The sequence below is a fragment of the Podarcis vaucheri genome (assembly GCF_965113315.1).
Source record: "Podarcis vaucheri genome assembly, chromosome: 15".
Lineage (NCBI taxonomy): Eukaryota > Metazoa > Chordata > Lepidosauria > Squamata > Lacertidae > Podarcis > Podarcis vaucheri.
This window is the reverse complement of record NC_138753.1, coordinates 39168547-39239322: the sequence shown is the minus strand read 5'-3', so window position 1 is coordinate 39239322 and position 70776 is coordinate 39168547. Positions and strand designations below refer to the sequence as shown.

General features: G+C 45.8%; 1 protein-coding gene and 2 pseudogenes across 4 annotated transcripts in view; all 3 read left to right on the top strand.

The window, feature by feature from the left end:
• Positions 1-3191, top strand: part of LOC309519595 (transcription factor IIIB 50 kDa subunit-like) — a 10954-nt pseudogene extending 7763 nt beyond the window's left edge. The window contains exons 6-8 of the transcript XR_014224628.1: positions 263-708; positions 1038-1215; positions 2986-3191. The product of XR_014224628.1 is annotated as a transcription factor IIIB 50 kDa subunit-like (transcript). The remainder of the gene's footprint in view (positions 1-262; positions 709-1037; positions 1216-2985) is intronic.
• A 14843-nt stretch (positions 3192-18034) lies between these two features.
• On the top strand, positions 18035-39418 carry LOC309519503 (transcription factor IIIB 50 kDa subunit-like). Of its 2 annotated transcripts, XM_082200575.1 has the most exons (9): positions 18038-18078; positions 19823-19985; positions 20172-20231; positions 20882-21203; positions 28560-29347; positions 35717-35805; positions 36489-36934; positions 37264-37441; positions 39213-39418. In XM_082200575.1, exons 2-5 carry the CDS (start codon positions 19832-19834, stop codon positions 29266-29268), a joined length of 1245 nt encoding a protein of 414 aa, XP_082056701.1. In that variant the 5' UTR covers positions 18038-18078; positions 19823-19831; the 3' UTR covers positions 29269-29347; positions 35717-35805; positions 36489-36934; positions 37264-37441; positions 39213-39418. The 2 variants fall into 2 exon arrangements, with proteins under 2 accessions (XP_082056700.1, XP_082056701.1); XM_082200574.1 differs by lacking the exons at positions 35717-35805; positions 36489-36934; positions 37264-37441; positions 39213-39418 and having other exon boundaries at positions 18035-18078; positions 28560-29416.
• Positions 39419-48336: 8918 nt separating this feature from the next.
• On the top strand, positions 48337-64317 carry LOC309519489 (transcription factor IIIB 50 kDa subunit-like; annotated as a pseudogene). Its single transcript has 9 exons — positions 48337-48564; positions 52931-53093; positions 53280-53339; positions 54020-54340; positions 55058-55845; positions 60162-60250; positions 60934-61379; positions 61709-61886; positions 64112-64317. The product of its transcript is annotated as a transcription factor IIIB 50 kDa subunit-like (transcript).
• Positions 64318-70776: the final 6459 nt, after the last annotated feature.

Here is a 70776-nt window from a genome sequence, read left to right as displayed (position 1 = left end):
TTCTGGAGAAACACTTGTTTTGTTTGCTTATAATTATTACATGATTATAATCCCCTTTATTGAAATTGCTGGCTAAATGCCACTAATATCAGTCTACAGACCTATCTGGCATTTTGCTTACATGGAGAACCTGACTCTGTTTAGCTTGAACTGAAAATTAACTATTTTATACGTAACAGAATCTGAGACCTTGTGGGAAAAGGGTGGGTAGGAAATATTTAAGCCCCTGATGCTGAACCTTTGCTGTTCTTTATTTGTACAGATGGTACAGGCATCACTCCAAACCAGGAAAGAAGGAAAAAGAGAGAGGTGAGATTGAGGTGGATATCCAATTCATGAGGAGCAACATGACAGCCAGCATGTTTGATCTGCCCATGAAAGATAAGTCACGGAGACCATTTGGCAAGCTGAAAGACAAGCTAAAGGGGAAACGAGGCAATGGATTGCCAGACACAGCTTCAGCTATGGTTCCTAGCATTAGTCACTCCCCGGCTGACAGTGAGGAAGAGTCAAATGAGAAAGAAAAGAAAAAATCAAAGTTCAAGACCTTATTCTCCAAACGTGGTTTACAGAAAAGCAACCTCTCTCAGTCCATGTCTGTGTTACCTTCTCTCCAACCGGTTACAGAGAGAGTTCGACTTAATCCCAGTGACTTTTCATCGCGATGGAGTGATAGTGATGATGACACTTTAACTCCTGTTTCAGAGAGTAAGTATTGTCTATTGAAAAGAGAATATATTTCTCATATGTTTTAACAGTTGTGTAGTTTACAAAGTGTGCTAAGTAGTAAAATGTGCCATTTCTTCATAATAGTTAAAGCTGGACTTCTTGTATTATTTAAAGACAGTGCTTGGAAGCTGTGAAGTGTCTTCATGATTGTGCCTAATAGTTGTAAATGAGTGGGATGCAGGTGGGTCTCAGTGTACTGCTGTTGTTAAGAGCCATCAGTTGATCTAGGGCTGGATTAGGTATTAGTATTTTCAGTAGTATTGGGACTTGTGCTTTCACTATTCTGATGCTGATTTCTTTCTTTTCAGAACCCTCCACAAATGAGGGTCACAGAAGAGGTCATAGCTCAGATAAGAGCAGCACTGCGGACCTCCGAATCACAAAGGCATCCTTGAACCCTTTTGATGAAAACATCTCAGCAGAAGAGAAGCCAGAAAAAAACTCAGCTTCTGTGAAACCATCTCAGACCAAACGCGTCAGGCCAAGGTTAGTCTTGAGAAATGAATTTTGAGAGCTTGACATGCTTTAAGGCTATTGCTACCCAGTGGTTTTCATTGTATGTCATAGAAAATATTTACTTTACAGGCTGAGTAAGAACTTTCCTCCTGATAGGGCAGGCATGCCCTGTGTAGGTTTCAGTTGATTAGTAACTCTGCAGGTACCGTATTTTTTGCACCAAAACACTCACTTTTTTCCTCCTAGAAAGTAAGGGGAAATGTCTGTGCGTGTTATGGAGCGAATGCCTGCGGGTGACGGCGGCGGGGGGGGGGGGATCTGCTGCAGTCGTGAGCAGAGGATCCATAGTTCCCCTTCCTTCCCTTCTCCGTGGTTACAAAGCATGGATCCACATGGATCCTCAGGATTTTTGCATTGGGCTACTCCAAACTCACTGTCAGATCACATGTCTGTGGCCACAGCATGAACACACAAAAATCATATATCTACTATTTCGTTTAGAATAATTTTTTTCTTGTTTTCCTCCTCTAAAAACTATGTGCGCGTTATGGTCTGGTGCGTGTTATAGTGCGAAAAATACGGTAATTTGTAGGGTTTCTGTCTCTAGCCTTCTTGAAAGGAGAGAAATGACAATGCATGCTGCCTTCAGAACAAAGATGATCCACTTTCTTGCGAGGGGAGGGCAAAGAGAGCGAGCCAGTCCCTCTTCTGCCTCCAGGATGGAATGATGTCTAGCAGAGAATGTAATCCCCTTTATTGAAGCACACTTCCAAGGACTTAACTGAGAACCATGAAGCTCTAGACAAAAGTCTGTAAATATGTGACACATGACACACTTAATCTAGCTTTGAGGTCCTGTGACAGAAAAGGTGAAATAGAAATATAGGTAACTCGCAATGCTTATTTTACCTACGTGATTGCTGATTTGGGCCGGGGGTTGGGGTGGAGCAGAACAAACAAACAAATGGAGAGTGGAGGAAACATTACAGAGCAGCATGCTAGAGCCCTCGTGCTGCCTGCTGAGAACCAGGTAAGCGAGACACCTGGTTCTGAGGGTTCCTGGCTCTACGCGATTTTGCTTTTATGTGCAATGGCCAGGAATGTAACCACTGCATAAGATGCGAGGTAGCTGTAATTATATCTTCTGTTAGTGCAGGCATAGGCAAACAGCTCTCCAGATGTTTTGGGATGACAGCTCCCATCATTCCTAGCTAACAGGACCAGTGGTGAGGGATGATGGGAGTTGTATTCCCAAAACATCTGGAGGGCTGTTTGCCTATGCCTGTGTTAGTATGTCTGTGAATATTCACTTGGATGAGAAAACAAACTTTTTCTAGACATCTTGGGAACATGCCCAACATACTGGTAGCATGCCGGCTACCAGTTTCTTATCACAGATCTGTAAAGGCCCCCTGTTCCAGGAGTGACGTCCTTAGCATTTTAGAAATCTTCCATGATGCTTCCAGAGTAACTATTTCTGAGACTCATGTGGTAATATGGATAAATTATTTCATAACAGCATGTTCTCCTTTTAAAATAGGCTATTTCTTCTCTTCTCTTCCTCTTCCCCTTTACTTTTTCTTTTCTTTTTCGAAAATGGACTTTGCTGGCTAAATGCCACTAATATCAGTCTACAGACCTATCTGGCATTTTGCTTACATGGAGAACCTGACTCTGTTTAGCTTGAACTGAAAATTAACTATTTTATACGTAACACACCCTGAGGCCTTGTGGGAAAAGGGTGGGTAGGAAATATTTAAGCCCCTGATGCTGAACCTTTGCTGTTCTTTATTTATACAGACGGTACAAGCTTCACTTCAAACCCACCACCCTTTCTGTTATTCCAGAAGTGGGTTCAGATGATGAGCAGCTAGGTGATTATTCCCAGGGTACTGAAAAGAATGCAGTTTCTGGAGATTTGTCCAGGAGTGGAGATGGTTCCACAGAGTTACGGTCCTCCATTGAGGGGGGAGAGCTGACAGCAAATAAAAAGGCGACTGGTGAAAGGCAGACTGAAACACATCCTGCTAAGCTCAGGTGAGAGGAATTGGGGGGGGGGAGCAAAGATAAAGGCTCAAGTGCTATACTGTGCATGGCTTTGATTCTTCCCTCCCCTTTTTAACGCAGTAAGGGATTTTGTGTCCTATGGACAGGTGAAAATCTTTCCCTGTTGATCTGTATCTATTTCTTGTAGCAGTGTCAATGAAGGAATAAAACTGAGCAAAGGTTTGTTTTGCTTCGGCAGTAATCAGACTCTATTTTCACATTGTTGTAACATGACAATAAAGGTATCATAAACAGGAATCAGCACTTCATATTATACCTTTAATTTTACTTTATTTTTTAAACCCACTGTCCTGTTAAAATACTAAATATAGTTTTCATGTTCTGCCAAAATAAGTGAAAGCAGCAGTTGGATAAATGCTTAACTTTTTTTAAAAGCGGTGTTAGTTGTGATCATAAGTGCAGTGCAATTTACTGCGGCACAGGTTTTGTGTTACCTAGATTTCTGAAGTGTTCCACGGGTGTAATTTAACTAAAAAAGAAATCAAGGCAAACTTTTGCAATAAACTTTGTTGAAAACTCTATTTTTCACACTTGCTAAACATCTGGTCCTTGAAGGGATATAAATAAATAAATAGGTAAGTAAAACTTTTCATTTGAGAGCTTCTTAATCAGTCTTGAAGTGTAGAGAGGAGGGCAGAATAAATCTTCTGTTTTAACAGTAAATATAAAATCTAAACTTGCACTAATAGAGGTATGTAGAAGAGGAAAATGTACTTTATTCTTTTTAGAAGCCAAAGCAGGAACATGCGTGCATGCAGTGCTTCATGCAAGACTAAAAGTAAAGGTAAAGGGACCCCTGACCATTAGGTCCAGTTGTGGCCGACTCTGGGGTTGCGGTGCTCATCTCACTTTTTTGGCCAAGGGAGCCGGCGTACAGCTTCCAGGTCATGTGGCCAGCATGACTAAGCCGCTTCTGGCGAAACCAGAGCAGCGCACGGAAATGCCATTTACCTTCCCGCCGGAAGGGTACCTATTTATCTACTTACACTGTGTGTTTTCGAACTGCTAGGTTGGCAGGAGCAGGGAGTGAGCCCCGGGAGCTCACCCTGTCGCGGGGATTCGAACCACTGACCTGATTGGCAAGTCCTAGGCTCTGTGGTTTAACCCTTCAGACCAAAAGGAGAACTGCACAAAATTGTTCAGGTACAAAGTACTATAGGATTGCCTGAACTAATTGTGTGTGCTTCTTTCAGACTTCATCCTATGAAACCAACGCATACTACAACAAGCGAATCATCTGCAAAAAACCAGAGCATAACATCAAAGATCTTGGGTAACCAAAATGAAGCCGATATAGAGGTAATTTAAGACATACTATATTTTAAAACCTAATTGGGTGGTCTGTGCCCTGAGTTAGGAAGCTTGTAAATTTATTGGCGGGATTAGACAAACTGCAAAGGGGTATAGTCGTTTGGAGACAGAAATGTGTTCAAGTTTTCTAGTTGTACGATTCCCCCTGCCCCTGCTATCCTACCCATCTGGGCAATTTTCTGAGCCTTTTACTGACACAAGTTTAGATCTGTGAGTGGCTATGAATTCCCCAGGCTCAAAACTTGCTATCTTCACCAAAGGACTTTGGCCTGAAAGGGATTTTTGTTTTCAGATAAGCAAGGTTTAGTGATTTAGTGCCTCCAACTAATATTGCAAATGATCTGTTTGGTGTTTGAGCACAGAACCTGAATTATTATCACTTAACTGAAACAACCACTACTGCTGCTGCTTTGTATTTATTTAGTACTTTTTGCATGTTATGAGGAGGGTCTTATCTTCACTTTTCCATGTTTATTACTGGGAAGAAATAGTTGAAGGCAGGTGTACAGAAACCTTGTGTGCACATTTGTCTGCATGCCATAAAAGTACCTCTGGCAAATCCTGAAATTCTAGTTTTTTGTGAATCTTCAGTAGCTTTTAAGATGCTTAGACAGATTACCGTATTTTTCGCCCCATAGGACGCACTTTCCCCCCTCTAAAAATGAAGGGGAAATCTGGGTGCGTCCTATGGGGCGAATGCAGGCTTTCGCTGAAGCCTGGAGAGCGAGAGGCATCGGTGCGCACCGACCCCTCTCGCTCTCCAGGCTTCAGGAAGCTATCCGTAAGCGTTGCAAGCCCGGTGGGAGTTCCCGTGAGCTCACAAGGCTTGTGGGCAGCAGCCTGCAGCCCCGGCGAGTGTCCGCAAGCCTTGCGCACCCGGCAGGAGGTCCCGCCGAGCGTGCGAGGCTTGGGGTGGCAGCCTGTCGCCTAAAGCACGGGAAGCCCTCCGGAGGGTGCCCCGTGCTTCGGGCAGGTGTGCGCAAGGCTTGGGGCGGCAGCCGCGGCGGGGGGCGGGGAATAATTTTTTAAAATTCATTCCCCCCCCCCAAAAAAAAACGAGGTGCGTCCTATGGGCCGGTGCGCCCTATAGGACGAAAAATATGGTACCTCTTTGCTCTGAAATCATTCCTGGGATTCCCCAGTAATCCCTGAAACCAAAGGTTTCTATAGTTTCTTTCTGATCCTTTGACGCCATCCTTGCAACAGTTCTTGATATCAAAATGACTTTAACCTGTTCATGCTTCCTTCCTAAAGAAATATGATCTTCCTTCAGATCCCGCCTATGCTTATGGCCAGCTGACACACAGCGAGCTGATCCAGCTGGTCTTGAAGCTGAAAGATGTCATTGCAAAGCGAGATCAGCAGGTGCGGGAGCTGCAAGACTACATTGAGCAGCTTTTGAATGCATTGCCTTGTAGCTGAAACCAACTAGGAGGAATAAGTAGGGCAGGCATAGGGAATCTGGCCCTCCCAATGTGCTTGGACTCGACTCCCATCCTCCTCAAGGATGGCCATTGGGAGCCCAGAGGTATCTGGATGACCACATGATTCTCAACCCCATAAGAGAGGCTTAGCACAAAGCTGTATGTGTGCAATGTCTCACTGTGCCTCTTTTGGTTCCAGTTTCTGTATCTGTATGATAGAACAGTTTCTGTAGACAGACGACACTTTCTTCAGTTACAAAAGATTCTGTTTATGCTGCTGCATAAATTGTTGGAAGATGTGAATAGTCAGAATTACTGCAATATGATTTCTGCTGCAGACTAAAAAAACTGGAGACTTTTTCTGATTTTATTTTTTATGGATCTTATTCCTGGGTTGAAGATTGAATTCTTAATTTCAGTATCTCCATCTGCCCCTTAATTTTTAAAGGGTACCTTTACATCGTGGTCCCTTACTCTGGATGGGGCACTAGCCCAGTATATGAGTTTAAAGTTTCCAAAGGATTAACTTTTGTAGGTTTCCTAATAAAACAATACATCCACCATCACTAGGCATTTGGGGTGAAATCCACATTGACCATTGTATGGGAAATTGAACTATTTGAAGATAGCAACTATAAGGTTAAGCATGGCTTTTTGCAAGCGTAAGCTTGTATATGCACTTTTGGCTTCCAGTCAGATCAACTGTGATTAAAAAAAATATTTTGTTGAAAATTTGAGCTACAAATGCAGGCAGCCAAACAGCAATCAAAGTGATGTCTGAAGACGTGGACGGATTAATTTTCATGCTTTTGACTGTAGTCATTCTTCATTTTCTGCCTATGCACTTTCAAGAGGGATGAGCTTGGCACTGAATATCTCTTCAGCCCTCCCTTTGTATTCAGTCACAACACTGGATTATAAACTTCTCAGGTAATCAAAGAGGGGTTGATTCTAAGCAAGTCATACATGGGAGTAGACCTCTTGTAATCAATGACTAAGGACTCTTGATTGTTGTGGGCCTGCTCTTAGTATGACATGATCCGATATCACCCATACATCTTGACTTTTTCTCAATGGTGCACTCTTAATTGCTCTTGATACTGTGCAATCTCATTTGCAAACACCAAAGAATAGGAACAGCTAAGTGGTTCCTCTAGTTTATTCCTCATTTGACATGGCAATATTTATGCAATGAGAGCCCTAAGTACATAGTTTGGAGGTTGGTAGAAAAATTAATACTGTAAGGTTTGAATATAAGACTTGGACTGTGAGCTTGGACTCCATGTTCCTGTTGCCCTACATGGAATGTGGTGCTTGTTGAATAGATTTGTCGATCTTCTTGCATAGTGCTAATTCTCTTGATGAAATCCTCTGGCTGATGCTGTCACCTTGCCTCAACTAGGTCAATGAATTCAGGTGATTGAAAGGGGAGGAACTGTTGTTTACCGTATCTAAAATCTCCAGGGCCTGTGGTGTTTATTTTAAGAGGCTTCATGTCTCTTTGCTCCTGCTGGAGCCATAAGCACACAGGATCATGCTTTTGGGAACAAGTATTTTATTGAAATACAGTTTTACTGTGTACTAGAAAATGTTTATTCCTGATGGTTTTATGGTCCCGAAGTACAGTGGACATTTGTGTTTAATACATATTCAGTAGGAATGGATCTAGTAACAAATAGTGTTGACCGTTTTAATAGAAATAGTACAGGACCAGCTTCCAGCAGATGGTGAAAATCTTCTAGTTTCTAACCTGTCCTAAAATCTCCAGGGACCACGGGGCTGCAGCTGGCAACACAATGTGCCACATGCAAGAGGGAGTATTCTCACTGGGCCCAAATCTGCTGACCATTCTTCATATAAAGGTCTGCTCAGTTGTATACATTATGATGAAATTTGGGCAATACACAGCAAGGATACCTTGCAATCTGTGCCTTCTAATTGATATATGTGACTTACGCAATCCTGACATCGAAATGCTGGATTTTGTGAAAAGTGTGGTACATTGTGAGGGATATTTCCCCTTGTGCAAACATTTGCTCAGTGCTTAATGTTGAAGTATTTGAATGTATATTTATATTCTGCCTTGTTACTCTTGGTACTTAATCCCATTGTGTTTTTGGTTTTTTTACGAAGACCTTCATCCTTGTGAAATGTTAAAAATAAAGTTATTTAAACTTGTGAGAACACTTGTGTTTCTTTGCCTATCTTCACAACCTTTAAGTGAAGAATGCTGTATATACAATCCACATTATTGCACGCTATATCATAATGGTTCTTTAGTCCATACTGATAGAAATGATTCTCTGCTGTACAAGGACTGGATTCCATCATGGTGATTCCAAAGTGTGAAAGAAAAAGGGCTTCATATGCAACTGAAACTTCTATTGTGAGAGCTGTTTGTACATTAAGCCTTATGGGTTTTAAGAAGCAGACATTCCTCAATGATCTTAGAATTGGTAGGCTTGAAAGAACCTGAAAAGAACCTTCAATTACTCCAACATTCTTACAGTCTCTGTATGCTATCACCTTTTCTACAAGCCCCTGAAAAAGGTAAGAAACTAAGGAAAGTGTCAGTGTTTTCTCTGTGCCCAGTTATAGGAATATAGTTGCCAGCAAGTGGAAGTGCTAGGCAAAGACAGCAGGCAAATATCAAAATATCAAAAGATTTAAAACTGGCTTGCCAGATTTAATTTAGGTTTGGGTTTAGATAGTCTAGTTTTAATTACCACTGAAGATTGTGCAAGTTGATAGAGAGAGAGGCTTGCAGCAAAGATTTTGGCTGGTAAATTCCAGTATTACTGTGTTCCTATCCTGCTTGTGGGTTTCCCATAGGCATCTGGTAGGCCGATATGAGAACAGAGCTGGATTAAATGGGCCTTTCGTCTGATCCAGGACTTCTTCTTATGTTCCTACATAGAAGCTTCCTCTCCCCTTCTGCCTCCTAGCTAACCAGTCAGTGAGCACTGGGAGAATCTTTGCAAGTGCTCCCTTAGCAAAATATAAAGGTGCCTTAAACAGATCATTGATCCATCTAGCTTAGAATTGTCTATGCCAACTGGGAGAAGCTCTCCAGGGGTTCAAGAAAGGGGCATTCACAGCCTTATTTGAACCTTCTGCAGGCAAAACGTGTTCAACCATTGAACAGTAGCTCTTTGCCTTCTCTCGTGTCTTCCACTCTGCAGTTTCTTCCTACCATCTGTCTCTCTGGCATGCCTTTCTTCTATTAAATTTCTGTACCACCTTTTTCATAACTACTGCCTTTTTCCTTCCCCTGACCCACCCCAGTGCGCCTGTTGTTTGATGACAAGGCTTCACATCCAAAGTGTACAGCGTGCAGCTGTTGTGGAAATTAAATAGGCTTAGGAGAAAATGTGAACCCCCATAAGGGTGCCCTTGTAAATGTTTTGAGTGAAGACTCAAAAGGCGGTCATTTAAATCTAGAGAGCAAATTCTAAAATCATTTTTGAAGCCCACTCCAGAATATGGAGCAGGGGCTAAGGTCAGGCTCCCTCTTCCTGCAAGAAAGTAATGGAACACAAAAATACCGGTAATAATCTAGCAAGATGTGTTTTTGTTTTGTTTTTTGCGGGGGGCGGGGCGATGGCTGTTTGCAGAAGAAATCTTTTCAACTACTCAAATTCCACAATTTGAGGCAGCTTTGGCTCCTAAATGCTTCCACGAAACCTAGAGCAGGTTGATAAACGTAGCTCATTGCAGCTTAAGAAGCACATAGCTTGTGAAGCCCTGTGACAGTTGAGCTTTGGCACCACTCACTTCCCTGTGCTGTGAAGCAGGAATGTGCCGGAACCAATTTGGATCAAGACTGTGATTCAGACTTAATAGATCAGGAAAAGATGGAATCACCTGATGCAGCAGCACTGAGGTGGAAAGGCAGGGGAAGCATGGTATGCTTCAAATGAGATCGCAGCTATGATCCGAATGCCCAAATTGCTCGTTTCCAAGGGCCAATAGAGGCATCTGTGGCTCAAACCTGTGTCTATTAGAATACTGCCAGTCTGTGACGTAGCATCCTTAATTCACAGAGTCTAGATTGGGGTGGGGGACCTTCCGAATCCGCCTCCATGGTGAATGGTCAGGGATGGTGGGAGTCCTACTCCAACACATGGAGGGCCATCTCTGGTCTAGAACCCACACTAGTTTCATATTTTGAAGGAAATACACTCATACCCTAGAATGAAGTCACGACGTCAATGATCAATGGTGGCTTCATTCCAATTATTTTCCAGCCTGTCATCTACTATACCTGTGGGAATACCAGGTTTAGGACATCTCTTTAATGATTCAGAAACCAAGTGCTTTGTGCTGACGACATAATTATATAATAACTGTCAACATGGTCTCCACCCCTGTCAAAATAGCATGCTTTGAACCAGCTCACCCTTCACTGAGCTATAACTACAAGCTATTATGTCTGAGAGTCTCATTAATATCTCTTGGGCACAGCCCTGCAACAGCAGCTATTGCTTTCTTAAGCATTCTGGAGGCTGGGCTGCTTTGCTTCGTTCTGAACTAAAATACGCACAGCCAGCAGAAGCCCGCTAGAGACTGGGTGTGGAACATAACACAAACTATTTTCATTTATTTTTTAGGGCAATTGCCCGATCGGCCCTCCACTGCCGCTGCGCCTGAGCAGCTCACACCAGAGCCAGAGCTGCCCATGCACTTCTTTTTTTAAACCCAAAATCCAGGACTTTTGATTTAAAATGTAATATCCCACCCTGTCCTGGATGGCCACGTAGGACCCCCAAAAGAGGACATATGTCAATCCTAGCATAGATCCCTTGTACCTTAGGACCTGATGTGATCGAATGTTTCGCCAATAAAGACCTAAACTTCCAATTGCTTGTCCTCATTGGGGCTAGGTGTGCGCAAGGTGCAGCATGATTCAAAAATGGTCCACTACGTTCAACATCTATCTAACAGCAGCAGAATGTTTACCTTTCCCTGAATGGCTTGGCAGATACTTCCATTGCCTGGTGAGGTGAGTAGGAATTGAACTGAAGAGACCTTTGCCCTGCTGTGGGGCATTCCATAATTGTGGCATCAAAACTAAGCAGGCTAGAGTAGCCCTGTGTGCTTCATTAGAGAGGACAAGTCTCTATTTGAAGGTTGCACGTTCTAAGCATGGATTAAAGATGATGAACCACAAGGGAGAGCAGAGGCCTTGAATTTGCCAGCACCAGTTAATACTTCGACAGCAGCTACACAACTCACCTGATCTGTCCTCCTCTCTATAGGAAGATGCAGAGGAGTTTTTTTAGCCGGAACTCACAGGAACTCAGTTCCGGCACCTCTCAGGTGAGCACCATTGCATTATAAGAGAACAAGGGAGGAGTTCATGGTGAGTTCCAGCACCTCATTTTCTAGAAAAACAGTACTGGGAATCATAGCTGTCAACCTTCCCTTATTTGGCGGGAAACTCCCTTATTCCAGCGCCGTTTCCCACTGTTGATATCCTGTAAATTTCCCAGATTTCAAAGGAAGCAGCTCCTCTCCCTCCCTGCTGACCAGGGAGGCTCCTCAACTGCTTTGCTCGGCTGTGTTGCTCACCAGTAAGGAGTCTGAGAATGACTGGCGGGTGGAGCTTGCATGCCTTGTGCCCGGCCGCGTTGCCTGGGGACTCGACTTTGCTCAGCGCTTCCCAGCGGAGAGGTGATGGTGGTTTTCCTTGCTTCATCCCCTTTGCCGGGTTGCTGCGCTGTGCGAACCACCGCTTGAGGCTTCGTTTGACTGCTGGATGGGCTTTCTGCCTTTGGGCCTTTGGCTGGGAGGGGCTCTACTCTGTGTGTGTGTGTTTGTGTGTGTGTGTGAGAGAGAGAGAGAGAGTGAGAGAGAGAGTGACTGTCACTTAAGCGGATAATAGGAATGCTGTAGCTTCACACACTTACCTTCACACAATGTGTAATTAGGGAAGTTTTTTACGCAGGATGTCAGTACTTTAGATTTACAAGGGGATCTGAGAGATGAATGGGAGATACGGGTTGTCAGTATTAATGGACAGCTAAATAGAAACTTAACCCCAAAAGCTAGGACCAAGATTCAAATCCTGACTGGGTAACTTTGCTCACTAGTAACATTGAACCATGAGGATGAGATGGTTGGACAGTGTTCTCGAAGCTACCAGCATGAGTTTGGCCAAATTGGGGGAAGCAGTGGAAGACAGGAGTGCCTGGGACAGGTGAGGCTGCTGATCCCTTATTTTCAAATCTGAAAGTTGACAGCTATGCTGGGAATATGTCATATTGATTCGTTTCAATGGGCCTACTCTCAGCAGGTCTAATGTTGGATACAACACATTGCTTTTTTGTTGTTGCTCGCATAATTGTGCTTCTGTTTATCAGAAGAGGCCAGGACTGGTGCAAAACTGCTTCTCCACCTATAACCTCAAAAAATCTTGTCCCTTGTCCCCCTGCCCTCCAAGATTTCAAGCATTGCTTAAATGAGAACGTTTTTGAAGTTGTTGTATTCTGAATGCCCATCACTGCTGCACTCTTATAGTTGCTGTGTGTAGCAGCATCTTAGAGCTTCAGCTGTATTTTGGAATTTTGGGGTCCCCTGCTACAACAAAAATCAGATTTAAGCTGGTTAACACCTTTTTCCAATGGACAAATGTATAGAAATGTGATGTAGCAACTTTTAGGGAGAGCACTGTTGAGGTTGGAACTTAACGGGTTAAGTTCTTCCCATGATGCCACACCATTCTGACGTCAATTTTGGAAGCTTGGGAGGAGCTTGGGAAGAGTATGCCAGTCCCACTCGGTATTTTGTGGGGAAAGGATGCAGTTTTGTCATGGCTGCAAATAGTCCTGGAAATTCCTGAGAAATGTTGGAATAAAAGCTGTAAATAGACAAACCTGGACTGTGTGTGTTTGTCTGGAAGCCAAGCTACATGACAGTTTTACACCGCTGTGTAATCTCTGCTACGGCGTGACTGAGAGATCGGAGCAAAGCGTGCGGCAGGAGAAGTGTGCCGGGCAGTAAAGAGCTAATTGAGGATCGTAAATCAATTAGCGGGGGTCGCGCCAGATCAAACAAATGCACAGGTTATGGGTACCCTAAATCACCTATCGTAAAACTGTCACGGAAGAGCTGCCGGGAGCTGAGAAATCTGCGGTGTCTAGCAGAGGAGCACGGAAGCAAGCAAGCAAGCAAGCTGAAAGACGCTGTTGCTGAATGCTGTGGAGCTGACCTGCTAGACCGGGAGCTGGAGAGCGGCTGTTTGTTTACGTGAGTACGCTGGGCCCCGGGGGAAGATGGCAGATGGCCAGGAGGTGATTCAAGCTCCGTTTGAACAGCTTGAGGAACTCACCGCCCAAGCGTGGAATACCTGGGCAAGATGGGTGAGAGCGTGGTTTATAGCCACGGAGGTTTGGGACATATCCCAGAGGGAACCAGTGCAACTGGTGGACAGAGATGCAGGAAGGCTGAAGTCTGTTTCTCTGGAGGAGAAGATGCAGAGGGAGAAAGCTATGAGAGCTGAGGTCTGCATGTTGAGAGCAGGTGTTCATGCAAATTTGCAACATCACCTGGATGGCGTTGAATCTGCGTGTGAGGCCTGGAGTGTGCTGAAACGTCTGTGTGAAGGCTCAGCAGGAGGCCAAGAGCAGATGGAAGCTGATAGCCTAGAGATGGCTGGAGCCCCTGTTCCTGATGATTTAGCCTCAAGGAGTGCTAGTGAGCAAGTCGGGGGGGCGGAAAGTTCCAAAGGCAAGTTGGAAAAGTTTTCCACTGAATCTGCTGGAATGGAGCGGCAGTTCAGGGGGGGCGGATCTGGCAAGGAGTGCTTTTCCGGAAGAAGGAGAAGGAGGGCCAGGCGAGCTGGGAGGAGCCCCAGGCAGTGTTTTTCCACTGAGTTTCGTCGGTGCTACGTGTGTGGATCTCACGGTCATTTCAAAAGAGACTGCCCACAGAGAGCAGCTGCACAGGAAGGCTTCAAGGACACCTTCCATGGAAATCAGTCGGGTTTCCATGGGAACCAGTCTGGAAGGGGAGGTCAGCGTGGGAACGCAAGAGAAGGACGAGGAAAACAACGTCAGGAGACTTATCAGATCACGGCTAGTCTGGCGTTGGCTGAAGACAGCCGTGGGACAAGCCAAGAGCTAAGTTTTGTTATTGACTCAGCAGCTAATCGCAATTTGATTCCAGAGACACCTGCTGTCGAGAGGTGGAACTGCACGGCAATTCCTGCCGGGAAAACTGTACTGTTTGCAAATGGACAGAAAAGAAATATGACTAATGCTGTAAATTTGCATTTTTGTATTTTACAGGAAACGTTGGAGTGTTGTACTGTTCCTGGGATGCAACACTGTCTTTTATCTGTGCCTTATTTACTGAAAAAGGGATTTACGGTTTGTTTTCAGGGTGATGTGTGCACAATCTCCAAAGGAGGGAGGATGCTTGCCAAGGTTAAAAAGGGGCAAAATGATCTCTTCATTCTTAAAACGTCTCTGGAGGGTGGTGGGAAGGTTGAGAAAGCACAAGCACTGCGTGCTACAATTCCCAATCATGATTCATGCGTACATGCTTGGCATACACGTACAGCTCATAGTTCTCTTGAAGAACTACAGGTGCTGCCAGAAGTTTCCAATGGTTGTAATATCTCAGAATGTGGACATGCTGTAAGTTGTGAAACTTGCAAACTGGCAAAGGTAAAAGGTTGCAGTTATCCAAAGGTTGAAAGGATAACAACAAGGCCTTTTGAACTGGTTCACATAGATTTGTGGGGTCCTGTGAAGGAACCAAGTCTGGGAGGGTCAAGGTTTCTGCTCTCGATGCAGGAGGATTTTACTCAGAATTCCTGGATACATGGTCTCAAATCCCAGGATGATGCAGCACAGCTGATCAAAGGGTGGATTGAGGGGGTGGAACAAAGGTTTTCCACCAAAGTGCAAGCTGTCACAAGTGACAGAGGAGCTGAGTTTACAGGTTCTGCTTTGCAGAAGTACTTTCACAAGAAAGGGATACGTCACACAGTGACTTCACCCAATGAGAGGGGAGTGTCAGAGCTAAAGTGTCAGGCTCTGGTTAAAACTGCACAGGTGTTGCTGGAAGACTCTGGGTTACCTCCAAGGTTTTGGCTGGAGGCAATCAAGTATGTAAGCTTCACCTGGAATCGCACCTACAATTCCATGGTAGGGGACACACCGTTTGGGTTGTTGCATGGCAGGAAACCCCAGATTCATTTTTTGCGTATGTTCGGGTCACGTGCGTCTGTGCCGGTACCTGCTGCTTTGCAGGGGCCAGATGGATCCAAGTTCCGAAAAATGATCTTCTGTGGGTATGAGCCAACAGCGAGTGCATGGAGGTTTGCATTTCCATCAGGTGATCAGAGTAAGTTACTGATCAGTAAACACGCTGAGTTCTATGAGCAGGATAAAAAAACACAAGCTGCTGTCAAGCGTGATGTTCTTTCAGAGTGTCTCTCAGAACAGGAAGATTCTGAGGGGGAGGAAGGAGAGGCTGAATCTGATGATGACGATCAGGTAACTGACCAAAGTCAGGAACAGGAGGAGGTATCGGTAGTTTCTCCACAAGATGTAAGGAGAACACCCAAAAGCGAGCCCAGTTCCCCTGTGAGTGTAATGGAGAGGATTCGAAAACGTTTTAAGTCAGAGGGGGAATCCCGTGATGCTGAGGACACATTTCCTGGTGGCAGTGAGTCAGAGGTAACATCTGAGTTTATGCCCAGAAGGTCTAGTCGCACAACAAAGGGCATTCCACCTGAAAGATACCAGGCAACATGTGCGTGGGCGAGATTCGCACAGTGTGATTCTGGGAGTGTTGAAAGGGTTCAACAGGTGCCTGGGAAAGATGCTGGGAAGGAGCACAAGGCAAAGGGTAAGGTGTTGAGCTCAAAAAGGTCTTGTCAGAAGGTGCAGCAAGGGGGGGTGTTGAGGTTGGAACTTAACGGGTTAAGTTCTTCCCATGATGCCACACCATTCTGACGTCAATTTTGGAAGCTTGGGAGGAGCTTGGGAAGAGTATGCCAGTCCCACTCGGTATTTTGTGGGGAAAGGATGCAGTTTTGTCATGGCTGCAAATAGTCCTGGAAATTCCTGAGAAATGTTGGAATAAAAGCTGTAAATAGACAAACCTGGACTGTGTGTGTTTGTCTGGAAGCCAAGCTACATGACAGTTTTACACCGCTGTGATATCTCTGCTACGGCGTGACTGAGAGATCGGAGCAAAGCGTGCGGCAGGAGAAGTGTGCCGGGCAGTAAAGAGCTAATTGAGGATCGTAAATCAATTAGCGGGGGTCGCGCCAGATCAAACAAATGCACAAGCACCAAGTGTAAAGTAAGGGCGCCATCTGTTGGTTTGAGTTTTGCTCATCCATAATTTGTTCATAATAACGCAGCATTAAATTCCTTTGTGTGCAGTGCATGGCTCATAACTGTATATGGTGTGTGCATATGTAAGTTTCTATAGTCCCCCATTCCTTTCTATGAGGGTTGCTGAAGGTTGAGGGCTTGTGCAAGTTAGGCTAGGAATGGAAGAGTGTCTTGTAATACTTCTCTTGGAGATGCCACAGGTCCCATAGCACAGATGTGCAATCACATCCCCACAGTAAAACTTTCAGGTTCCGCTTGCTGTTGCAAGAATTCTTGTTTACCCATGCTTTAGGTTTACCAAATGGTTTAGGTTTTAGCTGTTTGACTGTTAATAAACAACAGTTCCCCCAAAGTGGAAGCATTATGCTGCTAGGATTATTTTTATCAGGTCTGGGAAATGTGGTGCCAGTTTCACAACCACAGCATGCAGAACTGCACAGCACTGAAGCTATTATCAAAGTGCTAAATGATCGGTCTGATTGTTCTATCCAGAATATGACATTACTTTGACATAGCACTCTTGAAACACCCTAAAAGAATAGGGCAGGAACTTGCTCTCTGCTTCCCTAGAGGGCAAGACTAGATTTAAGTCACAGAAAGGTAGATTTTGGTTGAATCCAGATTAAGGCTACAACCTGAGTCAACATGGCTAGAACTGAAGAGTATGTCTCCAGTCCTAAGTGTTGATATTAATATTTCCCCCTGTTACAGAAGGAGCTGGTGTCTCCCCCACTCAAAAATCTACAAGTATTCCAAGGGGAACTTATTTTAAATGAAAGATCAGGAAAGATAGGGTGAAAATGAGACAAAGGGAGGCTGCTAATAGACGGTTTACTACAAAGATGGAAAAGGAAGTCTTCAGCTTTCCTGGTGTTGTTGGTTTTTTAAACTTTTTTATTAAATTCCAAGAATAAACTCCGAGAAAAGGAGCTTAAAAGGCTGGAACTTCAGCTCATTCCCGGAGATCTGACAACCCCTCAGTCCAGACACAAATGCTCCAGCCTTTGCGAAAAGGCTGTCTCGACGCTTCTCTAACGCCCTCGAGCTGAGCGGCTCTGGCGGAACCTTTGTCCTGCGCTCCCTTGTTTCTTTCCGGAGGCCGCTTAGCGTTGGAGCGCGTCTGGGCCCGATTGCCCCGTTGCCATGGGGATTGCCCGGAAGGAGCGTGTGCCCTCTTGAAAAAGCTCCCCTGGCTTCTTCCGGTGTTGCGAAAGCGGCGGCGAGAGGATAAGTCAGTAAAGGGGGAAAGAGGCTCCTGGGTGGCTGTCTAGGAGCCAGGCCGGGGTTTTTTTTTGGGGGGGGGATGTGGGATTTTTTTGGAGGGCATGCAAGCCGCGAGTGGCGTGGGCAGAAACCCCCTTCACCTGCCGCTGACTCTGTGAGCACCGCCAGCAATCCTCCTCCTCCTCTCCCTTGTTATAAGAATTCTAAGGCCTCAAATGTAGACTAAATATTCATGAATGCACACATATCTATATATATAAACCATGTGTCTGAAATAGTACGGGAGAGCAATCCTGAGGCCATTTTGACTCTCAATGACCTCAAATACTCACCTGCAGTGAGGGAGGCAAATAGGGAAAGCCTCCCCGTTGCCTTTGCGCTTGCAAATCCTGTCTTAAGGGTGTATTTGTGTATGAATAGGGGGAGCCTGTGACCTGGATTCAGGAGCTAAAGTATTAACCATCACGAAAGAATGGCCAGGCTGCCCAGCTAATGCAATCGGCGACCATTATCAGGTATCCTGCTAGGCAGGGTTTCTGCTGTAGACCGCCTCCAATGATAGATGTATGATGATTTTGGGGTGGTCTTTGGCTAAGGGGGTTGGGCAAGGTCAAGGTTCCTGCACACTTTTGTTGAGGGTCTCTCCCCTCCTTGGAAGCAGGGGAGGGGACTCTGTTGCAACAGAAAAATAAACATCTGCCTTGTTTTCCACTGGATTCTGCCTCCATCCATTCTTCTCTGGCCGATCATGGACTTAGGGGACTCAGATTCCCATGGGGAGTTGGGAAGCAAAAGCCAAACCCCAATTTTTACATCACCATTATCGAAATCACACAAGTCAGTTTCCCCCTCTTTTTTCTGTGTCCCCTAACCAGCCAGCAGTTCACATCTCTTCCCCTTTCCCGCACTCCAGCTTGCCCTGGCATTATTCACTTGCCTTTAGGAGCCTCTGGAAAAACAAAGGAGGAGCTTTCCACAACAACTTTGTCTCCGTGCCCTTTTTTAAAATTATGAAGCACTTGTTTAGCGAACGGCTGTGGGGCAAGTCTTGCCAGGCCACCAGGCTGGTGATGCTTCAAATGCGAGAGGAAAAACCGCTAGCCCCACATCCAGGCTCCCTCCGGTTTTGGACAAACTGTGATACCCCACCCCCACCAAGAGCCTTTAAATACAGTAGTTTCCAATGACAAGACAGGATCAGGCCCTGTGTAATTTGAGCTGAGTACTTGGAGAGCGTTTCCTTCCCCTCCTAATCAAAGCTGCATTCTGCATATCAGAACTGAAGACAGAGCCCCCACAAATCTCTGGTAGTCTTTGTAGTTCTTTTCAGAAATGTAACGCTGTACTGTAGAATTCTCAGACTGATTTTATGATGATACTTTTCAAATGTGAGAGTATGGTAGGCCTTCAAGCTAGGAGACACCTTGATTTTGAGGGAAATAAAAAGACTTTGTTTTTCTATCTTCTCCATACTTTTTGTCCTGTTATATCTTCTAACATCCCGGCAGTGACTGTGGTTTTTGAATAGAATTTGATATACTTTAATACTTAGTAAATGATAAAAAAAATCAACAATTCTGTGGGCAATTCTAACTGGTTAGGTTGATACTGTTCTTTAAACCGCCCTGAAAGCCCTGGGTATAGGATGGTATATAAACTCAATTAATAATAATAATAGTAGTAGCAGTAGTAGTAGTAGTAGTAGTAGTAGTAGTAATAAAGGTAAAGGGACCCCTGACCATTAGGTCCAGTCGTGAGCGACTCTGGGGTTGCGGTGCTCATCTTGCTTTATTGGCCAAGGGAGCCGGCGTACAGCTTCCGAGTCATGTGGCCAGCATGACCAAGCCGCCTCTGGCAAACCAGAGCAGCGCACAGAAATGCCGTTTACCTTGCCGCTGGAGTGGTACCTATTTATCTACTTGCACTTTGACGTGCTTTCGAACTGCTAGGTGGGCAGGAGCAGGGACCGAGCAACGGGAGCTCACCTCGTCACGGGGATTTGAACCGCTGACCTTCTGATCGGCAAGTCCTAGGTTATGTGGCTTAACCCACAGCGCCATCCGCGTCCCAGTAGTAGTAATACAAACAACTAATTTCACAGAGTTGTTGTGAGAATAAAAATTGGGTGGCGAGAGAACCATTATACCACCTTGAGCTCTTCAAAGGACAGGTGGGATATACGGTAAATGTAATACATGGAAGTAATTAAATAATACCAAAATATCAGTGACCAACTGTGGACCTGATTTATGCTTTCAGGCTGCTAAGATGTCGAGCCAAGAGAAGTGTCCAGACTGTGGCTCCTTGGAAATTGTAGAGGACTCTCATTATGCTCAGAACCAGCTGGTGTGCGCAGACTGTGGCTTCATTCTGACTGAAGGGCTTCTCACAACCACATATGCTGATGAAGAACATTTACAAGGTGAGGCTAAGAATAGCAAAATAGCTCAAAACTCTTTGTATCTTACAAAGACATAGGATTTGAGATACGACTTGCAAGCAGTTCTCAAATATAGACAGGCCCTACACCATTCAACAGTTTGAAAATGGGTGCATGTTTGAGAGCTTGGACCAAAGTTTGGCTGATATCTGTGTTTTTATCTCATAGAAGTCACATATTCACGGAGTACTGGTCAGAATGAGCAAACGAGCCGTTGTGTACAGCGAGGTACGTATTCTGCATTACTCTGTTGATGCTTTGTGGAAATTAATGTGCCTGTCATCCACAAGAGCTGCATTGTTTCATTTCTAAAAGCAAAGAGAAATTTGCATTTTTAAAACAGTCTTACCTATTTGCTGTGGGACCAACATCAAAACAACCTATTTTAGAATTTTGATTGCCTGATCAAATCCCACCTGAATCATTGACAGACTGGTTAACCATGGACCAGTCTGTTTCCATTACCATTAAACGGCCATTATAATTGTGTGTACAGCTGCAAAAAATAAAAATCAGTACATAACTAAAAGCCAAATCAAAATTAAATATGAAGTTGAAACAGCAATACTAACAGCCATTCTCAATTAGAGCCCCCAAAGACTTTCATTTGAAAAAGTTCTCCATAATATCCAAAAAAAGCCAAAGTAGGCTTGGTTTGGACACTCCAGTTACACTACCACAATTGAAAATATGTTATCCATGATTGCCACCCATCTATCCTCTAAAAGTGGGAGCATGTGAAACAGAGCCTCCACAGATTATCTTAGTATATGGGCAGCTTCATACAGGCAGAGACCTACCCTGCGGTTAGATTTGTCACTGATAAATGTGTATGTGGAAACATTTCTTAAGTACTGCTGTGGTATTTTCCCCCACAGGAGTCAAAGGTGTTCGGGATCTCTGCAAAGTTCTGCGGCTTCCTTCTCTGTTTGAAGATACAGCCGTGTCCTATTACCAGCAGGCAATCAAACGTCCCTGCTTCAGTTTAGTCAGATTGGAGAAGAAGGAGATGCTTGTGGGCTGTTGCGTCTTTGTGACCTGCCGCCAGCACAACTGGCCCCTGACCATGGGCACAGTCTGCCTGCTACTCTATGGAGACAAGGAGTTGTTTGCAAAGACCTATCTACGCTTCCTGAAGGAACTGGCACTGGATGTGCCTACTCTCAGCTTGATGGATATGGTGAAAACCCACCTCAACAGGTATGTTGAAGTTCTTATGCCCTTTCCTTGACAATACTTCTCAAAGTTGGTGTGCAATTTCCATATTTCAGAGACAGAATTTACAAGCATCATACGGACTGTGTGGTATATTGATTGGAAGGCTGCTGAAACAGCAAGCTTCTTAAAGTTCAGCAGGGATCGGTGTAGTCAGTGCTTCGATGTAGGAACCCTGTGTGCTGTGTGCTTCCATCATGGAAGAAATGGGTATTTTCATATGTGCATGTATACTCCAACTCCCTGATTTCTGAGATTTCATCTGAGGCACTTCAGGCAGGTCCAGGCTTTTCTCTTTAGCCACAGGGGCAGCAAACTTCCTTTTTTAAACAAATAATTCTCAGAATTGTGAATTCTGCTCCTGCTACCAATCCCGTAATTGCTTGGAAATCCTTCCTATTATTATTAAGGGCAAGAAGCCAACAAACAGAATTTTCTTGAGCACAAGTTAGGAAGAGTGTAAATTCAGCCCTGTCCATATAGTGCTGGTTAATGGAAGATGTTTGCTGTCAGAGCTGCCACCCAGTCCCAGCTCACATAGGACCAAGTCCGCCAGCGTTCACTTTATAAGAGTCTTTATTAAGTTACAGGTTTCATTTCCGAACTGCAGCGTGCAGCTCTACACCTTCTGCCCTAGGTCGGCGAAGACCCGTCTGAGTCCCCGCCTCTTGCACACCAGCTTAATACCCTAGCCTTGCTCCACCTCCTTCGCCTCTCCCTACGTCTCTGGGTCCTTCTGCCCCCCTGGGCCTCCTCCTTTCTACTCTCCTCTGACGCTGACCCCCCTGATCCTTCTGCCTCCTTGCGGCGGGCTTTGGGACCTGGCTCACTCTCCGGGCTGCTTACTGCTCCAGCTTCCGCTGCATTTGAACTTGGCGCGCGCGCCCAACTCTCTACTTTCCTCTTAACCGTTGCCTCGCTCTCTGAGGAGGGCGTGACCACCCCTGACTCGTGCCCTCCCTCCTGCTGACAGCCTCCGGAACCCGATGCCTGGCTACCTTCCTCCCTGCTGCTCTCAGTCTTGAGCGTGGGTCCCGACTTCCAGCTGCTGCCGCCCTCAGTTACGAGCGTGGGTCCCGACTTCCAGCTGCTACTCTCTGAATCTCCTCTGTTCCCTTCCTCCTGGGGTGTCCCCCCGGATCCCCCCCTTGCTCTGCTCACTGGGGCTCCCTTTTGGGAGTCCTCTGACTCACTGCTTAGGCTTGGAGATCTCGGGTCGTCATCATCACTCATTTTCCCTTCGGATTCCTCCCCCTCGCTCTCTGCTTCCTCCCTTCTCTGCGTCTCTGCTCCTGAACCCCTGACATCCATCCCCCCCTCGAAGCCCCCCCTTCCCCCCTCCCCGCTTTCAGGTGTGGGTGCTGGGTGCTCCATCATCACGGGAGGGAATGCCGGATACAGTTCGCTCCCCGTGGTTGGCCGCCAACTGAAGACCTCCGAGTCTTCCTCCTCGCGGTCGCCGACGTTGACCTGTTCCGCTTCCATCTCTGTACCGCCGTGCTCGAACCCAAGGTCCTCCCCGAACACGTCCATGTCAGTCTCTGCGTCGGTCGCTCGACCTGGCATCTCCAGCCACTTCCGGCGCCATTGCTCCTCCGGTCGATCGTCCCACCAATACGAGGTGTCTGACGCCGAACCCGCCGGCGATCCTTCTGGGGAACGGGTGCTCAGTGCGGGTTCCCCGTCCGAGTCGAATCCATGGAACGTGCTGGAAGAAAGTGTGGGCGTGAACAGCCAGTCGTCGAAGAAGCTCGCTGGCATGGGTCTGTGTGGGAAAAGGGCATGAAACTCGTCCTTGAGCAGGGGTTCCTCCAAAGCGTAGTCTGGCACCCAGCTATTGGCGCTGGCCCGGGTGCCCTCTCTGGCTAGGAGGTATTCGACTCCCTCTTCCCCCCATCTGGAGTCCAAAATCTCCGTGACCTCGTTGATGGGGTCTTGCTGCGTCACCCCTCGCGTCTCCGTCCGCTCCCGGAACGGACTCGGTGCCGTCCCTGGCTCCTGGAATCTGTGAGGTGCCTTGTAGGGAGTGAGCACCGACCTGTGGAACACCGGATGCATTCTGGAACCCTCCGGCAGCACCAGTCGGAAGGCTACCGGGTTGATCTGTGCTTCGACTTGGTACGGACCAATTTGCTTGTGCCCCAACTTCTTCTTGGCTAGTGACCTGGTCGGCACTGCGTGGGCTGCCAACCAGACCCAGTCTCCCACTTGGATCTCTTCGCCAACCCGCCTGTGCTTGTCAGCTTGCACCTTGTAGGCGTGCTTAGCTAGCTCCAGCTGCCGTCTGAGTTGATCGTGTACCGCCTGCAACTCTGACGCGAACGCGTCCGCCGTCTGTGGTTCTCCGTCCCCCACTCTCTCCCGTCCCGGGAAGGTTCTGGGATTCCTCCCATTGTTGGCGAAGAACGGCGTCACCCCTGTGGACACGTGCTTCGTGTTGTTGTAAGCGAACTCGGCGAGCGGCAGGTAATCCACCCAGGTCGCAGGTTGTTGATTGGCATAGCATCTCAGGTACTGCTGCATGATGGCATTGACCCTCTCTGCTTGCCCGTTGGTCTGCGGGTGTCTTGCTGATGCCAGATCGACCTTGACATTTAGAAAACTCATCAGCTTCTGCCAGAAATTCGAGACGAACTGGCGCCCGCGGTCGGACAGGATAGACCGCGGCAGACCATGCACTTTGAACACGTGATCTATGAACAGTTTGGCGGTTTGTTCCGCCGTGGCCACCTTCGCACACGGAATGAAATGTGCCATCTTGGTGAACAAGTCCACCACCACTAGTACAGCTGTCTTGCCTCTCGAGCTGGGTAGATCCGTAACAAAGTCCAGGGCCACCCTCTCCCACGGTTCAAACGGCGTTTGCAGCGGTTCCAGCAGTCCCGCCGGTGGTTTGTGCACCGGTTTGGCCCTCTGGCAGGTGTCGCACCTCGCAACGTAGTCCGCGACTTCCCCTCTCAGTCTGGGCCACCAAAAGTCCCTTGCGACTAATTCCACCGTTTTTTCCGTGCCAAAGTGCCCGGCCGTGGGTGCGTCGTGCAGCTGCTGCAGTACCCTGGCGCGAAGTTCGTCTCCCGGCACGTAGATGGCCCCTTTACGTAAGAGCAAGCCGTCTCGTATCTGGAACTCGTCGCCCTTCGCCGTGCCCTTGTGCACCTCTGCCATCTTCGCCTGCGCGAAGGAGTCGTCCTGCAACGCCCGCCGCACCGCATCCAGGTCTACTGTGGCTGAAGCGCACGCCCACGCTGTTGGCGCGAAGATGTGCATGGCTGCCGCTGGCGTCGCCTCTTCGAGGTATTGCGGTTTGCGGGACAGTGCATCCGCCATGACGTTGGTGTCGCCTGGGACGTACTCTATTCGGAAATTGAAGTCAGCAAAGAACTCCGCCCAACGTATCTGCCTCTGGTTCAGGAACTGAGCCGTGCGCCAGTGCTCCAGATTCTTGTGATCCGTGCAGACCTGCACCGTGTGCTTGGCGCCGATCAGGAAGTGCCTCCACGCCTTGAAAGCTGCATGAATGGCCAGCAACTCCCTGTCCCAGATGGTGTAGTTCTGCTCCGACTTGCTGAGCTTTCTGGAGTAGAACGCTCCAGGCCTCCAGACCCCCTGTGGGTCCCTTTGCAGCAGGACAGCTCCCACTGCTCTATCGGACGCGTCTGTCTCTACCCGCATCGGTCTGCTGGGGTCGATATGCAGCAGTTGCTCTTCCGACGCGAAGAGACGCTTGAGTGCTTGAAAGGACTGCTCCGCCTGCTCCGTCCAGATGAATTTCTTTTTCTTGGAGCTTAGCGTGTCCGTAATGGCCGCCGTCTGCATCGCGAACCCCTTGATAAACTTGCGATAGAAGTTGGCGAAGCCGACAAACCGCTGGACCTCCTTCCGGTTGCGCGGGCTCTTCCAATCCAACACCGCACGAACCTTGGCGCTGTCCATGGCTAGCCCCTTGTCCGACAACTTGTAACCCAAGAAATCCACCTCCGTCGTGTCGAACTGGCACTTCTCCAGTTTGGCGTACAGTCTATGCTGCTGCAGCCTCTTCAGCACCTCCCGAACATCTTGGTCATGGGCTTGCTGCGATTCGGAGAATATCAGGATGTCATCCAGAAAGCAGACGCACTTCTTGTAAAGGAGTCCCGCCAACACATGATGCATGAAAGCTTGGAAACAGTGAGAACCGTTTTGCAATCCAAACGGCATCACTCTGTATTCGTAGGTGCCCAGAGGCGTGAACATGGCTGTCTTCCACTCATCGCCCTCCCTCATGCGGATGAGATTGTACGCACCTCGCAGGTCCAACTTGGTGAACACGCGTCCCTTGCGCACCGTCGCTAGTAGGTCGTCAATCCTGGGCATGGGGAAATCAGAAGGCTTGGTCATCTTGTTTAAGAGGCGAAAATCCACCACCAGTCTTTTTTGGGGCGTGTCTTTCTTCTTCACGAAGAAAACAGGACTGCCCCCTACTGCCCTGGACTCCCGGATGAAACCGCGCTGCAAATTGTGATCTATGAACTGTTTGAGTTCCTGTAATTCGTCCTCAGACATGGAATACAGCTTCCCTTTCGGCAGCGTCGCCCCTGGTAGGAGGTCAATCTTGCAGTCATATTGCCTGTGCGGTGGTAGCTTGTCAGCCTCTTTCTCGCAGAAGACCTCCAGAAAGTCTGCGTATTTGTGGGGGACTGCTTGCAACGTTCCCAACTGCAGTTGTGATTCCTCCTCCTCTCCCTCCTGTCTGGGCAGGATGCAGTGTTCTGCGCAATAAGAGGAGCCGAAGATCAGCTGTCTCTGGTACCAAGCCAGTGTCGGACTGTGCCTGTCCAGCCAACTCATGCCCAACACAATGGGCGTGTCCGACAGTTGGGTGACATTAAAACTGATGACTTCCCTGTGGTTGCCAAGGCGCATCACCATCGGTGGCGTTTGCTTCACCACCTGCCCCCCTAGCAACTCTCTGCCATCCACTGTGACGACTTGCAGGGGCAGAGTGGCAGGCAGTAGCTGTATAGCGTGCTGCTCCACAAAATCCTGCGCTATAAAGTCTGCGTTGCTTCCAGAATCCACAGAAAGCGGCACTTCGATAGTGACGCCATCGGGTAGCTGGAGAGATGCTGTGAGCTGCACTACTGGTTTGGGTGGGAGGGGGTCCGTGGGTTGCAAGATCGCTGGGGACTGCTTCACTGATGCGTCTGGCTGGGCCCCAGTGCCTCTGTCTCCAGCCAGACATCGTCGTTTCCCTGCTGTGGTCCTCCTTGCTGCGTTGCTGCAGTCACCATTGCTGAGGCTGCAGTGTGCTTGTGGAGCCTCCGGGGACACTCTTTCGCCAAATGGCCTGGATCCTCGCAGATGTAACACTTCCTGTTCCCTCTAGGAGGCTTCGCTTTCACTGCTGTCGGTGCTTGGGCTCTGGCTGCTGACTGAGCCCTTGCACCTCCAACCTCCATCGGTTCCCCTCCCCCTCCAGGCGGAGGTGTGGATTGCGCACGCGCTGCTTCTCTTGGAATGAAAGAGAAACTTCTCGCTGCTTCGCGCCCTCCACGTCCTTCATCTCTGCACCATGGACGTTCTTCCAGCCTCACCCCCACAGTCAGCGCCCTTTGGACCACCTCCTGCGTGCTTCGGGGCCTCTCCCCCCTAGCAATCTCATCCTTGACCGCAGAGCTTAGACCCTCCCAGAACAGGTCTCTGACAGGGGGCGAATCCCGGTCCCACTCTAAGGCACTGACCAGCGCAAAAAAGCGGGCGTGGTACTGCCGGACGCTTGCCCTCCCTTGTTTTAGTCCATGAATCTCCCGTCGGGCAAGATCCACATCAATAGTAGACAAAAAACACGCATCCATCGCTTTGATAAAGGCATCTGCATTCTGAAGCGCCGGGTCTTTATCCCTCCACAAATTGCGTAGCCACGCTTTAGCATCCCCATGCAAATGGGATAGTATGAACCCCACTTTCTCTTCCTCATCTCTAAAGTCTTTTGCCAGCAGTTGCAGTGCGCACATTACGTCTGCTCGAAAATTGGGGTACTGTTGTAAATTCCCATCGAAGTGAGCCACAAGCCCTCCTGCTCTCCGTGCCAACCCAACCCCCTCCGGTCTGGGTCCTGGCTGCCCGTGTTTAACCCATGCTTCAAACCTGGCGTGGAGATCTCTGTAGGCGGCTGCCGCATCCTCCTCCCTCTTCTTGGATGCCAGTACCTCCGCGTTCAATTGGGTAACTGCCTGTTGCAGCGCTGCAACTGTCTCTGCTTCCGTCATCTCTGCTAACCGTCGTGAGCTTGCTCCCAAACACCGATCCCCTCCTCCAGCTGCCTCTCTCTCCGCTGCGAGATATCAGGTGTCCGAAGCTTTTGAGAGACGGGTCTTACTGTCAGAGCTGCCACCCAGTCCCAGCTCACATAGGACCAAGTCCGCCAGCGTTCACTTTATAAGAGTCTTTATTAAGTTACAGGTTTCATTTCCGAACTGCAGCGTGCAGCTCTACACCTTCTGCCCTAGGTCGGCGAAGACCCGTCTGAGTCCCCGCCTCTTGCACACCAGCTTAATACCCTAGCCTTGCTCCACCTCCTTCGCCTCTCCCTACGTCTCTGGGTCCTTCTGCCCCCCTGGGCCTCCTCCTTTCTACTCTCCTCTGACGCTGACCCCCCTGATCCTTCTGCCTCCTTGCGGCGGGCTTTGGGACCTGGCTCACTCTCCGGGCTGCTTACTGCTCCAGCTTCCGCTGCATTTGAACTTGGCGCGCGCGCCCAACTCTCTACTTTCCTCTTAACCGTTGCCTCGCTCTCTGAGGAGGGCGTGACCACCCCTGACTCGTGCCCTCCCTCCTGCTGACAGCCTCCGGAACCCGATGCCTGGCTACCTTCCTCCCTGCTGCTCTCAGTCTTGAGCGTGGGTCCCGACTTCCAGCTGCTGCCGCCCTCAGTTACGAGCGTGGGTCCCGACTTCCAGCTGCTACTCTCTGAATCTCCTCTGTTCCCTTCCTCCTGGGGTGTCCCCCCGGATCCCCCCCTTGCTCTGCTCACTGGGGCTCCCTTTTGGGAGTCCTCTGACTCACTGCTTAGGCTTGGAGATCTCGGGTCGTCATCATCACTCATTTTCCCTTCGGATTCCTCCCCCTCGCTCTCTGCTTCCTCCCTTCTCTGCGTCTCTGCTCCTGAACCCCTGACATTTGCCTTTTGTGATTCAAGCTGCTCAGCTTGCCTTTTTGGTGTCCTTGGAAAATGCAGGGCCTTCTGCCCTTTGCCCTTTCACAGAATGCTTCTTTTTGCTCATGTCCCTCTTTCACCTATTTGTCTTCTCCATCCTGCCACATCTCCCAATCCAATGGCTTGTTTGGTTTTCATCTTTCCAGCTTCAAGATTTTCCAGAATACACCCAGCGTCCCGACTAAGTTTGTGGAAGAAAAGGAGCAGCTGGTGGCAAGGACTATCCAGATGGTGGAACTTGCCAGCGACACGTGGCTGGTGACCGGCCGGCACCCCACCCCCCTAGTGACAGCAGCAGCCTTCCTGGCTTGGCAGTCTCTTCGGCCTGTCGATCGCCTCACTTGCACCCTTTCTCAGTTCTGTAAGCTTGCTGGTATGGAGGCTCCCCGGCCAGCCCACCAGAGACTGAAGTTGCTGCATAACATCCTCCTGCAAATGGCTTCTCAGCTGGGCTGGTTGCGAGTGCTGAAAGTGGACCGTCGGAGTGTGGCAAAGTACATCGGTGACCTTCTGCGGCACCGCCGTGTGCTTCTACAGGCTGCCTTCCGCATCGTGGATACTACGGAAGACCGTGGCCTAGAAAACTCAGCAGCTGCACCACTGCAGCTAATCGATGAGAGCGCGGCAACAGTAGAAGAGGCCTCCCTTTCAGGAGAGAAGCAGAAGTTCAGCAAGCGGAAACCTTTGCTCCCACCCTGCGTCTTGAACCCCGCAAAGAGGCTACGAACTCCTCAGCTAAGCCTTAAAGATTCTGCTATCACTGGGGATGAGCCCATTTTAGACAGTGAGATAGAGCAGTATATCCGAACTCCAGAAGAAAAGGAGATGTTTAGCAAGGCTCAAGCGTGCCTGTGAACTCAAAGCTGCAAGTGATTCAGACAGGCTTGCAAGAAATAGCCTTCTGATACATATTATCTCTAGGAGGCTTAGTTTGGTAAGTATAGAGTATACACTTCCAAAGTTTATGCTAAATACATTACTTCTGGTAAATGAGCCATCATAACCACTAGAGGATTGTGAAAATTTGTGTCCTGGGCTTTTTAGACTTGTCTACCTATGTACTGTCTGAAGCAAAGGGATTCATTGGTTGCCAGATGTGATTCCCGCCCCCTGCCCCCCCCCCCAGCTCTCCTGCCCCACTAAGAATCTCCCGCATCCTTCAGGCATGGCTCCTTCCACCCTGCTGTGGTAATAATTAAAGACAGGTTTGGGTGGCTTGGATAACTTTGGTTACTGGTAGGGACCACTAGTAACTAGTTGGCGAGGTTGATTATTTTCCTTCAACTCTGACAAGAGGTATAGGAAGTGGCCACATTGCAGTGGTTTGCATGCTGTTTAGGACAACTTTTGGTGTAAAGATTGGCAGGCTTCCATGCGTATCTCTGGGTGAGAAGTAGTATCCACTCTTGAAGGGTTGGGTGGAGGCAGTCAGCCAGCCTGAGCAACAAATACCTCTTTGAGTTGGCGTTTGACTTGAATTAATGTTTGTCTGGTCTACTTATGGTCCTCATAGTTAGGCATGAGAGAGTGGAAGAGAAGTGTAAAAATCTAATTGCAAGTTGTTTCAGACATTCATGCTTTAAACCTAGATCCAGAAGAAAAAGTTGTGGCTTTGCAAGCATCTCTTTATAGAACATGGTATGGTGGTTCCTGAACATGATGCCCGTGTCACTAGATAGGTGGTGAGTCAGTCGCCCTGATTAATGGAGCTGCTTAGTTAATTTTTGTCCCTACATGCACACGGTGAGGGGAGAGCGAGCGAGCGAGCGAGCAAGGGGCCTCCCGTGGAGCTCCCGCTGCCAGGGGCAGTCTACCTGCTGGGGCACGGGGCACATGCAGGGAGGGAGGGAGGGGGCTGGTGCCAGGCGCTGCCCAGAGAGGCCTCCTAAATATGACCCGTTGCATCTGATTTTTGTGCCTTCTTTATTTAGGGAGTCATAGCAGGACTTCTGAAGAAATGCGGATAAGGGCATGCTTTAACTTCAAAGGGAGAGAGGAGATATGCCAGAGTGTTGTGGTCATTGTAGGATTAGCCAGGTTCATTACTTTGTCCAGTTCCAGTTGCTGCATTTTAAGGAGGAGATAGACAAACTAGAGGAGGAATCTTTCTGGCTGTGGGGGGCCAAAAACTTTGACGTGTGGGTGGGGCAACTAGCAAGTAAATCACATTCTGCCATTGTGACATCAAAATGTTGGCAAGTGGGTTGTCTTGACTACCTGCCAACATAAATTGTGTAGGGTTCCATGTTGGGGTTCCAGAGTGCAAGGGGCTTTGGCAGTGTTAAGCCTTGTAAGCCTCCCTGCATTCCTCCTTTCCGTCTCTTATGTCAGAGATCAAAAGGAGCTTCACGGAATTGCTTTCAAAGCCTTTTGCAAGTCTTCAATGAGCTGCAGCTTGGACAGTAGGAGCGATGGTTGAATGGGAGCCTACTTTAATGGCATCCCTTATTGGGCAGGTGAGCGTGGCTTCTCCAGATTGGCCTCGTGGGCAAATGGGACTGGTGGGTCACGTTTGGTCTGTGAGCCGGAGGTTGTGCACCCCTGAACTATAGCATATTCCAAAGATGGTGAGGAGTCTGGAAACCTAGTCCGATGAGGAACAGTTGAAAAAGCTGGGCATGGTTATCTTGGAGAAGGAAAGGAAAGGAAAGGAAAGGAAAGGAGGCAGGAGAATAGTTCTCAAAGAACTGAAAGACTGTGATGCAGAAGGTGGAGCAGATTTGTTCTATGTTACTCCAGATGACAGATGTACCGTATTTTTCGTCCTATAAGGCGCACCGGCCCATAGGACGCACCTCATTTTTTTGGGGGGGAAATGAATTAAAAAAAAAATATTTTCCTCCCCCCCCCAGCCCTGGCTGCCGCCCCAAGCCTCGCGCACCCGGTGGGACCTCCTGCCGGGCGCGCGAGGCTTGCAGAAACTCGCCCAAAGCAAGGGGAGCCCTCCGAAGGGCTCCCCGTGCTTCGGGCGATGGGCTGCCGCCCCAAGCCTCGCGCACCCGATGGGACCTCCTGCCGGGCGCATGAGGCTTGCAGACACTCGCCCGCAGCAGGGGGAGCCCTCCAGAGGGGTCCCCGTGCTTCGGGCGACAGGCTGCCGCCCCAAGCCTCGCACACCCGGTGGGACCTCCTGCCGGGCGCGCAAGGCTTGCGGACACTCGCGGGGGCTGCAGGCTGCTGCCCGCAAGCCTTGTGAGCCCGCGGGTACTCCCACCGGGCTTGCAAGGCTTGCGGATAGCTTCCTGAAGCCTGGAGAGCGAGAGGGGTCGGTGCGCACTGATGCCTCTCTCTCTCCAGGCTTCAGCGAAAGCCTGCATTCGCCCCATAGGACACATCCAGATTTCCCCTTCATTTTTGGAGGGGAAAAAGTGCGTCCTATGGGGCGAAAAATACGGTAAATGCAATGACTGAAAACTTTTAAATAAGATGGTTTTGACTTTACGTTAGGAGAAACTTCTTAAGTGTATGAGTAGTTCAAAGGCAGATCAGACTGCCTTGGGAAGTAGTGGGATCTCCTCCTATGAAGGTTTCTAAGCTATGGCTAGATGCCCATTTGCTTAGGAAGCTGTGTATTTGCAAGATTCCTGCACTGAATCCGTTGAGCATTGGACTAGATGACATCCAAGGTCCCTTACTACTCCATAGTTCTGTTTGAAGATGTTGACTTCCTGCTGACTAAATGGCATTTCCAGGTGCAATTTACCTATGTATGTCAGAGACTCAAGGTCCACATGTCCAAACAGGTGTGAAACAGCATGCCGCATGAGAATTATTCATCTCAGCTGTTTATCTGACAGCAGCAAAAGCTAAGCTCTTAACACGATGGATCATGGATTAAAACTGCCACTTTTAGTAAAGATTCCACCGTTGTCCATAGAGTTTCCTGGGAGACCACGGGCGAGTCACACTCAGTCTAATCAATCACAAGGGTTGTTGTGAGAATGAAATGGGATGGGGAAATGAGAACTATGTATGTCACTCATACATAGTTATTTGAAGTAAGGGTGGGGCAAAAATGCAATAAGCAAACATTGCAAGCAGAGGCGGGATCAAACTTTTAAAAACACTTTATTAAAACTTGAAATAAACAGCAGTATAATGTGCTACGGCATAATATAAAGAGTTGGTGTGGTGTAAAGGTTAGTGCCAGACTAGGACCTAGGAGACCAGGGTTCAAGTGACCGCTCAGCCATGAAGCTCACTGACTGACCTTGGCTCTCAGTCTAACATAGGGTTGTTATGGGGATTAAATGAGGAGGGGTAGAATCACGTATGCCATCTTGAGCTCGTTGGAGAAGAAGGTGGGCTATTAAACAATCAAGCAAGCTTTGAACAACTTGTACAGTGGTGCCTCGCAAGATGAAATTAATTCGTTCCGCAAGTCTCTTCGTCTTGCGAGTTTTTCGTCTTGCGATGCACGGTTTCCCCTAGGAATGCATTGAAAATCAATTAATGCGTTCCTAGGGAAACCGCCTTCAGACCAGGTCCGGGGACAGTCTGTCCCCGGACCTCATCTGAAGGCTGGGGGGGGGGCAAGGGCTTTTCTTCCCACCCCCAGCATTTTAAAAAACCCCGGGACAGCGGAGGACTTCTCCGCTGTCCGGGGCGATTTAAAAGCCCCTGGGAAGGCAGGCAGGGGGGACAAAGACTTTTGCCCCCCGCCCGCCTTCAGAAGAGGTCCTGGACCTCTTCTGAAGGCGGGCGGGGGGCGAAAGTCTTTGCTCCCCCCCGCCTGCCTTCAAAAGCCCTCCAGGACAGGCAGGCAGGTTGGGAGCAAAGACTTTCGCCCCCTGCCCGCCTTCAGAAGGTGTTCCCTCCCCCCCCCGCCCGGCTTCGGAGCACCGGGAGAAGCGATCTCCCCGCAGCCCCTTGCTTCAAAAGAGAAGACCCGCTGTCCCCGGGGCAAGCTTCGTTTTGCGAAGCAAGCCCATAGGGAAATTCGTCTTGCGAGGCAACTCGAAAACGAAAAAACCTTTCGTTTTGCGAGTTTTTCGTCTCGCGAGGCGTTCGTCTTGCGGGGTACCACTGTAAAGTATCCTGTTGATACCTTTCCTGAGCAGAGTTCTGCTGGATCACAGTAGTTGGCATACTTAATTTTATTCCATTGTTGTAAACTTCCCTAACAACCTACTTTTAGCTAAAGGGAAGAATAAACATCTATTAAATAAAAAAATTTGTATCCAGCTTTGGATAGCGGTTATCTCAATGCATCCAGGAAACATGCAAGCAGGGTGTGGAACTGACAGTTCTTCCTCAGTTTGCTGCCTTGGCAACTGATATTCAGTGGTATTAATGCTTGTGCAGTGGCGTAGCGTGGGGGGTGCAGGGGGGGCTGGCCGCACCGGGCGCAACATCTGGGGGGGGGCGCTCGCACTCGCAGCTCTCTGCCCCTACCTGGTTCACTCACTCTCTCTCACTGCAGTGCTGGCTGTGCGAATCCGATCCGAGCCGCCCACTGTGGAGGGGGTGGGTGCCAGGCGTGTGGTGCGGAGAGAGAGCGCAGCACTGAGCGCGGGAGAGAACCACAGCAGACCAGCCCAGGCAGCAGCAAGAAGAAGCTGGCAGCGGCGGCAGGTTAGGGGTTAGGGGGCGCAAATTACTTGCCTTGCCCCGGGTGCTGACAACCCACACTACGCCGTTGTGCTTGTGAACATGGAAGTTCCATTAAGTTGTCAAGGCGAGTAGCTGATACGAATTTAGTTAATTCCTTTATAGGGCCTCCTAAACTAGGGTCCATCTCCCAATCATGAATCCCCTAAACGTTGGCATCTTTGTCTTCTCCTTAAATCTTGGTTTGCAAGAATTTCTTTTTCTAAGATGTGTGCTGCAACACATGCATTATTTTAAAACAAAATATGCTTGCTTCAGAACAGTTTGTTTTATATTTGTACAAATTATTCAGTAGGTTAATTGACTAAAACTCATGATCAGTTAAGTTTTCTTCAATAGGTTGATAGCTCTTGGGATTTCACACCTACCCAGTTATGCTTCACATTGTGCCATTTTATGTATAAGGTTTAAACCAGTGAGTAAGAATTAAAAAAAAATTAGCCACATTGTGCTATTCAAGCAATTTATCTAGTACTGTCAGGTGAGCTGTTGGGGACATAGCTCTATTGGCCAGCAATGATATTTGAGTTTCACATCTGAAGAGCAACAGATTCAAATATAAATACTGATAAAATAAATAATGTGCTATAGTAATTTTCCACTGATGCCTGCTTCCATAGCTATTGTAGAACAAACCCTGCCATTAAAATGTGTATGTGCACCTTGATTCTTGGCTATCTGTGTTAAGAGTACAAAAAGCAACATTTCGTAAGAATGCATAATACCCTTCTGTTTGGCAAACATATGTTTAGACTGAGCTAAACATCCTAGTTTTTAAAACTGTAAGTCACAGTGTATTACAAAAACAGTGTTTGTAAAGAACTCTTTTAAAAGTGTCTTACTGTGAATAATGGCAGCTCTCATACTCAAATATTTAACGTAACAAATCCAGCAGGCTTACCAAGTTTACTTTGGCAGTCTTGACTGCTTTATACAGGCATGATAAGTATTCAAATCATTTTAGAAACAAATGTCTTGTTCATAACACTTTATTGTTAGAATAAACAGCACAAGTCAGAGTTGAAGCACTTTATTAGTTTTACAGATGAAAATTGGGGCTTCAAGGTTTATGGCGGAATCTATCAATTAAGAGGTAGCTCACTAATCAACACCACACCCTTAACATGTGGACAGACAATGCAAAGATGCAATTCAGACCAGTTAATATTTTTTCGTCTGAAGGCAGGGAGATCTGAAATTTGGATGAAACTGTTGCCAGATCTCAAGACTGGATGCTTATTTGTAAAACAGAAACACTTCCCTGTACTGAAAGAATTAGATGTCAATGAGATTATTTCTGTCAGGCCTTTTCCCTGATGTGGTAGTACTGTGTGTGCTTTTTGTTTTTGTTTTTTAAGGGTAATCTTTTAGCCATGCAATAACTTCCTGTAGTTTGTCTAGAAATAGTTTCACCGTGCTATCCGCTGTTTTAGGAAATTGGGCCAAATGATGAGCTTTCAAAATGTGAATATAGAAAATCGCTCACTTGTGTTCTAGTGCTTTCCCCTCCTCTAGTTCTTCTCTTTTGTTTCCTTTTCTGTTTTGATATGTATGCTTTTAAGGCATGCAGTTTTCTGAAAATATTGTCGGAAAATTCAATATTTTGGGAGAAATTACATGCTTTTGTACATAAGCTGCTGTTTCTGTTCTAAAACTTTCCTGGTAATGACTTTCTCATTTTCTCTCTTTCTAGCTCTGTATCCTCTGCTGTATCCCGCTCCGTTCAAGACTGTTCGGCAGAATTTGTCTTGGTTCATGTGGTGCCTTTCAGGGAGTAAGAAGGTTAGACACACTAAGATGGCTTGCATCTTGGGTTTTAGTGCAGAAACAGTCTATTCTACAGAGTTCCTCTGACTGTTGATACCTTTTATGCAGATGTCTTCATGGCATAACCTTAAATGGAGAGGTAGCTGTTTGGCAATGGCCAAGGTCATGCTGTGGAGCTGTTCTACCATAACTCATGAACTAGTAAGGCCTGCTAATATTGCATGATACCAGAGCATAACAGCACAGGTTAGGTGGAGCTGTTAAGCGATCATGGGACTCGGCTTAGTAGCAGAGCCTTTCCTGTGTCTTCCTGCAAAATTATATGAATATTTGGGGGAACCCATTGCCCTGGACAATGGATAAATTTACAGTACAAAATTAACCCTTTCCTGGCATGGTTCTCATTGATCCTCTGGGGGGAGGCCCCAGAAAGCAATTCTGGAGAAACACTTGTTTTGTTTGCTTATAATTATTACATGATTGTAATCCCCTTTATTGAAATTGCTGGCTAAATGCCACTAATATCAGTCTACAGACCTATCTGGCATTTTGCTTACATGGAGAACCTGACTCTGTTTAGCTTGAACTGAAAATTAACTATTTTATACGTAACAGAATCTGAGACCTTGTGGGAAAAGGGTGGGTAGGAAATATTTAAGCCCCTGATGCTGAACCTTTGCTGTTCTTTATTTGTACAGATGGTACAGGCATCACTCCAAACCAGGAAAGAAGGAAAAAGAGAGAGGTGAGATTGAGGTGGATATCCAATTCATGAGGAGCAACATGACAGCCAGCATGTTTGATCTGCCCATGAAAGATAAGTCACGGAGACCATTTGGCAAGCTGAAAGACAAGCTAAAGGGGAAACGAGGCAATGGATTGCCAGACACAGCTTCAGCTATGGTTCCTAGCATTAGTCACTCCCCGGCTGACAGTGAGGAAGAGTCAAATGAGAAAGAAAAGAAAAAATCAAAGTTCAAGACCTTATTCTCCAAACGTGGTTTACAGAAAAGCAACCTCTCTCAGTCCATGTCTGTGTTACCTTCTCTCCAACCGGTTACAGAGAGAGTTCGACTTAATCCCAGTGACTTTTCATCGCGATGGAGTGATAGTGATGATGACACTTTAACTCCTGTTTCAGAGAGTAAGTATTGTCTATTGAAAAGAGAATATATTTCTCATATGTTTTAACAGTTGTGTAGTTTACAAAGTGTGCTAAGTAGTAAAATGTGCCATTTCTTCATAATAGTTAAAGCTGGACTTCTTGTATTATTTAAAGACAGTGCTTGGAAGCTGTGAAGTGTCTTCATGATTGTGCCTAATAGTTGTAAATGAGTGGGATGCAGGTGGGTCTCAGTGTACTGCTGTTGTTAAGAGCCATCAGTTGATCTAGGGCTGGATTAGGTATTAGTATTTTCAGTAGTATTAGGACTTGTGCTTTCACTATTCTGATGCTGATTTCTTTCTTTTCAGAACCCTCCACAAATGAGGGTCACAGAAGAGGTCATAGCTCAGATAAGAGCAGCACTGCGGACCTCCGAATCACAAAGGCATCCTTGAACCCTTTTGATGAAAACATCTCAGCAGAAGAGAAGCCAGAAAAAAACTCAGCTTCTGTGAAACCATCTCAGACCAAACGCGTCAGGCCAAGGTTAGTCTTGAGAAATGAATTTTGAGAGCTTGACATGCTTTAAGGCTATTGCTACCCAGTGGTTTTCATTGTATGTCATAGAAAATATTTACTTTACAGGCTGAGTAAGAACTTTCCTCCTGATAGGGCAGGCATGCCCTGTGTAGGTTTCAGTTGATTAGTAACTCTGCAGGTACCGTATTTTTTGCACCAAAACACTCACTTTTTTCCTCCTAGAAAGTAAGGGGAAATGTCTGTGCGTGTTATGGAGCGAATGCCTGCGGGTGACGGCGGTGGGCGGGGGGGGGATCTGCTGCAGTCGTGAGCAGAGGATCCATAGTTCCCCTTCCTTCCCTTCTCCGTGGTTACAAAGCATGGATCCACATGGATCCTCAGGATTTTTGCATTGGGCTACTCCAAACTCACTGTCAGATCACATGTCTGTGGCCACAGCATGAACACACAAAAATCATATATCTACTATTTCGTTTAGAATATTTTTTTTCTTGTTTTCCTCCTCTAAAAACTATGTGCGCGTTATGGTCTGGTGCGTGTTATAGTGCGAAAAATACGGTAATTTGTAGGGTTTCTGTCTCTAGCCTTCTTGAAAGGAGAGAAATGACAATGCATGCTGCCTTCAGAACAAAGATGATCCACTTTCTTGCGAGGGGAGGGCAAAGAGAGCGAGCCAGTCCCTCTTCTGCCTCCAGGATGGAATGATGTCTAGCAGAGAATGTAATCCCCTTTATTGAAGCACACTTCCAAGGACTTAACTGAGAACCATGAAGCTCTAGACAAAAGTCTGTAAATATGTGACACATGACACACTTAATCTAGCTTTGAGGTCCTGTGACAGAAAAGGTGAAATAGAAATATAGGTAACTCGCAATGCTTATTTTACCTACGTGATTGCTGATTTGGGCCGGGGGTTGGGGTGGAGCAGAACAAACAAACAAATGGAGAGTGGAGGAAACATTACAGAGCAGCATGCTAGAGCCCTCGTGCTGCCTGCTGAGAACCAGGTAAGCGAGACACCTGGTTCTGAGGGTTCCTGGCTCTACGCGATTTTGCTTTTATGTGCAATGGCCAGGAATGTAACCACTGCATAAGATGCGAGGTAGCTGTAATTATATCTTCTGTTAGTGCAGGCATAGGCAAACGGCTCTCTAGATGTTTTCGGCTGACAGCTCCCATCATTCCTAGCTAACAGGACCAGTGGTGAGGGATGATGGGAGTTGTATTCCCAAAACATCTGGAGGGCTGTTTGCCTATGCCTGTGTTAGTATGTCTGTGAATATTCACTTGGATGAGAAAACAAACTTTTTCTAGACATCTTGGGAACATGCCCAACATACTGGTAGCATGCCGGCTACCAGTTTCTTATCACAGATCTGTAAAGGCCCCCTGTTCCAGGAGTGACGTCCTTAGCATTTTAGAAATCTTCCATGATGCTTCCAGAGTAACTATTTCTGAGACTCATGTGGTAATATGGATAAATTATTTCATAACAGCATGTTCTCCTTTTAAAATAGGCTATTTCTTCTCTTCTCTTCCTCTTCCCCTTTACTTTTTCTTTTCTTTTTCGAAAATGGACTTTGCTGGCTAAATGCCACTAATATCAGTCTACAGACCTATCTGGCATTTTGCTTACATGGAGAACCTGACTCTGTTTAGCTTGAACTGAAAATTAACTATTTTATACGTAACACACCCTGAGGCCTTGTGGGAAAAGGGTGGGTAGGAAATATTTAAGCCCCTGATGCTGAACCTTTGCTGTTCTTTATTTATACAGACGGTACAAGCTTCACTTCAAACCCACCACCCTTTCTGTTATTCCAGAAGTGGGTTCAGATGATGAGCAGCTAGGTGATTATTCCCAGGGTACTGAAAAGAATGCAGTTTCTGGAGATTTGTCCAGGAGTGGAGATGGTTCCACAGAGTTACGGTCCTCCATTGAGGGGGGAGAGCTGACAGCAAATAAAAAGGCGACTGGTGAAAGGCAGACTGAAACACATCCTGCTAAGCTCAGGTGAGAGGAATTGGGGGGGGGGAGCAAAGATAAAGGCTCAAGTGCTATACTGTGCATGGCTTTGATTCTTCCCTCCCCTTTTTAACGCAGTAAGGGATTTTGTGTCCTATGGACAGGTGAAAATCTTTCCCTGTTGACCTGTATCTATTTCTTGTAGCAATGTCAATGAAGGAACGAAACTGAGCAAAGGTTTGTTTTGCTTAGGCAGTAATCAGACTCTATTGTAACATGACAATAAAGGTATCATAAACAGGAATCAGCACTTCATATTATACCTTTAATTTTACTTTATTTTTTAAACCCACTGTCCTGTTAAAATACTAAATATAGTTTTCATGTTCTGCCAAAATAAGTGAAAGCAGCAGTTGGATAAATGCTTAACTTTTTTTAAAAGCGGTGTTAGTTGTGATCATAAGTGCAGTGCAATTTACTGCGGCACAGGTTTTGTGTTACCTAGATTTCTGAAGTGTTCCACGGGTGTAATTTAACTAAAAAAGAAATCAAGGCAAACTTTTGCAATAAACTTTGTTGAAAACTCTATTTTTCACACTTGCTAAACATCTGGTCCTTGAAGGGATATAAATAAATAAATAGGTAAGTAAAACTTTTCATTTGAGAGCTTCTTAATCAGTCTTGAAGTGTAGAGAGGAGGGCAGAATAAATCTTCTGTTTTAACAGTAAATATAAAATCTAAACTTGCACTAATAGAGGTATGTAGAAGAGGAAAATGTACTTTATTCTTTTTAGAAGCCAAAGCAGGAACATGCGTGCATGCAGTGCTTCATGCAAGACTAAAAGTAAAGGTAAAGGGACCCCTGACCATTAGGTCCAGTTGTGGCCGACTCTGGGGTTGCGGTGCTCATCTCACTTTTTTGGCCAAGGGAGCCGGCGTACAGCTTCCAGGTCATGTGGCCAGCATGACTAAGCCGCTTCTGGCGAAACCAGAGCAGCGCACGGAAATGCCATTTACCTTCCCGCCGGAAGGGTACCTATTTATCTACTTACACTGTGTGTTTTCGAACTGCTAGGTTGGCAGGAGCAGGGAGTGAGCCCCGGGAGCTCACCCTGTCGCGGGGATTCGAACCACTGACCTGATTGGCAAGTCCTAGGCTCTGTGGTTTAACCCTTCAGACCAAAAGGAGAACTGCACAAAATTGTTCAGGTACAAAGTACTATAGGATTGCCTGAACTAATTGTGTGTGCTTCTTTCAGACTTCATCCTATGAAACCAACGCATACTACAACAAGCGAATCATCTGCAAAAAACCAGAGCATAACATCAAAGATCTTGGGTAACCAAAATGAAGCCGATATAGAGGTAATTTAAGACATACTATATTTTAAAACCTAATTGGGTGGTCTGTGCCCTGAGTTAGGAAGCTTGTAAATTTATTGGCGGGATTAGACAAACTGCAAAGGGGTATAGTCGTTTGGAGACAGAAATGTGTTCAAGTTTTCTAGTTGTACGATTCCCCCTGCCCCTGCTATCCTACCCATCTGGGCAATTTTCTGAGCCTTTTACTGACACAAGTTTAGATCTGTGAGTGGCTATGAATTCCCCAGGCTCAAAACTTGCTATCTTCACCAAAGGACTTTGGCCTGAAAGGGATTTTTGTTTTCAGATAAGCAAGGTTTAGTGATTTAGTGCCTCCAACTAATATTGCAAATGATCTGTTTGGTGTTTGAGCACAGAACCTGAATTATTATCACTTAACTGAAACAACCACTACTGCTGCTGCTTTGTATTTATTTAGTACTTTTTGCATGTTATGAGGAGGGTCTTATCTTCACTTTTCCATGTTTATTACTGGGAAGAAATAGTTGAAGGCAGGTGTACAGAAACCTTGTGTGCACATTTGTCTGCATGCCATAAAAGTACTTACTGGCAAATCCTGAAATTCTAGTTTTTTGTGAATCTTCAGTAGCTTTTAAGATGCTTAGACAGGTTACCGTATTTTTCGCCCCATAGGACGCACTTTCCCCCCTCTAAAAATGAAGGGGAAATCTGGGTGCGTCCTATGGGGCGAATGCAGGCTTTCGCTGAAGCCTGGAGAGCGAGAGGCATCGGTGCGCACCGACCCCTCTCGCTCTCCAGGCTTCAGGAAGCTATCCGTAAGCGTTGCAAGCCCGGTGGGAGTTCCCGTGAGCTCACAAGGCTTGTGGGCAGCAGCCTGCAGCCCCGGCGAGTGTCCGCAAGCCTTGCGCACCCGGCAGGAGGTCCCGCCGAGCGTGCGAGGCTTGGGGTGGCAGCCTGTCGCCTAAAGCACGGGAAGCCCTCCGGAGGGTGCCCCGTGCTTCGGGCAGGTGTGCGCAAGGCTTGGGGCGGCAGCCGCGGCGGGGGGCGGGGAATAATTTTTTAAAATTCATTTCCCCCCCCCCAAAAAAAACGAGGTGCGTCCTATGGGCCGGTGCGCCCTATAGGACGAAAAATATGGTACCTCTTTGCTCTGAAATCATTCCTGGGATTCCCCAGTAATCCCTGAAACCAAAGGTTTCTATAGTTTCTTTCTGATCCTTTGACGCCATCCTTGCAACAGTTCTTGATATCAAAATGACTTTAACCTGTTCATGCTTCCTTCCTAAAGAAATATGATCTTCCTTCAGATCCCGCCTATGCTTATGGCCAGCTGACACACAGCGAGCTGATCCAGCTGGTCTTGAAGCTGAAAGATGTCATTGCAAAGCGAGATCAGCAGGTGCGGGAGCTGCAAGACTACATTGAGCAGCTTTTGAATGCATTGCCTTGTAGCTGAAACCAACTAGGAGGAATAAGTAGGGCAGGCATAGGGAATCTGGCCCTCCCAATGTGCTTGGACTCGACTCCCATCCTCCTCAAGGATGGCCATTGGGAGCCCAGAGGTATCTGGATGACCACATGATTCTCAACCCCATAAGAGAGGCTTAGCACAAAGCTGTATGTGTGCAATGTCTCACTGTGCCTCTTTTGGTTCCAGTTTCTGTATCTGTATGATAGAACAGTTTCTGTAGACAGACGACACTTTCTTCAGTTACAAAAGATTCTGTTTATGCTGCTGCATAAATTGTTGGAAGATGTGAATAGTCAGAATTACTGCAATATGATTTCTGCTGCAGACTAAAAAAACTGGAGACTTTTTCTGATTTTATTTTTTATGGATCTTATTCCTGGGTTGAAGATTGAATTCTTAATTTCAGTATCTCCATCTGCCCCTTAATTTTTAAAGGGTACCTTTACATCGTGGTCCCTTACTCTGGATGGGGCACTAGCCCAGTATATGAGTTTAAAGTTTCCAAAGGATTAACTTTTGTAGGTTTCCTAATAAAACAATACATCCACCATCACTAGGCATTTGGGGTGAAATCCACATTGACCATTGTATGGGAAATTGAACTATTTGAAGATAGCAACTATAAGGTTAAGCATGGCTTTTTGCAAGCGTAAGCTTGTATATGCACTTTTGGCTTCCAGTCAGATCAACTGTGATTAAAAAAAATATTTTGTTGAAAATTTGAGCTACAAATGCAGGCAGCCAAACAGCAATCAAAGTGATGTCTGAAGACGTGGATGGATTAATTTTCATGCTTTTGACTGTAGTCATTCTTCATTTTCTGCCTATGCACTTTCAAGAGGGATGAGCTTGGCACTGAATATCTCTTCAGCCCTCCCTTTGTATTCAGTCACAACACTGGATTATAAACTTCTCAGGTAATCAAAGAGGGGTTGATTCTAAGCAAGTCATACATGGGAGTAGACCTCTTGTAATCAATGACTAAGGACTCTTGATTGTTGTGGGCCTGCTCTTAGTATGACATGATCCGATATCACCCATACATCTTGACTTTTTCTCAATGGTGCACTCTTAATTGCTCTTGATACTGTGCAATCTCATTTGCAAACACCAAAGAATAGGAACAGCTAAGTGGTTCCTCTAGTTTATTCCTCATTTGACATGGCAATATTTATGCAATGAGAGCCCTAAGTACATAGTTTGGAGGTTGGTAGAAAAATTAATACTGTAAGGTTTGAATATAAGACTTGGACTGTGAGCTTGGACTCCATGTTCCTGTTGCCCTACATGGAATGTGGTGCTTGTTGAATAGATTTGTCGATCTTCTTGCATAGTGCTAATTCTCTTGATGAAATCCTCTGGCTGATGCTGTCACCTTGCCTCAACTAGGTCAATGATTTCAGGTGATTGAAAGGGGAGGAACTGTTGTCTACCGTATCTAAAATCTCCAGGGCCGGTGGGGTTTTCACATATCTGTGGCTCCATAATAGCTGGACCATAAAGTCTGTAAACTTCTTGTGTGTAAAACCAGCATTTAGATGCTTGGGCATCTTTTTAAAGCTAGTATATCTCATTTAAAAGAACCAAATTGCTTTTTAAAAACTTTCTTTTAAGAGGCTTCATGTCTCTTTGCTCCTGCTGGAGCCATAAGCACACAGGATCATGCTTTTGGGAACAAGTATTTTATTGAAATACAGTTTTACTGTGTACTAGAAAATGTTTATTCCTGATGGTTTTATGGTCCCAAAGTACAGTGGACATTTGTGTTTAATACATATTCAGTAGGAATGGATCTAGTAACAAATAGTGTTGACCGTTTTAATAGAAATAGTACAGGACCAGCTTCCAGCAGATGGTGAAAATCTTCTAGTTTCTAACCTGTCCTAAAATCTCCAGGGACCACAGGGCTGCAGCTGGCAACACAATGTGCCACATGCAAGAGGGAGTATTCTCACTGGGCCCAAATCTGCTGACCATTCTTCATATAAAGGTCTGCTCAGTTGTATACATTATGATGAAATTTGGGCAATACACAGCAAGGATACCTTGCAATCTGTGCCTTCTAATTGATATCTGTGACTTACGCAATCCTGACATTGAAATGCTGGATTTTGTGAAAAGTGTGGTACATTGTGAGGGATATTTCCCCTTGTGCAAACATTTGCTCAGTGCTTAACGTTGAAGGATCTGAATGTATATTTATATTCTGCCTTGTTACTCTTGGTACTTAATCCCATTGTGTTTTTGGTTTTTTTACGAAGACCTTCATCCTTGTGAAATGTTAAAAATAAAGTTATTTAAACTTGTGAGAACACTTGTGTTTCTTTGCCTATCTTCACAATCTTTAAGTGAAGAATGCTGTGTATATAATTCACATTATTGCACGCTATACCAGAATGGTTCCTTAGTCCATACTGATAGAAATGATTCTCTGCTGTACAAGGACTGGATTTCATCATGACAATTCCAAAGTGTGAAAGAAAAAGGGCTTCATATGCAATTGAAACTTCTATTGTGAGAGCTGTTTGTACATTAAGCCTTATGGGTTTTAAGAAGCAGACATTCCTCAATGATCTTAGAATTGGTAGGCTTGAAAGAACCTGAAAAGAACCTTCGATTACTCCAACATTCTTGCAGTCTCTGTATGCTATCACCTTTTCTACAAGCCCCTGAAAAAGGTAAGAAACTAAGGAAAGTGTCGGTGTTTTCTCTGTGCCCAGTTATAGGAATATAGTTGCCAGCAAGTGGAAGTGCTAGGCAAAGACAGCAGGCAGCTCGAAATCTCAAAAGATTTAAAACTGGCTTGCCAGATTTAATTTAGGTTTGGGTTTAGATAGTGTAGTTTTAATTACCACTGAAGATTGTGCAAGTTTATAGAGAGAGAGGCTTGCAGCAAAGATTTTGGCTGGTAACTTCCAGTATTACTGTGTTCCTTTCCTGTTTGTGGGTTTCCCATAGGCATCTGGTAGGCCGATATGAGAACAGAGCTGGATTAAATGGGCCTTTAGTCTGATCCAGGACTTCTCCTTATGTTCTTACATAGAAGCTTCCTCTCCCCTTCTGCCTCCTAGCTAACCAGTCAGTGAGCACTGGGAGAATCTTTGCAAGTGCTCCCTTAGCAAAATAGAAAGCTGCCTTAAACAGATCATTGATCCATCTAGCTTAGAATTGTCTATGCCAACTGGGAGAAGCTCTCCAGGTGTTCAAGAAAGGGGCATTCACAGCCTTATTTGAACCTTCTGCAGGCAAAACGTGTTCAACCATTGAACAGTAGCTCTTTGCCTTCTCTCGTGTCTTCCACTCTGCAGTCTCTTCCTACTATCTCCCCATCTGTCTCTCTGGCATGCCTTCTATTAAATTTCTGTGCCACCTTTTTCATAACTCCTGCCTTTTTCCTTCCCCTGACCCACCCCAGTGCCCCTGTTGTTTGATGACAAGGCTTCACATCCAAAGTGTACAGCGTGCAGCTGTTGTGGAAATTAAATAGGATTAGGAGAAAATGTGAACCCCATAAGGGTGCCCTTGTAAATGTTTTGAGTGAAGACTCAAAAGGCGGTCATTTAAATCTAGAGAGCAAATTCTAAAATCATTTTTGAAGCCCACTCCAGAATATGGAGCAGGGGCTAAGGTCAGGCTCCCTCTTCCTGCAAGGAAGTAATGGAACACAAAAATACCGGTAATAATCTAGCAAGATGTGCTTTTGTTTTGTTTTTTGCGGGGGGCGGGGCGATGGCTGTTTGCAGAAGAAATCTTTTCAACTACTCAAATTCCACAATATGAGGCAGCTTTGGCTCCTAAATGCTTCCACAAAACCTAGATCAGGTTGATAAGCGTAGCTCATTGCAGCTTAAGAAGCACATAGCTTGTGAAGTCCTGTGACAGTTGAGCTTTGACACCACTCACTTCCCTGTGCTGTGAAGCAGGAATGTGCCGGAACCAATTTGGATCAAGACTGTGATTCAGACTTAATAGATCAGGAAAAGACGGAATCACCTGATGCAGCAGCACTGAGATGGAAAGGCAGGGGAAGCATGGTATGTTAAATGCTTCAAATGAGATCTCAGCTATGATCCGAATGCCCAAATTGCTCGTTTCCAAGGGCCAATAGAGGCATCTGTGACTCAATCCTGTGTCTATTAGAATACTGCCAGTCTGCGACGTAGCATCCTTAATTCACAGAGTCTAGATTGGGGTGGGGGACCTTCCGAATGTTGGTATGTTTACTCCCATCCGCCTCCATGGTGAATGGTCAGGGATGGTGGGAGTCCTACTCCAACACATGGGGGGCCATCTCTGGTCTAGAACCCACACTAGTTTCATATTTTGAAGGAAATACATTCATACCCTAGAATGAAGTCACGACGTCAATGATCACATGGTGGCTTCACTCCAATTATTTTCCAGCCTGTCATCTACTATACCTGTGGGAATACCAGGTTTAGGACATCTCTTTAATGATTCAGAAACCAAGTGCTTTGTGCTGACGACATAATTATATAATAACTGTCAACATGGTCTCCACCCCTGTCAAAATAGCATGCTTTGAACCAGCTCACCCTTCACTGAGCTATAACTACAAGCTATTATGTCTGAGAGTCTCATTAATATCTCTTGGGCACAGCCCTGCAACAGCAGCTATTGCTTTCTTAAGCATGCTGTAGCCTGGGCTGCTTTGCTTCGTTCTGAACTAAAATACGCACAGCCAGCAGAAGCCCGCTAGAGACTGGGTGTGGAACATAACACAAACTATTTTCATTTATTTTTTAGGGCAATTGCCCGATCGGCCCTCCACTGCCGCTGCGCCTGAGCAGCTCACACCAGAGCCAGAGCTGCCCATGCACTTCTTTTTTTAAACCCAAAATCCAGGACTTTTGCTTTAAAATGTAATATCCCACCCTGTCCTGGATGGCCACGTAGGACCCCCAAAAGAGGACATATGTCAATCCTAGCATAGATCCCTTGTACCTTAGGACCTGATGTGATCGAATGTTTCGCCAATAAAGACCTAAACTTCCAATTGCTTGTCCTCATTGGGGCTAGGTGCGCGCAAGGTGCAGCATGATTCAAAAATGGTCCACTACGTTCAACATCTATCTAACAGCAGCAGAATGTTTACCTTTCCCTGAATGGCTTGGCAGATACTTCCATTGCCTGGTGAGGTGAGTAGGAATTGAACTGAAGAGACCTTTGCCCTGCTGTGGGGCATTCCATAATTGTGGCATCAAAGCTAAGCAGGCTAGAGTAGCCCTGTGTGCTTCATTAGAGAGGACAAGCCTCCAATTGAAGGTTGTACGTTCTAAACATGGATTAAAGATGATGAACCACAAGGGAGAGCAGAGGCCTTGAATTTGCCCAGCACCAGTTAATACTTCGACAGCAGCTACACAACTCACCTGATCTGTCCTCCTCACTATAGGAAGATGCAGAGGGGTTTTTTTAGTCGGAACTCACAGGAACTCAGTTCCGGCACCTCTCAGGTGAGCACCATTGCATTATAAGAGAACAAGGGAGGAGTTCATGGTGAGTTCCAGCACCTCATTTTCTAGAAAAATAGCACTGGGAATCATAGCTGTCAACCTTCCCTTATTTGGTGGAAAACTCCCTTATTCCAGCGCCGTCTCCCACTGTTGATATCCTGTAAATTTCCCAGATTTCAAAGGAAGCAGCTCCTCTCCCTCCCTGCCGGCCAGGGAGGCTCCTCAACTGCGTTGCTCACCAATAAGGAGTCTGAGAACGACTGGCGGGTGGAGCTTGCATACCTTGTGCCGATCAAATCGTCCGCGTTGCCTGGGCACTCACCTTTGCTCAGCGCTTCCCAGCGGAGAGGTGACAATGTGGTTTTCCTTGCCGCTGTATCCCTTTGCCGGGTTGCTGCGCTGTACGAACCACCGCTTGAGGCTTCGTTTGACTGCTGGATGGGCTTTCTGCCTTTGGGCCTTTGGCTGGGAGGGGCTCTACTCTGTGTGTGTGTTTGTGTGTGTGAGAGAGAGTGAGAGTGAGAGAGAGTGACTGTCACTTAAGCGGATAATAGGAATGCTGTAGCTTCACACACTTACCTTCACACAATGTGTAATTAGGGAAGTTTTTTACGCAGGATGTCAGTACTTTAGATTTACAAGGGGATCTGAGAGATGAATGGGAGATACGGTTTGTCAGTATTAATGGGACAGCTAAATAGAAACTTAACCCCAATAGTTAGGACCAAGATTCAAATCCTGACTGGGTAACTTTACTCACTAGTAACATTGAACCATGAGGACGAGATGGTTGGACAGTGTTCTCGAAGCTACCAGCATGAGTTTGGCCAAACTGGGGGAAGCAGTGGAAGACAGGAGTGCCTGGGACAGGTGAGGCTGCTGATCCCTTATTTTCAAATCTGAAAGTTGACAGCTATGCTGGGAATATGTCATATTGATTCGTTTCAATGGGCCTACTCTCAGTAGGTCTAATGTTGGATACAACACATTGCTTTTTTGTTGTTGCTCACATAATTGTGCTTCTGTTTATCAGAAGAGGCCAGGACTGGTGCAAAACTGCCTCTCCACCTATAACCTCAAAAAATCTTGTCCCTTGTCCCCCTGCCCTCCAAGATTTCAAGCATTGCTTAAATGAGAACGTTTTTGAATTTGTTGTATTCTGAATGCCCATCACTGCTGCACTCTCATAGTTGCTGTGTGTAGCAGCATCTTAGAGCTTCAGCTGTATTTTGGAATTTTGGGGTCCCCTGCTGCAACAAAAATCAGATTTAAGCTGGTTAACACCTTTTTCCAATGGACAAATGTATAGAAATGTGATGTAGCAACTTTTAGGGAGAGCACCAAGTGTAAAGTAAGGGCGCCATCTGCTGGTTTGAGTTTTGCTCATCCATATTTTGTTCATAATAACGCAGCATTAAATTCCCTTGTGTGCAGTGCATGGCTCATAACTGTATATGGTGTGTGCATATGTAAGTTTCTATAGTCCTCCATTCCTTCCTATGAGGGTTGCTGAAGGTTGAGGGCTTGTGCAAGTTAGCCTAGGAATGGAAGAGAGTGTCTTGTAATACTTCTCTTGGAGATGCCACAGGTCCCATAGCACAGATGTGCAATCACATCCCCACAGTAAAACTTTCAGGTTCCACTTGCTGTTGCAAGAATGGTTGTTTACCCATGCTTTAGGTTTACCAAATGGTTTAGGTTTAAGCTGTTTGACTGTTAATAAACAACAGTTCCCCCAAAGTGGAAGCATTATGCTGCTAGGATTATTTTTATCAGGTCTGGGAAATGTGGTGCCAGTTTCACAACCACAGCATGCAGAACTGCACAGCACTGAAGCTATTATCAAAGTGCTAAATGATCGGTCTGATTGTTCTATCCAGAATATGACATTACTTTGACATAGCACTCTTGAAACACCCTAAAAGAATAGGGCAGAAACTTGCTCTCTGCTTCCCTAGAGGGCAAGACTAGATTTAAGTCACAGAAAGGTAGATTTTGGTTGAATCCAGATTAAGGCTACAACCTGAGTCAACATGGCTAGAACTGAAGAGTATGTCTCCAGTCCTAAGTGTTGATATTAATATTTCCCCCTATTACAGAAGGAGCTGGTGTCTCCCCCACTCAAAAATCTACAAGTATTCCAAGGGGAACTTATTTTAAATGAAAGATCAGGAAAGATAGGGTGAAAATGAGACAAAGGTAGGCTGCTAATAGACGGTTTACTACAAAGATGGAAAAGGAAGTCTTCAGCTTTCCTGGTGTTGTTGGTTCTTTAAACTTTTTTATTAAATTCCAAGAATAAACTCCGAGAAAAGGAGCTTAAAAGGCTGGAACTTCAGCTCATTCCCGGAGATCTGACAACCCCTCAGTCCAGACACAAATGCTCCGCCTCGCCGCATCTCTAACGCCCTCGAGCTGAGCGGCTCTGGCGGAACCTTTGTCCTGCGCTCCTTTGTTTCTTTCCGGAGGCCGCTTAGCGTTGGAGCGCGTCTGGGCCCGATTGCCCCGTTGCCATGGGGATTGCCCGGAAGGAGCGTGTGCCCTCTTGAAAAAGCTCCCCTGGCTTCTTCCGGTGTTGCGAAAGCGGCGGCGAGAGGATAAGTCAGTAAAGGGGGAAAGAGGCTCCTGGGTGGCTGTCTAGGAGCCAGGCCGGGGTTTTTTTTTGGGGGGGGGATGTGGGGGTTTTTTTGGAGGGCATGCAAGCCGCGAGTGGCGTGGGCAGAAACCCCCTTGACCTGCCGCTGACTCTGTGAGCACCGCCAGCAATCCTCCTCCTCCTCTCCCTTGTTATAAGAATTCTAAGGCCTCAAATGTAGACTAAATATTCATGAATGCACACATATCTATATATATAAACCATGTGTCTGAAATAGTACGGGAGAGCAATCCTGAGGCCATTTTGACTCTCAGTGACCTCAAATACTCATCTGCAGTGAGGGAGGCAAATAGGGAAAGCCTCCCCGTTGCCTTTGCGCTTGCAAATCCTGTCTTAAGGGTGTATTTGTGTATGAATAGGGGGAGCCTGTGACCTGGATTCAGGAACTAAAGTAATTTTAATAATCACAAAAGAATGGCCAGGCTGCCCAGCTAATACAATCGGCGACCATTATCAGGTATCCTGCTAGGCAGGGTTTCTGCTGTAGACCGCCTCCAATGATAGATGTATGATGATTTTGGGGTGGTCTTTGGCTTAGGGGGTTGGGCAATGTCAAAAGTCTTTAAAGGTTCCTGGACACTTTTGTTGAGGGTCTCTCCCCTCCTTGGAAGCAGGGGAGGGGACTCTGTTGCAACAGAAAAATAAACATCTGCCTTGTTTTCCACTGGATTCTGCCTCCATCCATTCTTCTCTGGCCGATCATGGACTTAGGGGACTCTGCTACAGGGTTTCCGCTGTAGACCGCCTCCAATGATATATGGATGATGATTTTGGGGTGGTCTTTGGCTTAGGGGGTTGGGCAATGTCAAAAGTCTTTAAAGGTTCCTGCACACTTTTGTTGAGGGTCTCTCTCTCCTTGGAAGGAGGGGAGGGGACTCTGTTGCAACAGAAAAATAAACATCTGCCTTGTTTTCCACTGGATTCTGCCTCCATCCATTCTTCTCTGGCCCATCATGGACTTAGGGGACTCAGATTCCCATGGGGAGTTGGGAAGCAAAAGCCAAACCCCAATTTTTACATCACCATTACCGAAATCACACAAGTCAGTTTCCCCCTCTTTTTTCTGTGTCCCCTAACCAGCCAGCAGTTCACATCTCTTCCCCTTTCCCGCACTCCAGCTTGCCCTGGCATTATTCACTTGCCTTTAGGAGCCTCTGGAAAAACAAAGGAGGAGCTTTCCACAACAACTTTGTCTCCGTGCCCTTTTTTAAAATTATGAAGCACTTGTTTAGCGAATGGCTGTGGGGCAAGTCTTGCCAGGCCACCAGAAAAGTGTTCGTGGTGCTAGGTGTTTTCTTAGCACCAAGCTCTAATGGAAATGCTGGTGATGCTTCAAATGCGAGAGGAAAAACCGCAAGCCCCACATCCTGGATCCCTCCCTCCGGTTTTGGACAAACTGTGACACCCCACCCCCATCAACAGTCTTTGAATACAGTAGTTTCCAATGACAAGACAGGATCAGGCCCTATGTAATTTGAGCTGAGTACTTTGAGAGCGTTTCCTTCCCCTCCTAATCAAAGCTGCATTCTGCATATCAGAACTGAAGACAGAGCCCCCACAAATCTCTGGTAGTCTTTGTAGCTCTTTTCAGAAATGTAACGCTGTACTGTAGAATTCTCAGACTGATTTTATGATGATACTTTTGAAATGTGAGAGTATGGTAGGCCTTCAAGCTAGGAGACACCTTGATTTTGAGGGAAATAAAAAGACTTTGTTTTTCTATCTTCTCCATACTTTTTGTCCTGTTATATCTTCTAACATCCCGGCAGTGAGTGTGGTTTTTGAATAGAATTTGATATACTTTAATACTTAGTAAATGATAAAAAAAATCAACAATTCTGTGGGCAATTCCAACTGGTTAGGTTGATACTGTTCTTTAAACCGCCCTGAAAGCCCTGGCTATAGGATGGTATATAAACTCAATTAATAGTAGTAGTAGTAGTAGTAGTAGTAGTAGTAATAAAGGTAAAGGGACTCCTGACCATTAGGTCCAGTCGTGACCGATGCGGTGCTCATCTCGCTTTATTGGCCGAGGGAGCCAGCATACAGCTTCCATGTCATGTGGCCAGCATGACAAAGTTGCCTCTGACGAACCAGAGCAGGGCACAAAAACACCGTTTACCTTCCCGCCGGAGCGGTACCTATTTATCTACTTTCACTTTGACGTCCTTTCGAACTGCTAGGTGGGCAGGAGCAGGGACCGAGCAACGGGAGCTCACCCCGTCATGAGGATTCGAACTGCGACCTTCTGATCGGCAAGTCCTAGGCTATGTGGTTTAACCCACAGCGCCACCCTTCAGACCAAAAGGAGAACTGCACAAAATTGTTCTGGTACAAAGTACTATAGGATTGCCTGAACTAATTGTGTGTGCTTCTTTCAGACTTCATCCTGTAGTAATAATACAACCAACTAATTTCACAGAGTTGTTGTGAGAATAAAAATTGGGTGGCGAGAGAACCATTATACCACCTTGAGCTCTTCAAAGGACAGGTGGGATATACGGTAAATGTAATACATGGAAGTAATTAAATAATACCAAAATATCAGTGACCAACTGTGGACCTGATTTATGCTTTCAGGCTGCTAAGATGTCAAGCCAAAAGAAGTGTCCAGACTGTGGCTCCTTGGAAATTGTAGAGGACTCTCATTATGCTCAGAACCAGCTGGTGTGCGCAGACTGTGGCTTCATTCTGACTGAAGGGCTTCTCACAACCACATATGCTGATGAAGAACATTTACAAGGTGAGGCTAAGAATAGCAAAATAGCTCAAAACTCTTTGTATCTTACAAAGACATAGGATTTGAGATACGACTTGCAAGCAGTTCTCAAATATAGACAGGCCCTACACCATTCAACAGTTTAAAAATGGGTGCATGTTTGAGAGCTTGGACCAAAGTTTGGCTGATATCTGTGTTTTTATCTCGTAGAAGTCACATATTCATGGAGTACTGGCCAGAATGAGCAAACGAGCCGTTGTGTACAGCGAGGTACGTATTCTGCATTACTCTGTTGATGCTTTGTGGAAATTAATGTGTCTGTCATCCACAAGAGCTGCATTGTTTCACTTTCTAAAAGCAAAGAGAAATTTGCATTTTTAAAACAGTCTTACCTATTTGCTGTGGGACCAACATCAAAACAACCTATTTTAGAATTTTAGAGGTACATAGAGTCCACAGTTCAGTTTGATTGCCTGATCAAATCCCACCTGAATCATTGACAGACTGGTTAACCATGGACCAGTCTGTTTCCATTACCATTAAATGGTCATTATAATTGTGTGTACAGCTGCAAAAAATAAAAATCAGTACATAACTAAAAGCCAAATTAAAATCAAATATGAAGTTGAAACAGCAATACTAACAGCCATTCTCAATTAGAGCCCCCAAAGACTTTCATTGGAAAAAGTTCTCCATAATATAAAAAAAAAGCCAAAGTAGGCTTGGTTTGGACACTCCAGTTACACTACCACAATTGAAAATACGTTGTCCATGATTGCCACCCATCTAACCTCTGAAAGTGGGAGCATGTGAAACAGAGCCTCCACAGATTATCTTAGTATATGGGCAGCTTCATACAGGCAGAGACCTACCCTGCGGTTAGATTTGTCACTGATAAATGTGTATGTGGAAACATTTCTTAAGTACTGCTGTGGTATTTTCCCCCACAGGAGTCAAACGTGTTCGGGATCTCTGCAAAGTTCTGCGGCTTCCTTCTCTGTTTGAAGATACAGCCTTGTCCTATTACCAGCAGGCAATCAAACGTCCCTGCTTCAGTTTAGTCAGCTTGGAGAAGAAGGAGATGCTTGTGGGCTGTTGCGTCTTTTGACCTGCCGCCAGCACAACTGGCCCCTGACCATGGGCACAGTCTGCCTGCTACTCTATGGAGACAAGGAGTTGTTTGCAAAGACCTATCTACGCTTCCTGAAGGAACTGGCACTGGATGTGCCTACTCTCAGCTTGATGGATATGGTGAAAACCCACCTAAACGGGTATGTTGAAGTTCTTATGCCCTTTCCTTGACAATACTTCTCAAAGTTGGTGTGCAATTTCCATATTTCAGAGACAGAATTTACAAGTATCATACGGACTGTGTGGTATATTGATTGGAAGGCTGATGAAACAGCAAGCTTCTTAAAGTTCAGCAGGGATCGATGTGGTCAGTGCTTGGATGTAGGAACCCTGTGTGTGCTGTGTGCTTCCATCATGGAAGAAATGGGTATTTTCATATGTGCATGTATACTCCAACTCCCTGATTTCTGAGATTTCATCTGAGGCACTTCAGGCAGGTCCAGGCTTTTCTCTTTAGCCACAGGGGCAGCAAACTTCCCTTTTTAAACAAATAATTCTCAGAATTGTGAATTCTGCTCCTGCTACCAATCCCGTGATTGCTTGGAAATCCTTCCTATTATTATTAAGGGCAAGAAGCCAACAAACAGAATTTTGTTGAGCACAAGTTAGGAAGAGTGTAAATTCAGCCCTGTCCAAATAGTGCTGGTTAATGGAAGATGCTTTCCTTTTTGATTCAAGCTGCTCAGCTTGCCTTTTTGGTGTCCTTGGAAAATGCAGGGCCTTCTGCCCTTTGCCCTTTTACAGAATGCTTCTTTTTGCTCATGTCCCTCTTTCACCTATTTGTCTTCTCCATCCTGCCACATCTCCCAACCCAAGGCAGTCTATCTAAATGGCTTGTTTGATTTTCATCTTTCGAGCTTCAAGATTTTCCAGAATTCAGCCAGCGTCCCGACTAAGTTTGTGGAAGAAAAGGAGCAGCTGGTGGCAAGGACTATCCAGATGGTGGAACTTGCCAGCGACACGTGGCTGGGGACCGGCCGGCACCCCACCCCCCTAGTGACAGCAGCAGCCTTCCTGGCTTGGCAGTCTCTCCGGCCTGTCGATCGCCTCACTTGCACCCTTTCTCAGTTCTGTAAGCTTGCTGGTATGGAGGCTCCCCGGCCAGCCCACCAGAGACTGAGGGAGCTGCATAACATCCTCCTGCAAATGGCTTCTCAGCTGGGCTGGTTACGAGTGCTGAAAGTGGACCGTCGGAGTGTGGCAAAGTACATCGGTGACCTTCTGCGGCACCGCCGTGTGCTTCTTCAGGCTGCCTTCCGCATTGTGGATACTACGGAAGACCGTGACCTAGAAGACTCAGCAGCTGCGCCGCTGCAGCTAATCGATGAGAGCGCTGCAACAGTAGAAGAGGCCTCCCTTTCAGGAGAGAAGCAGAAGTTCAGCAAGCGGAAACCTTTGCTCCCACCCTGCGTCTTGAACCCCGCAAAGAGGCTACGAACTCCTCAGCTAAGCCTTGAAGATTCTGCTATCACTGGGGATGAGCCCATTTTAGACAGTGAGATAGAGCAGTCTATCCGGACTCTAGAAGAAAAGGAGATGTTTAGCAGGGCTCAAGCGTGCCTGTGAACTCAAAGCTGCAAGTGATTCAGACAGGCTTGCAAGCAATAGCCTTCTGATACATATTATCTCTAGGAGGCTTAGTTTGGTAAGAATAGAGCAGTGTTTTTCAACCTTTTTTGGGCAAAGGCACACTTGTTTCATGAAAAAAATCACGAGGCACACCACCACTGTGTGCGGAGAGGGAGATGTCAGAGCCCCGCTGCTCTCTATGGGGAATCGGATGAGAGCGGACCGCCTGTCCGCTCTCATCCGATCCCATCCGATCTGATCCCCACCCAGGATGGATGGAAAATAGGGTGGACACAGTCCGGCGCCCGCCTAGTGGGCGAAAATTTGACTTTTTAAAAAAATCTTTCGAATTTTTCAATTTTTCCCACGGCACACCAGGCAACATCTCACGGCACATTAGTGTGCCGCGGAACAGTGGTTGAAAAACACTGGAATAGAGTATACACTTCCAGAGTTAATGCTAAATACATTACTTCTGGTAAATGAGCCATCATAACCACTAGAGGATTGTGAAAATTTGTGTCCTGGGCTTTTTAGACTTGTCTACCTATGTACTGTCTGAAGCAAAGGGATTCATTGGTTGCCAGATGTGATTCCCGCCCCCTGCCCCCCCCCCCAGCTCTCCTGTCCCACTAAGAATCTCCCGCATCCTTCAGGCATGGCTCCTTCCACCCTGCTGTGGTAATAATTAAAGACAGGTTTGGGTGGCTTGGATAACTTTGGTTACTGGTAGGGACCACTAGTAACTAGTTGGCGAGGTTGATTATTTTCCTTCAACTCTGACAAGAGGTATAGGAAGTGGCCACATTGCAGTGGTTTGCATGCTGTTTAGGACAACTTTTGGTGTAAAGATTGGCAGGCTTCCATGCGTATCTCTGGGTGAGAAGTAGTATCCACTCTTGAAGGGTTGGGTGGAGTCAGTCAGCCAGCCTGAGCAACAAATACCTCTTTGAGTTGGCGTTTGACTTGAATGAGTGTTTGTCTGGTCTACTTATGGTCCTCATAGTTAGGCATGAGAGAGTGGAAGAGAAGTGTAAAAATCTAATTGCAAGTTGTTTCAGACATTCATGCTTTAAACCTAGATCCAGAAGAAAAAGTTGTGGCTTTGCAAGCATCTCTTTATAGAACATGGTATGGTGGTTCCTGAACATGATGCCCGTGTCACTAGATAGGTGGTGAGTCAGTCACCCTGATTAATGGAGCTGCTTAGTTAATTTTTGTCCCTACATGCACACGGTGAGGGGAGAGCGAGCGAGCGAGCGAGGGGCCTCCCGTGGAGCTCCCGCTGCCAGGGGCAGTCTACCTGCTGGGGCACGGGGCACATGCAGGGAGGGAGGGAGGGGGCTGGTGCCAGGCGCTGCCCAGAGAGGCCTCCTAAATATGACCCGTTGCATCTGATTTTTGCTCCTTCTTTATTTAGGGAGTCATAGCAGGACTTCTGAAGAAATGCGGATAAGGGCATGCTTTAACTTCAAAGGGAGAGAGGAAATACGCCAGAGTGTTGTGGTCATTGTAGGATTAGCCAGGTTCATTACTTTGTCCAGTTCCAGTTGCTGCATTTTAAGGAGGAGATAGACAAACTAGAGGAGGAATCTTTCTGGCTGGGGGGGGGGGACTTTGATGTGTGGGTGGGGCAACTAGCAAGTAAATCACATTCTGCCATTGTGACATCAAAATGTTGGCAAGTGGGTTGCCTTGACTACCTGCCAACATAAATTGTGTAGGGTTCCATGTTGGGGTTCCAGAGTGCAAGAGGCTTTGGCAGTGTTAAGCCTTGTAAGCCTCCCTGCATTCCTCCTTTCCGAGATCAAAGGAGATCAGAGATCAAAAGGAGCTTCACGGAATTGCTTTCAAAGCCTTTTGCAAGCCTTCAATGAGCTGCAGCTTGGACAGCAGGAGCGATGGTTGAATGGGAGCCTACTTTAATGGCATCCCTTATTGGGCAGGTGAGCGTGGCTTCTCCAGATTGGCCTCGTGGGCAAATGGGACTGGTGGGTCACGTTTGGTCTGTGAGCCGGAGGTTGTGCACCCCTGAACTATAGCATATTCCAAAGATGGTGAGGAGTCTGGAAACCAAGTCCGATGAGGAACAGTTGAAAAAGCTGGGCATGGTTATCTTGGAGAAGGAAAGGAAAGGAAAGGAAAGGAGGCAGGAGAATAGTTCTCAAAGAACTGAAAGACTGTGATGCAGAAGGTGGAGCAGATTTGTTCTATGTTACTCCAGATGACAGATGTACCGTATTTTTTGTCCTATAAGGCGCACCGGCCCATAGGACGCACCTCATTTTTTGGGGGGAAAATGAATTTTAAAAAAATTATTTCCCCCCCCCAGCCCTGGCTGCCGCCCCAAGCCTTGCGCTCACCTGCCCGAAGCAGGGGAAGCCCTCCGGAGGGCTCCCCGTGCTTCGGGGTGACAGGCTGCCGCCCCAAGCCTCGCGCACCCGGCGGGACCTCCTGCCGGGCGCGCGAGGCTTGCAGAAACTCGCCCAAAGCAAGGGGAGCCCTCCGAAGGGCTCCCCGTGCTTCGGGCGACGGGCTGCCGCCCCAAGCCTCGCGCACCCGGTGGGACCTCCTGCCAGGCGCGCAAGGCTTGCGGACACTCACGGGGGCTGCAGGCTGCTGCCCGCAAGCCTTGTGAGCCCGCGGGTACTCCCACCGGGCTTGCAAGGCTTGCGGATAGCTTCCTGAAGCCTGGAGAGTGAGAGGGGTCGGTGCGCACTGATGCCTCTCGCTCTCCAGGCTTCAGCGAAAGTTGTCAAGGCGAGTAGCTGATACGAATTTAGTTAATTCCTTTATAGGGCCTCCTAAACTAGGGTCCATCTCCCAATCATGAATCCCCTAAACGTTGGCATCTTTGTCTTCTCCTTAAATCTTGGTTTGCAAGAATTTCTTTTTCTAAGATGTGTGCTGCAACACATGCATTATTTTAAAACAAAATATGCTTGCTTCAGAACAGTTTGTTTTATATTTGTACAAATTATTCAGTAGGTTAATTGACTAAAACTCATGATCAGTTAAGTTTTCTTCAATAGGTTGATAGCTCTTGGGATTTCACACCTACCCAGTTATGCTTCACATTGTGCCATTTTATGTATAAGGTTTAAACCAGTGAGTAAGAATTTAAAAAAAAAAAAAATTAGCCACATTGTGCTATTCAAGCAATTTATCTAGTACTGTCAGGTGAGCTGTTGGGGACATAGCTCTATTGGCCAGCAATGATATTTGAGTTTCACATCTGAAGAGCAACAGATTCAAATATAAATACTGATAAAATAAATAATGTGCTATAGTAATTTTCCACTGATGCCTGCTTCCATAGCTATTGTAGAACAAACCCTGCCATTAAAATGTGTATGTGCACCTTGATTCTTGGCTATCTGTGTTAAGAGTACAAAAAGCAACATTTCGTAAGAATGCATAATACCCTTCTGTTTGGCAAACATATGTTTAGACTGAGCTAAACATCCTAGTTTTTAAAACTGTAAGTCACAGTGTATTACAAAAACAGTGTTTGTAAAGAACTCTTTTAAAAGTGTCTTACTGTGAATAATGGCAGCTCTCATACTCAAATATTTAACGTAACAAATCCAGCAGGCTTACCAAGTTTACTTTGGCAGTCTTGACTGCTTTATACAGGCATGATAAGTATTCAAATCATTTTAGAAACAAATGTCTTGTTCATAACACTTTATTGTTAGAATAAACAGCACAAGTCAGAGTTGAAGCACTTTATTAGTTTTACAGATGAAAATTGGGGCTTCAAGGTTTATGGCGGAATCTATCAATTAAGAGGTAGCTCACTAATCAACACCACACCCTTAACATGTGGACAGACAATGCAAAGATGCAATTCAGACCAGTTAATATTTTTTCGTCTGAAGGCAGGGAGATCTGAAATTTGGATGAAACTGTTGCCAGATCTCAAGACTGGATGCTTATTTGTAAAACAGAAACACTTCCCTGTACTGAAAGAATTAGATGTCAATGAGATTATTTCTGTCAGGCCTTTTCCCTGATGTGGTAGTACTGTGTGTGCTTTTTGTTTTTGTTTTTTAAGGGTAATCTTTTAGCCATGCAATAACTTCCTGTAGTTTGTCTAGAAATAGTTTCACCGTGCTATCCGCTGTTTTAGGAAATTGGGCCAAATGATGAGCTTTCAAAATGTGAATATAGAAAATCGCTCACTTGTGTTCTAGTGCTTTCCCCTCCTCTAGTTCTTCTCTTTTGTTTCCTTTTCTGTTTTGATATGTATGCTTTTAAGGCATGCAATTTTCTGAAAATATTGTCGGAAAATTCAATATTTTGGGAGAAATTACATGCTTTTGTACATAAGCTGCTGTTTCTGTTCTAAAACTTTCCTGGTAATGACTTTCTCATTTTCTCTCTTTCTAGCTCTGTATCCTCTGCTGTATCCCGCTCCGTTCAAGACTGTTCGGCAGAATTTGTCTTGGTTCATGTGGTGCCTTTCAGGGAGTAAGAAGGTTAGACACACTAAGATGGCTTGCATCTTGGGTTTTAGTGCAGAAACAGTCTATTCTACAGAGTTCCTCTGACTGTTGATACCTTTTATGCAGATGTCTTCATGGCATAACCTTAAATGGAGAGGTAGCTGTTTGGCAATGGACAAGGTCATGCTGTGGAGCTGTTCTACCATAACTCATGAACTAGTAAGGCCTGCTGATATTGCATGATACCAGAGCGTAACAGCACAGGTCAGGTGGAGCTGTTAAGCGATCATGGGACTCGGCTTAGTAGCAGAGCCTTTCCTGTGTCTTCCTGCAAAATTATATGAATATTTGGGGGAACCCATTGCCCTGGACAATGGATAAATTTACAGTACAAAATTAACCCTTTCCTGGCATGGTTCTCATTGATCCTCTGGGGGGAGGCCCCAGAAAGCAATTCTGGAGAAACACTTGTTTTGTTTGCTTATAATTATTACATGATTATAATCCCCTTTATTGAAATTGCTGGCTAAATGCCACTAATATCAGTCTACAGACCTATCTGGCATTTTGCTTACATGGAGAACCTGACTCTGTTTAGCTTGAACTGAAAATTAACTATTTTATACGTAACAGAATCTGAGACCTTGTGGGAAAAGGGTGGGTAGGAAATATTTAAGCCCCTGATGCTGAACCTTTGCTGTTCTTTATTTGTACAGATGGTACAGGCATCACTCCAAACCAGGAAAGAAGGAAAAAGAGAGAGGTGAGATTGAGGTGGATATCCAATTCATGAGGAGCAACATGACAGCCAGCATGTTTGATCTGCCCATGAAAGATAAGTCACGGAGACCATTTGGCAAGCTGAAAGACAAGCTAAAGGGGAAACGAGGCAATGGATTGCCAGACACAGCTTCAGCTATGGTTCCTAGCATTAGTCATTCTCCGGCTGACAGTGAGGAAGAGTCAAATGAGAAAGAAAAGAAAAAATCAAAGTTCAAGACCTTATTCTCCAAACGTGGTTTACAGAAAAGCAACCTCTCTCAGTCCATGTCTGTGTTACCTTCTCTCCAACCGGTTACAGAGAGAGTTCGACTTAATCCCAGTGACTTTTCATCGCGATGGAGTGATAGTGATGATGACACTTTAACTCCTGTTTCAGAGAGTAAGTATTGTCTATTGAAAAGAGAATATATTTCTCATATGTTTTAACAGTTGTGTAGTTTACAAAGTGTGCTAAGTAGTAAAATGTGCCATTTCTTCATAATAGTTAAAGCCGGACTTCTTGTATTATTTAAAGACAGTGCTTGGAAGCTGTGAAGTGTCTTCATGATTGTGCCTAATAGTTGTAAATGAGTGGGATGCAGGTGGGTCTCAGTGTACTGCTGTTGTTAAGAGCCATCAGTTGATCTAGGGCTGGATTAGGTATTAGTATTTTCAGTAGTATTGGGACTTGTGCTTTCACTATTCTGATGCTGATTTCTTTCTTTTCAGAACCCTCCACAAATGAGGGTCACAGAAGAGGTCATAGCTCAGATAAGAGCAGCACTGCGGACCTCCGAATCACAAAGGCATCCTTGAACCCTTTTAATGAAAACATCTCAGCAGAAGAGAAGCCAGAAAAAAACTCAGCTTCTGTGAAACCATCTCAGACCAAACGCGTCAGGCCAAGGTTAGTCTTGAGAAATGAATTTTGAGATCTTGACATGCTTTAAGGCTATTGCTACCCAGTGGTTTTCATTGTATGTCATATGTCAGGGAACTGCCATCGGAGGGACAGGTGGTGGAAGGGCTCACAGAGGTTGGGAGGGAGTCAGCAGCGAAAGCAGGGACCAGCAGGGGGAGAGATGGGTCTCTGGAGGAAGGTCTCATGAATGCGGAGAGAGACGCAGCAGCTAAAGCAGGAACTAGCAGGGAAGAGGGAGGGATCAGGGACACGTCCAGCGAGAACAGCGGGGAGGTGTCAGAAGCTCCCATAGGGAGACCCATTCTTCGCCGGAAGCTGCCACGTCGTGAGTCCAGAAGACGCGTTTCCGTTAAGGAGCTTCTTTGCTGGAAGCGCTTCCGCAAACAACCACTGTCGGAATCTACGAGTGACTAGGGCAGACATGTTTGAGGAGCTCTGTCACACACAGAGGTTTGTGGAGTGGCACAAACTCTGAGGGAGCACGATTTTACGCACAAGCAGCTAATCATCCCATCACATCATAGAAAATATTTACAGGCTGAGTAAGAACTTTCCTCCTGATAGGGCAGGCATGCCCTGTGTAGGTTTCAGTTGATTAGTAACTCTGCAGGTACCGTATTTTTTGCACCAAAACACTCACTTTTTTCCTCCTAGAAAGTAAGGGGAAATGTCTGTGCGTGTTATGGAGCGAATGCCTGCGGGTGACGGCGGTGGGCGGGGGGGGGATCTGCTGCAGTCGTGAGCAGAGGATCCATAGTTCCCCTTCCTTTCCTTCTCCGTGGTTACAAAGCATGGATCCACATGGATCCTCAGGATTTTTGCATTGGGCTACTCCAAACTCACTGTCAGATCACATGTCTGTGGCCACAGCATGAACACACAAAAATCATATATCTACTATTTCGTTTAGAATATTTTTTTTCTTGTTTTCCTCCTCTAAAAACTATGTGCGCGTTATGGTCTGGTGCGTGTTATAGTGCGAAAAATACGGTAATTTGTAGGGTTTCTGTCTCTAGCCTTCTTGAAAGGAGAGAAATGACAATGCATGCTGCCTTCAGAACAAAGATGATCCACTTTCTTGCGAGGGGAGGGCAAAGAGAGCGAGCCAGTCCCTCTTCTGCCTCCAGGATGGAATGATGTCTAGCAGAGAATGTAATCCCCTTTATTGAAGCACACTTCCAAGGACTTAACTGAGAACCATGAAGCTCTAGACAAAAGTCTGTAAATATGTGACACATGACACACTTAATCTAGCTTTGAGGTCCTGTGACAGAAAAGGTGAAATAGAAATATAGGTAACTCGCAATGCTTATTTTACCTACGTGATTGCTGATTTGGGCCGGGGGGTGGGGTGGAGCAGAACAAACAAACAAATGGAGAGTGGAGGAAACATTACAGAGCAGCATGCTAGAGCCCTCGTGCTGCCTGCTGAGAACCAGGTAAGCGAGACACCTGGTTCTGAGGGTTCCTGGCTCTACGCGATTTTGCTTTTATGTGCAATGGCCAGGAATGTAACCACTGCATAAGATGCGAGGTAGCTGTAATTATATCTTCTGTTAGTGCAGGCATAGGCAAATGGCTCTCTAGATGTTTTCGGCTGACAGCTCCCATCATTCCTAGCTAACAGGACCAGTGGTGAGGGATGATGGGAGTTGTATTCCCAAAACATCTGGAGGGCTGTTTGCCTATGCCTGTGTTAGTATGTCTGTGAATATTCACTTGGATGAGAAAACAAACTTTTTCTAGACATCTTGGGAACATGCCCAACATACTGGTAGCATGCCGGCTACCAGTTTCTTATCACAGATCTGTAAAGGCCCCCTGTTCCAGGAGTGACGTCCTTAGCATTTTAGAAATCTTTGCATGATGCTTCCAAAGTAACTATTTCTGAGACTCATGTGGTAATATGGATAAATTATTTCATAACAGCATGTTCTCCTTTTAAAATAGGCTATTTCTTCTCTTCTCTTCCTCTTCCCCTTTACTTTTTCTTTTCTTTTTCGAAAATGGACTTTGCTGGCTAAATGCCACTAATATCAGTCTACAGACCTATCTGGCATTTTGCTTACATGGAGAACCTGACTCTGTTTAGCTTGAACTGAAAATTAACTATTTTATACGTAACACACCCTGAGGCCTTGTGGGAAAAGGGTGGGTAGGAAATATTTAAGCCCCTGATGCTGAACCTTTGCTGTTCTTTATTTATACAGACGGTACAAGCTTCACTTCAAACCCACCACCCTTTCTGTTATTCCAGAAGTGGGTTCAGATGATGAGCAGCTAGGTGATTATTCCCAGGGTACTGAAAAGAATGCAGTTTCTGGAGATTTGTCCAGGAGTGGAGATGGTTCCACAGAGTTACGGTCCTCCATTGAGGGGGGAGAGCTGACAGCAAATAAAAAGGCGACTGGTGAAAGGCAGACTGAAACACATCCTGCTAAGCTCAGGTGAGAGGAATTGGGGGGGGGAGCAAAGATAAAGGCTCAAGTGCTATACTGTGCATGGCTTTGATTCTTCCCTCCCCTTTTTAACGCAGTAAGGGATTTTGTGTCCTATGGACAGGTGAAAATCTTTCCCTGTTGATCTGTATCTATTTCTTGTAGCAGTGTCAATGAAGGAATAAAACTGAGCAAAGGTTTGTTTTGCTTCGGCAGTAATCAGACTCTATTTTCACATTGTTGTAACATGACAATAAAGGTATCATAAACAGGAATCAGCACTTCATATTATACCTTTAATTTTACTTTATTTTTTAAACCCACTGTCCTGTTAAAATACTAAATATAGTTTTCATGTTCTGCCAAAATAAGTGAAAGCAGCAATTGGATAAATGCTTAACTTTTTTTAAAAGCGGTGTTAGTTGTGATCATAAGTGCAGTGCAATTTACTGCGGCACAGGTTTTGTGTTACCTAGATTTCTGAAGTGTTCCACGGGTGTAATTTAACTAAAAAAGAAATCAAGGCAAACTTTTGCAATAAACTTTGTTGAAAACTCTATTTTTCACACTTGCTAAACATCTGGTCCTTGAAGGGATATAAATAAATAAATAGGTAAGTAAAACTTTTCATTTGAGAGCTTCTTAATCAGTCTTGAAGTGTAGAGAGGAGGGCAGAATAAATCTTCTGTTTTAACAGTAAATATAAAATCTAAACTTGCACTAATAGAGGTATGTAGAAGAGGAAAATGTACTTTATTCTTTTTAGAAGCCAAAGCAGGAACATGCGTGCATGCAGTGCTTCATGCAAGACTAAAAGTAAAGGTAAAGGGACCCCTGACCATTAGGTCCAGTTGTGGCCGACTCTGGGGTTGCGGTGCTCATCTCACTTTTTTGGCCAAGGGAGCCGGCGTACAGCTTCCAGGTCATGTGGCCAGCATGACTAAGCCGCTTCTGGCGAAACCAGAGCAGCGCACGGAAATGCCATTTACCTTCCCGCCGGAAGGGTACCTATTTATCTACTTACACTGTGTGTTTTCGAACTGCTAGGTTGGCAGGAGCAGGGAGTGAGCCCCGGGAGCTCACCCTGTCGCGGGGATTCGAACCACTGACCTGATTGGCAAGTCCTAGGCTCTGTGGTTTAACCCTTCAGACCAAAAGGAGAACTGCACAAAATTGTTCAGGTACAAAGTACTATAGGATTGCCTGAACTAATTGTGTGTGCTTCTTTCAGACTTCATCCTATGAAACCAACGCATACTACAACAAGCGAATCATCTGCAAAAAACCAGAGCATAACATCAAAGATCTTGGGTAACCAAAATGAAGCCGATATAGAGGTAATTTAAGACATACTATATTTTAAAACCTAATTGGGTGGTCTGTGCCCTGAGTTAGGAAGCTTGTAAATTTATTGGCGGGATTAGACAAACTGCAAAGGGGTATAGTCGTTTGGAGACAGAAATGTGTTCAAGTTTTCTAGTTGTACGATTCCCCCTGCCCCTGCTATCCTACCCATCTGGGCAATTTTCTGAGCCTTTTACTGACACAAGTTTAGATCTGTGAGTGGGTATGAATTCCCCAGGCTCAAAACTTGCTATCTTCACCAAAGGACTTTGGCCTGAAAGGGATTTTTGTTTTCAGATAAGCAAGGTTTAGTGATTTAGTGCCTCCAACTAATATTGCAAATGATCTGTTTGGTGTTTGAGCACAGAACCTGAATTATTATCACTTAACTGAAACAACCACTACTGCTGCTGCTTTGTATTTATTTAGTACTTTTTGCATGTTATGAGGAGGGTCTTATCTTCACTTTTCCATGTTTATTACTGGGAAGAAATAGTTGAAGGCAGGTGTACAGAAACCTTGTGTGCACATTTGTCTGCATGCCATAAAAGTACTTACTGGCAAATCCTGAAATTCTAGTTTTTTGTGAATCTTCAGTAGCTTTTAAGATGCTTAGACAGGTTACCGTATTTTTCGCCCCATAGGACGCACTTTCCCCCCTCTAAAAATGAAGGGGAAATCTGGGTGCGTCCTATGGGGCGAATGCAGGCTTTCGCTGAAGCCTGGAGAGCGAGAGGCATCGGTGCGCACCGACCCCTCTCGCTCTCCAGGCTTCAGGAAGCTATCCGTAAGCGTTGCAAGCCCGGTGGGAGTTCCCGTGAGCTCACAAGGCTTGTGGGCAGCAGCCTGCAGCCCCGGCGAGTGTCCGCAAGCCTTGCGCACCCGGCAGGAGGTCCCGCCGAGCGTGCGAGGCTTGGGGTGGCAGCCTGTCGCCTAAAGCACGGGAAGCCCTCCGGAGGGTGCCCCGTGCTTCGGGCAGGTGTGCGCAAGGCTTGGGGCGGCAGCCGCGGCGGGGGGCGGGGAATAATTTTTTAAAATTCATTTCCCCCCCCCCCCAAAAAAAACGAGGTGCGTCCTATGGGCCGGTGCGCCCTATAGGACGAAAAATATGGTACCTCTTTGCTCTGAAATCATTCCTGGGATTCCCCAGTAATCCCTGAAACCAAAGGTTTCTATAGTTTCTTTCTGATCCTTTGACGCCATCCTTGCAACAGTTCTTGATATCAAAATGACTTTAACCTGTTCATGCTTCCTTCCTAAAGAAATATGATCTTCCTTCAGATCCCGCCTATGCTTATGGCCAGCTGACACACAGCGAGCTGATCCAGCTGGTCTTGAAGCTGAAAGATGTCATTGCAAAGCGAGATCAGCAGGTGCGGGAGCTGCAAGACTACATTGAGCAGCTTTTGAATGCATTGCCTTGTAGCTGAAACCAACTAGGAGGAATAAGTAGGGCAGGCATAGGGAATCTGGCCCTCCCAATGTGCTTGGACTCGACTCCCATCCTCCTCAAGGATGGCCATTGGGAGCCCAGAGGTATCTGGATGACCACATGATTCTCAACCCCATAAGAGAGGCTTAGCACAAAGCTGTATGTGTGCAATGTCTCACTGTGCCTCTTTTGGTTCCAGTTTCTGTATCTGTATGATAGAACAGTTTCTGTAGACAGACGACACTTTCTTCAGTTACAAAAGATTCTGTTTATGCTGCTGCATAAATTGTTGGAAGATGTGAATAGTCAGAATTACTGCAATATGATTTCTGCTGCAGACTAAAAAAACTGGAGACTTTTTCTGATTTTATTTTTTATGGATCTTATTCCTGGGTTGAAGATTGAATTCTTAATTTCAGTATCTCCATCTGCCCCTTAATTTTTAAAGGGTACCTTTACATCGTGGTCCCTTACTCTGGATGGGGCACTAGCCCAGTATATGAGTTTAAAGTTTCCAAAGGATTAACTTTTGTAGGTTTCCTAATAAAACAATACATCCACCATCACTAGGCATTTGGGGTGAAATCCACATTGACCATTGTATGGGAAATTGAACTATTTGAAGATAGCAACTATAAGGTAAAGCATGGCTTTTTGCAAGCGTAAGCTTGTATATGCACTTTTGGCTTCCAGTCAGATCAACTGTGATTAAAAAAAATATTTTGTTGAAAATTTGAGCTACAAATGCAGGCAGCCAAACAGCAATCAAAGTGATGTCTGAAGACGTGGACGGATTAATTTTCATGCTTTTGACTGTAGTCATTCTTCATTTTCTGCCTATGCACTTTCAAGAGGGATGAGCTTGGCACTGAATATCTCTTCAGCCCTCCCTTTGTATTCAGTCACAACACTGGATTATAAACTTCTCAGGTAATCAAAGAGGGGTTGATTCTAAGCAAGTCATACATGGGAGTAGACCTCTTGTAATCAATGACTAAGGACTCTTGATTGTTGTGGGCCTGCTCTTAGTATGACATGATCCGATATCACCCATACATCTTGACTTTTTCTCAATGGTGCACTCTTAATTGCTCTTGATACTGTGCAATCTCATTTGCAAACACCAAAGAATAGGAACAGCTAAGTGGTTCCTCTAGTTTATTCCTCATTTGACATGGCAATATTTATGCAATGAGAGCCCTAAGTACATAGTTTGGAGGTTGGTAGAAAAATTAATACTGTAAGGTTTGAATATAAGACTTGGACTGTGAGCTTGGACTCCATGTTCCTGTTGCCCTACATGGAATGTGGTGCTTGTTGAATAGATTTGTCGATCTTCTTGCATAGTGCTAATTCTCTTGATGAAATCCTCTGGCTGATGCTGTCACCTTTCCTCAACTAGGTCAATGAATTCAGGTGATTGAAAGGGGAGGAACTGTTGTTTACCGTATCTAAAATCTCCAGGGCCTGTGGTGTTTATTTTAAGAGGCTTCATGTCTCTTTGCTCCTGCTGGAGCCATAAGCACACAGGATCATGCTTTTGGGAACAAGTATTTTATTGAAATACAGTTTTACTGTGGACTAGAAAATGTTTATTTCTGATGGTTTTATGGTCCCAAAGTACAGTGGACATTTGTGTTTAATACATATTCAGTAGGAATGGATCTAGTAACAAATAGTGTTGACCGTTTTAATAGAAATAGTACAGGACCAGCTTCCAGCAGATGGTGAAAATCTTCTAGTTTCTAACCTGTCCTAAAATCTCCAGGGACCACGGGGCTGCAGCTGGCAACACAATGTGCCACATGCAAGAGGGAGTATTCTCACTGGGCCCAAATCTGCTGACCATTCTTCATATAAAGGTCTGCTCAGTTGTATACATTTTGATGAGATTTGGGCAATACACAGCAAGGATACCTTGCAATCTGTGCCTTCTCTTTGGTATCTGTGCCTTCTCTTTGGTATCTGTGACTTACGCAATCCTGACATCGAAATGCTGAATTTTGTGAAAAGTGTGGTACATTGTGAGGGATATTTCCCCTTGTGCAAACATTTGCTCAGTGCTTAATGTTGAAGTATTTGAATGTATATTTATATTCTGCCTTGTTACTCTTGGTACTTAATCCCATTGTGTTTTTGGTTTTTTTACGAAGACCTTCATCCTTGTGAAATGTTAAAAATAAAGTTATTTAAACTTGTGAGAACACTTGTGTTTCTTTGCCTATCTTCACAAACTTTAAGTGAAGAATGCTGTATATACAATCCACATTATTGCACGCTATATCAGAATGGTTCCTTAGTCCATACTGATAGAAATGATTCTCTGCTGTACAAGGACTGGATTCCATCATGGTGATTCCAAAGTGTGAAAGAAAAAGGGCTTCATATGCAACTGAAACTTCTATTGTGAGAGCTGTTTGTACATTAAGCCTTATGGGTTTTAAGAAGCAGACATTCCTCAATGATCTTAGAATTGGTAGGCTTGAAAGAACCTGAAAAGAACCTTCGATTACTCCAACATTCTTACAGTCTCTGTATGCTATCACCTTTTCTACAAGCCCCTGAAAAAGGTAAGAAACTAAGGAAAGTGTCAGTGTTTTCTCTGTGCCCAGTTATAGGAATATAGTTGCCAGCAAGTGGAAGTGCTAGGCAAAGACAGCAGGCAAATATCAAAATATCAAAAGATTTAAAACTGGCTTGCCAGATTTAATTTAGGTTTGGGTTTAGATAGTCTAGTTTTAATTACCACTGAAGATTGTGCAAGTTGATAGAGAGAGAGGCTTGCAGCAAAGATTTTGGCTGGTAAATTCCAGTATTACTGTGTTCCTATCCTGCTTGTGGGTTTCCCATAGGCATCTGGTAGGCCGATATGAGAACAGAGCTGGATTAAATGGGCCTTTCGTCTGATCCAGGACTTCTTCTTATGTTCCTACATAGAAGCTTCCTCTCCCCTTCTGCCTCCTAGCTAACCAGTCAGTAAGCACTGGGAGAATCTTTGCAAGTGCTCCCTTAGCAAAATAGAAAGCTGCCTTAAACAGATCATTGATCCATCTAGCTTAGAATTGTCTATGCCAACTGGGAGAAGCTCTCCAGGGGTTCAAGAAAGGGGCATTCACAGCCTTATTTGAACCTTCTGCAGGCAAAACGTGTTCAACCATTGAACAGTAGCTCTTTGCCTTCTCTCGTGTCTTCCACTCTGCAGTTTCTTCCTACCATCTGTCTCTCTGGCATGCCTTTCTTCTATTAAATTTCTGTACCACTTTTTTTCCTTACTACTGCCTTTTTCCTTCCCCTGACCCACCCCAGTGCCCCTGTTGTTTGATGACAAGGCTTCACATCCAAAGTGTACAGCGTGCAGCTGTTGTGGAAATTAAATAGGCTTAGGAGAAAATGTGAACCCCCATAAGGGTGCCCTTGTAAATGTTTTGAGTGAAGACTCAAAAGGCGGTCATTTAAATCTAGAGAGCAAATTCTAAAATCATTTTTGAAGCCCACTCCAGAATATGGAGCAGGGGCTAAGGTCAGGCTCCCTCTTCCTGCAAGAAAGTAATGGAACACAAAAATACCGGTAATAATCTAGCAAGATGTGTTTTTGTTTTGTTTTTTGCGGGGGGCGGGGCGATGGCTGTTTGCAGAAGAAATCTTTTCAACTACTCAAATT

What these genes read in the sequence shown, in the direction of transcription:
- LOC309519503 (XM_082200575.1), top strand. Translation starts at nt 19,832, where the DNA reads ATGTCGAGCCAAGAGAAGTGTCCAGACTGTGGCTCCTTGGAAATTGTA. An exon ending in TGATGAAGAACATTTACAAG is followed by an intron (nt 19,986 to 20,171) that starts GTGAGGCTAAGA and finishes TTTATCTCATAG; the next exon opens with AAGTCACATATTCACGGAGT. An exon ending in GTGAAAACCCACCTCAACAG is followed by an intron (nt 21,204 to 28,559) that starts GTATGTTGAAGT and finishes TCATCTTTCCAG; the next exon opens with CTTCAAGATTTTCCAGAATA.